The 72,089-nt window shown below is 35.7% G+C and overlaps 2 protein-coding genes across 2 annotated transcripts; one reads left to right on the forward strand and one right to left on the reverse strand.

Annotated features, from left to right (window-relative positions):
- The first annotated feature begins 32,865 nt into the window (after window positions 1-32,865).
- On the forward strand, window positions 32,866-46,302 carry LOC142643066 (mitogen-activated protein kinase kinase kinase 1-like). The gene is made up of 8 exons (XM_075817601.1): window positions 32,866-33,923; window positions 35,317-35,401; window positions 35,547-35,609; window positions 40,126-40,283; window positions 40,585-40,657; window positions 40,784-40,843; window positions 42,190-42,300; window positions 45,022-46,302. The coding sequence occupies exons 1-8, from the start codon at window positions 32,995-32,997 to the stop codon at window positions 45,226-45,228; spliced, it is 1,686 nt and encodes a 561-aa protein (XP_075673716.1). The 5' UTR covers window positions 32,866-32,994; the 3' UTR covers window positions 45,229-46,302.
- Window positions 46,303-65,888: 19,586 nt separating this feature from the next.
- LOC142643649 (NAC domain-containing protein 104-like) lies at window positions 65,889-67,234 on the reverse strand. The gene is made up of 3 exons (XM_075818348.1): window positions 66,960-67,234; window positions 66,422-66,693; window positions 65,889-66,243 (listed from the first exon to the last, which is right to left on the reverse strand). Exons 1-3 carry the CDS (start codon window positions 67,120-67,122, stop codon window positions 66,115-66,117), a joined length of 564 nt encoding a protein of 187 aa, XP_075674463.1. The 5' UTR covers window positions 67,123-67,234; the 3' UTR covers window positions 65,889-66,114.
- Window positions 67,235-72,089: the final 4,855 nt, after the last annotated feature.

Consider the following 72,089-nt stretch of genomic DNA (forward strand, 5'->3'; position numbering starts at 1 on the left):
GCGTCAAGGTGGTTGCTTCCTTGGCACCACAGCCAGATTAACATTTAGATGATGACAGATGAAACTCGAACTTGCCCCGGGGGCCTCATAAGCTTTCCATGCAAACACATCAACGTTCTTTTTCAAAAACATAACCAGTTTCTTCTTCTCTTGAGGTGGCAGCTGAACTCCCACCCGAAAGAATTTTTCAGGGTCATCACCTATAATAACCTCCTCTAACTCCTCACACGCGGATTCTTCTATCGCTACCACTCTGGGCGTGGCTAGAGACATTGATTGCTATGATCCCCTTCAATAGAGGTCGAGGACTCCGACCTAAGCTGATGCAGAATTGCAGCCGCCATACACTGTCTTGCCACAGATTGACTCCCAACCAGTTCCTCAATTTGATCTCCAGATGGAAACTACACTTTGACATGTAGAGTTAAGGAAACAGCACCTAGAGCATGAAGCCAAGGTCTTGCCACAATGGCCGTGTAGGGAGAATAGGCTCCACCACAATGAAATCCACTTCTACTACCTCTAAACATGACTACACAGGTAATCTAATTTTCCCCTTTAGTATGACAGCCTTCCCCTTAAAACTTATTAACGGTGAATCATAAGCCGTCAGATCCTCAAGCTTCAAGTTTAGCCCCTTGTATAAATCAAGGTACATAATATCTGCACCACTACCCTAATCAACCATCACCCTTTTCACGTCGTAACCCCCTATTCTCAACGTAACCACCAAAGCATCATCATGTGGTTGGATAGTCCCAATCTTGTCTTCTTCTAAAAAACCTAATGTTGGTTGGATACTCCCCCTAGCCCTCTTCGGCTTAGAACTAGAATCCTCAGCAAAGGTTCGTGCTACAGACATCACCCTAAAATGACGAGAACCAGTCCTCCCCGGAGCAGCAAAGATAACATTGATCGTACCCAAATGAGGCCTTGAAGAAGTGTTACCCTGATTTACCGAACCTGAATGATCTCCCTGCCCATTGGGCCGATACAAAAACTGCTTTAACTTTCCCTCCTTAACCAACTGCTCCAAATGATTCCACAGGGTCCTACAATCCTCTGTGGTATGACCCCTTTCCCGATGATACTGGCAATGAAGGTTCTGATTACGCCTCATGGGGTCCCTTGCCATCTTGTTGGGTCATTTGAAATATGGTTCATTCTGGATTTTCTCCAACAACTGATACACCGGTTCCTGAAATATAATATTAACCACCTGAGGAGTGGTAGGACCAAATTGCCCGGCAAAATCTCTTCAGGGCCTATTGTTGTTGTATCTGTCCGACCCGAAATCCCTCCTCTCCTGAGGGATAACCTTTGCATTTCCCTTACCTTGCTGCTGATCTTCCTCAACCCCGTTTATATTCATCAATGCGATCCATGAGTCAACGTACACTCCTTACAGGCTTTTTGGTCAATGATTTCCTTAAGTCGTGCTCGGTAGGTAGGCCAACCTTAAAAGTCCTTATTGCTACATCGTCAAAATCTCCATCGATCTCATTGAACATCTCCCAGTATTTGTCAGAGTATGTTTTCAGGGTTTCCCCTTCTCACATGGCCATGGACAATAACGAATCCAAGGGCCGAGGAACTCTACTACACATAATGAAGCGAGACACAAACGCCCAGGTGAGTTCCATGAAGGAATCAATAGAACCTGCCCTCAAGCCATTAAACCACCTCATCGCCACAAGTCTTAGGCTAGAAGGGAAGATGTTGCACATTAAAGTTTCATTCTTAGAATGTACCGCCATCCTCTGATTGAAATGACTCACATGCTCCACAGGGTCCGTTCGGCCATTATAAATGGTGAACGTTGGTTGGGTGAATCGTCGTGGGAGTTTCCCCTTTTCCACCCTACGTGTGAAGGGTGACTTGAAAATTTGGTGCAACGCCCTACTCATAGCATCATTTCCCAAGCCTCTAGAGGAAGGCTTCTTGCCCTCACGACCATGAAGGTAATCCTTCTCATAGGAAAAAGACTCACTAGGAGGAGTTCTTGACCTGGGCCTGTAACTACTACCCTAGGTATCTCAGAAGAAGGGTCAGAAAAGGAGGGAGTTTGCCTTCGCCTTTCGCAGCGCAACTTCTTCTTCAGGTTGTCAATCTCCAACTGCATGGCCTTAGCATTTTCCTTATGAGGAATTCTACTTTCACCTTGTGAATGACTCCTACTAGTGTGCGCTATGTGCACACTACATTCCCGATCTCTTTCCTGTTCAAGATGCAGGAACTGATCTTCATGCTGGGACCCCATAGAGTCTGCATGGTGTGGACTTTAGCCTACCATAATGTTAACCTTCCTAGAACACAAGATTTCCCACAGAAGGCGCTAATTGTAAGGTCACAATTTTCACCCGACCCCAAAAGTAAAAATGGAATAGGCCCAAAAAGCCTAATACAATGAAATTTGTAGAGAGTGGGCTTGAAATCTAAGTTCTGGTGATGTTGGATAACAAAAGTGATGGGCTAAATTGCAACATCATACACACGGGACTGTTTATGTAATAGAAATTATCCTCGGACACAAGCCGAGGATGATTGATATTCTCTTTCCCCCTTTCAACGATAGATTACAATTATGGATGCAAATGTGTACAGTGTTTTCTCTCTTTCCTCTCCGATCCCTGCTTTGAATGTCTTCCTTTACCATTTATATCATCCTCCTTCTTCTCTCCATCCTCCACGTATGGATCAAATTCCTAATTTAGATATTTGTCCCATCAACCTATCCCTGAAGTCTTTGGAGATAGCTGTAAGGATAAACCTTAATGCTCAGGTATCACTTCCCCATTAATGCGGCCAGAGAGTTAGCTACAGAGCATTCAATGCGGTGGTAACAGCTTTATCCCAGATATTTCGTATCCCTTTTTCTTATCTTCTACATCCACCATGCTTACCCTTATTTATAGGATTTCTCAGAATATCGCCTTTGGACGTCAGGCAACCTTTCTCTATCTCGACTTTAATTAGCCGAGGACACACTCTTCCTCGGATCATCTTCTTAGACAACCTTACTCTGACCTCGCCTCTTCATCCATCAGCAATACCCTTTGGGCTTACATTCCCACATCGTCGGACTATTTAGTGTCCTCGGATTGGGCCTTTAGCCCAACACACGTTCTTGAGCCCATTGACCCCACAATAATAAAACAATTTAAATTAAATTTATTAAAAATATTTATAAAAAAAAAAATGAGGTTACACCCAGATGTTGTCGTCGTATAAGAGAGGGAGGAAAAAAAAAGGATGAATGGAGAAGCATAGAATGGGGTAGAGATAAAAATAAATAAAAAATAGTAAAAATGGTTGAAAGGGTATTTAAGTAAAAGTAGACAACATTTGTTGTTTTGGAGGCCTCTGACGCACATCATTAGAGGTGGTGTTGCTTTTCTTGATTTCCCAATTAAAATAGGGCTATATATGCAGACTAACGGGTGCTCCCTGTTTTGTATATCTAGCTAAGTTTTTATCTGCTATTAATATATATTTTTTTCTCAGAAATTTGAAGAATTTTTAGATATGGTTGGTTTTGAAAACCTGAAAGCCAACGATACTGTTGCCATCAAATTCAAAATTTGGTCTCTTCTGCAACTTTGAACCATAACATGGCGATAAATTGTTGGCTTTCAAGTTTTCTGTTGAGGATCCTTTGCCATAATCTAAGACTTACCATATGAGCAACCTTTGACCCTCAATGATAGGAGCTTGTTTAGCTAATTATTTCCATTCATTTTGTAATCAACATTTATGTGTAATTATGCTATACAATCTGTAAATGAATATATATATATATATATATATATATATATGCACAACTCTCACCACTCAAATGTGTGGTGGTTTTTCTTAACATTCTCGTGGTATCAGAGCAGGAGATCCTGAGTTCGACCCCTGTCTTCACTCTACCTTCCATTTAAAATGTTAAATTCCCACTTGTTGGGCCCTCACTTACTAAGGAGAAGTTTAGGCCCACAAGTGAGGGGGAGTGTTAGAATTATGGTTAAGTGATTAAACTTACCATTTCCTAACAGCTTAAACTTTTGGGACAATCGGTAATTTAACATGGTATCAAATTTTTTGGAACCAAGTCTTCCCTATACAGACATGCCCCCATCCTCCCCTGCACCCCATTCCCCGCACATTACTCAATCCGAATCTAACCCATGTGTTCTTTGTACTGATCCCGTGGATGAGTCTTTGCAGGCCGGTGATTCTCTTGCAGGTCCCTCTTTGTCACACTCGGATCCTAGTCCAGCCTCTCTTGTGCCCACTGAGCTGACCCTACTGCTCCTATTGTTGCCATTCCAGTGGGTTCTCAACCTATGCTCACACGAGCCAAAGCTGGTATTTTCAAAACTCGCCATCCGGCAAATCTTGCTTCCTTGGAATCCTCTGGTCTTCTCTCTGCTCTCCTGGCTTCCACTGAGCCCAAAGGATTCAAATCTGCTGCTAAGAATCCTGCTTGGCTTGCTGCCATGGATGAAGAAATTCAAGCCTTGCAAAATAATCATACCTAGATTTTGGTTCCTCGACATGCCAACACCAACATTGTGGGTTCCAAATGGGTGTTTTGGACCAAGTATTTGCCCGATGGATCTATCGAGCATCTCAAAGCCCGCCTTGTTGCCAAAGGCTATACACAAGTACCTGGTCTTGACTATACTAACACTTTCAGCCTTGTCATCAAGGCTACCACTGTTCATGTTGTCCTTTCACTTGCTGTGACCAACCACTGGCCTCTCCGCCAACTTGATGTCAAAAATGCATTCCTCAATGGTCATCTTACTGAACAAATCTATATGGAACAACCTCCTGGGTACATTGATCCTCGCTTTCCTAATCATGTTTATCTGTTGAAGAAAGCTCTTTATGGCCTCAAACAAGCACCTCATGCCTAGTTTCAGCGATTCAGCTCTTTCCTCATTCACCTTGGTTTTTATTGCAGTCGCGCAGACACATCACTCTTTGTGTTTCACAAGCAGTCTAACATTATTTATTTGCTTCTTTATGTTGACGACATCATTATTACTGGAAACAACTCCTCTCTTCTTGACCGCTTCACTTGTAAGCTTCATTCTGAGTTTGCTACTAAGGATTTGGGTTCTCTCAGTTACTTCCTTTGGTCTTGAAGCTACACCAACTACTAATGGTCTTTTTCTCAATCAGCTGAAATATGCGCGTGACATTCTCACTCGCGCTCAGTTACTTGATAGCAAGCCTGTTCACACCCCTATGGTTGTTTCTCAGCACCTGTCCTCTGTTGGTCCTCTGTTTCCGGATCCCACTCTTTACAGATCTCTTGTAGGTGCCCTTCAGATTTGACTATCACGCGTCCCGATATTGCTCATGCTATCAAATCTGTCATTCAATTTCTACACTCTCCTACTGCAGACCACTTTCTTGCTGTAAAGCGCATTCTTCACTATGTCAAGGGTACACTGCATTTTGGCCTCACTTTTCGTTCATCCACTGCTCCTAGTACTTTAGTTGCTTACTCTGATGCCGACTGGGCAGGATGTCCAGACACTCGTCGCTCTACCTCTGGTTATTCCATTTACCTTGATGACAATTTGGTTTCCTGGAGTGCCAAGAAGCAACCTACAGTTTCTCATTCAAGCTGTAAGTCTGAGTATCGTGCCCTTGCTCTCACTACCGCCGAACTTCTTTGGCTCATGCATCTCCTTCGTGATCTCAAAGTTTCTCTTCCACCGCAGCCTCTTCTATTATGCGACAACAAAAGTGCCATTTTTTTGAGCTCCAACCCTGTTTCTCACAAGCGGGCCAAGCATGTTGAGTTAGACTACCACTTTCTTCGCGAACTTGTTGTTGTTGGAAAACTTCGCACACAGTATGTGCCCTCTCACTTACAGGTTGCCGATCTCTTCACTAAAAGTGTGCCTCGGCCTCTCTTTCAATTTTTTCGCTCCAAGCTTCACGTCTGTCCCAATCCGACGCTTAGCTTGCGGGGGGTATTGAGGATCCTTTGCCATAATCTAAGATTTGCCATAATCTAAGACTTACCATATGAGCAACCTTTGACCCTCAATTATAGGAGCTCGTTTAGCTAATTATTTCCATTCATTTTGTAATCAATATTTATGTGTAATTATGCTATACAATCTGTAAATGAATATATATATATATATATATGCACAACTCTCACCACTCAAATGTGTGGTGGTTTTTCTTAACATTCTCATTTTCATTGGCCCATTTTTTTATGGATTTGAGAAGGAAGGGGATTGGTTTTATCGTTAGTGAAGATTCTCAACTCAAGAGTGGCATGTGTCACTTACATTTGTTTGATCTACTTATGACAACAATGAAGGAATGCAAGGTATAAGGTGTGATATTGTCCATCTGAGAAGTATGGTATCAAATTTAACGTATATATGAGGGATTCAAGTTATTTTTCTCTCAAATCTTCACGACTTTTCCTTCAGACTTTTGAACTTTTGTTTTTTATCACCCCATATTTTATGGACCAGAGGAGAGAATCAAGTTCATACATGTGATTGAGACTTGTAGACGTTCACGTCGACGACTTTTCCATTCTGAATTGAACCTGAATGATGGCGACTACGGTATTAATCTGTGGTGGCTATATATTCCTCTCGAGTTTAGACATGTATTTTATCCCTTTAGATTCAGCGAAGAAGTCAATTAAGGGCATTACCAATCTGAAAACGGTCTGCCTAAATACATTCGATGTATTCATAGCCATTTCCTACTGCAACACGTATGCTCTTTTTATTTATTCCTACCTTCCTTTTTTTTTTTTTTTTCTTATTATAATTATTATGCATGCTCTCTTTTATTTGTTTTATTTTATTTTTCAAATAAAAACTCATAAGAGATAGATCATCCTACAAATATCCTGGTATTTGCTTAAAGATTGTTGATGCTTTTATAAGAGCTTTCCATGCCTAGCATAATACTGTTTTGGCCTGAAAAGCTCTTATAAAAGCATCAATAATTTTTTATCAAATACCAGACCACCTAGTATTTTTACGATGATCTACCTCCTCATGGTAGTACATCTTATTTGAAAAATCAAATAAGAACAAATAAAAGAGAGCATACGTAATAATTACAATTAAAAAAAAACAAAAAGAGTAAAAACAAATAAAAATAGTGTACCTGTTGTAATAGGAAATGGCTAGAAATACATCGAATGTATTTAGGCAGACTGTTTTCAGATTGGTAATGGCCTTGATCGACTCTAACCATGGTTCGAATGGATTTATGCCCATGTTCTAGAAGTTAGAATTCCAACTTTTTCCCTTTCTTTTGTTCTTTTTAATATTAATGATCTATTTTTAAAATTTATCTCCAGAAATAAAGTAATAATTTTAAACTTTAGTGTTTGGTTTTGATCAATTCCTTTTCTTTTTATATTGGATAGGTTGGAGAAGCTAGACTAAAGGAAGAGATTATGGAGGAACCGAGGAGATGGAGGAGAGATTCTCATGTTTACTGTTGATGTTTGTTTATGTTTATTATTATTATTTGTAATGAACGATTATGGAGATTGTTAGGGTACATTTAGTACACTGAATAGAGATTAGAACAAGAATTGTAATATTTATTACTAGTAATAAAATGTGTTGTAATGTAATAACTAAACATATTCATTAGTTTGATTGTGAGTTATAACATTAGAATGAAATTTAACATTTATTTTAGGAAATATTTTACTCATACAATTATATCTCCTTAAAAATTGTTATTTTTAAATTTAAGAGAGATATGTGTTATTTTTTATGATTTTTTTTTTTATAATTGTTAGGTGTATATAGAAAGTTTGTTTATTTGAAAATATATTAAGTTTTGAAATTATCGTATTTACTAAGGAATAGCTAATACAACCTTTTAAAGAGGAATAATTATTCTTCATTTTGAAGAATAGCTATTCATAAGGAATAACTATTCCTTGTAATAAAAACATAATTAAACTAAAGAATAACTAAATCATAGGAGTACATTACAGCGCATATTACAATCTACCAAACTTGCCCTTAAAGTTTAATTTTGCGCTTTAGAGATTCGGGGCTGTGTACCAGAGATTTATTGTTGTTTTATAAAAATACGTATGAGTGAAAAAGTGTGTAAAAATACATGTAACATTGTTTAAATACCGAAAACTGTTGTGTAAACAGCAAACCCCCTGTTTGTAAGCCTATGTCTATGTCCTGTGTCTGCATTTTTATATTTGGGTGTTGTAATATTTTCGTACAAGCTTTTGGCATTTTAACAGACCAGAATTTTTAATTTTCCTATGTTTTTTATATGTTTGTTTTTAATATGCATTTGCTAGCGGAGGGGGAAGGTAGATTTGTTCCAAACAGGGCACATGAAATGAGATATGAAAATTATTTAGATTTCACCTGGATCAGTTAATCGTGCGCCTCAAAATTTATGTGTGGCCATTAGGCTATTGGGTGGTTTGGAAGTCTAAGACCCGGTTGCCACATTTTCACTGAGCCTTCCTCTGTAGACTGTTGCTCAGCGTGATGCAAATATTATGGCCCCATCTTTTGAATTCACATCTACATTCTACAACATTGTTATAATTTGAATTCACATTTTCCTCTGTTGACTGTAGCTCAGCGGGATGCAAATATTATAGCCCATATTTTGAATTTATATCCATAACATTTTTAATAACAAAACATAAATAGTAAAATATTATTGGTTTTAATTTAAATTTACGGTTAATTTTTTTTTTCCTACTCATAATAACTAATAACAAATTACCTAATAATAAAAGAGGTAGGCTGGTGGCTGACATATAGGGGGAGTAAGTTGAAAAAGACTAAAAAGATGCAAGTAACAAAGAAATTAAGGCAAAATTGGCACTGTGGCACCTTTAGGCGAAATATATTGAAATCTACCACAGTTTCAGAAATAAGTAGCAATTTACCGCTTTTTTTATACTCAAGTTCATGGAACTTGAATTTCATCAAAAATAATTCGGCTATTTTTTTTAAAGAACTTGAGTTCATGGAACTCGAGTACTATTTAAAACTCGATTTTACCAAACTCAATTACTAAAAAAGTGGTAAATTTTTACATATTTTTGAAATAATGATATATTCATATATATATATATATATATATATATATATATATATATATATATATATATTTCATGAAAAATGGTAAAAGGCCATATTTGCCAAGAAATTAGAAAGAATATACACAGGTGAGGGGGCCAATCAATTGCCTAGGAGGGTCAACTCTTCCAAAATTGCATAGGGATCCTAAATATTACACATTAGGGGTGGCTGGCCCCCTGGCCTACTGTTTACGTGGCTCCGCCCTTGATGGTATCATAGAAACCAAGTCAGATTCAGGGTAAACAACCATATATTATGTAAATCTTTCTTACTTCCAAAACACTTTGATCAACAAGTTCAAAGAAGCCTTTTGTTACGAGGACACAGTGGCAGTTGCAAGAAAATTTTACAATGGCACAATGGGCAGAATGGGATTCAACAGTCAGTCACGGCTCTAGGTTTTTTTTTTTTTTTTTTTTTTTTTTTTTTTTTTTTTAGGATAGTCACTAAGAAATTTAAATTATACAAAATTTGATAAAGCGATAATTTAAATATTTGCTACAATTGTAGTCAAGTTACTAAGAAGAGAAAAATTGTTGTGAATTTAAAGCCAAAAAGAATATAACTGTCATCACTATCAAGAAAAACTGGCAACTGCAATATCTTTCTTGATACCATTTTTTGGGAAAAAAAAATGAAATTAGAGATTATTTTAATTAAATAGGTTGAAAGAACTACAAATTTGAATGTTTATCAATTTTTATTTTTTTGTTTTATAGTAAGTTTTTTGTTGAATAATTAAATCACTTGTTATTTGGTCTTATCTTGTTTTTATTTGGTTTATGTTTGTTGTTATTTGGGCCAATATTTATTGTTGTTATTTAAGTTTTTTTTTTAATTTAATAAAAGGGATTAAGGATTATGTTTGGGAGAAGAATTAATTTTGGAGTAATGTTACGTCCACAATATTTTTACAATAAATCTTATGCAAAAAACTGTTATTGGTGGGTAAAAAAATAATATCAATATTGAGCCCAAATTAAAATCAGTAACAGTTTACCATATTAGATTTGTTATAAAATTATTGTGAAAATGTTATGAATATAGCATTATTCTTATTTTTGTGAACCCAAATTTTTGTAGTTCTCAAGTTAGGGTGTTCAACATTTTTATTAGGATGATCACAATTTTTTTTTTTTTTTTTTTGGTAAGACACAATAGGTTAGGATAACATATAAATTTTTTTTGGCAAGTGTATATATGCCATTTTTTGCAAGTCAGGGTGGTTCTGTAGGGATGGCAATGGGGCGGGGCGGGGCGGGGCCAGAGGATGGGATCTTCGCCCCCGCCCTGTATAGATTTTTCTTGCTCCATCCCCGCCCCGTCTCGCATAACGGGGAAAATTTCTTACCCCATCCCCGCCCCTTAAGGCCCCGCGAAGCCCCGCCCTACACCGTAAAACTTTATTTCTTGTTAATTTTCCCTATAACTATTACCATTTTTTCAAATAAAATGACATGTTTCAATATTAAAAATATACTTGAAATTATAAATAAATTTATCCTATCAAATCAAACTAATTTTTAGCAAAAACTAAATAATATTATCTAAATGTTTAACAAGACAATGTCACAACAAAAATCTCATAGTATGACACGAAAATCTCATATTATGTTAATGATGAAAAGTAAGTTGAGAAAGACATATGAATCATGAATGAAAAGATAAAAAAAAGAGTTAAAATTGGTACCTTACTTCCAACTTTGCTTGAGAGAAAAGAGAGGTAGAACTACGTTAGATAGAATAAAATAAGCTGATGTTATTTTTGTTTAAATAGTAGGATTTTAGAGTATGAAAAAATTACAACTTAATCCTTATTAACGCGGGGTGGGGCGGGGTGGGTCTAAAAAGTGTAAACCCATCCCCACCCCGCCCCGTGGTGCGGGTCTAAAATCTCGCCCCATCCCCGCCCCATCACCTTTGCGGGGCGGGAAAAACCCGCACGGGGCGAAGTGGGGAGGGGCGGGTCAAGCGGGGCGGGGAAAAATTGCCATCCCTAGGTTCTATAACCACCCTGTCTTGCATGTAGAGCCGCCAATGTGAACAATGGCAACTACAGGAGGAATTGATCAAGAAGTGAAAACCCAATCGGGAGAAATACTCTAGAGCCTAACCTAGGTTATCAAATCCATTATAGAGAAAATACGATGTGAGCTAAGGGTACGTTTGGTATATTGTAATAGCTCTTGTAATGGAATAGTTATTCATATGTAATAGTAATTCGGTCATTTGGTTGCATCTTTATTACATGAATTAGTTATTACATTGAAATAACTATTTTTTAAATTAAAGAATAGTATTCCTCTTTAAAATGGATATAATAATTATTCCTTAGTGCATATAATTGTTTTTAAAATTAATATATTTTCAAAAATATAAAGTTTCCTTATACATCATCTTTTACAAGCTTTCTATATGTAACAACCAAGCTTATGGATAGTAATAGTTATTCCATTACAATGTCTTCTATTTTTAGTAATAAAAATTATTATTCCTAATGTAATCTACATTCAGTGTACCAAACGTACCCTAAGTTACAAGAATTCCAATACATGTAACTATTGATTGAGCCCACATCTTCACAATAATCAAACACCACAAATCAATTGTCCACTATAAAACCAATGTCTTGATTACTTCAAGGCCACTTGACGATTTTGATTGTCTTAATAGTTTCACAAAGCACTCCAATATAATGAGGATATGATCTTAGTGTTTGGGTGGAAATTTCCTCTCAAGAATGGTTCAATTAGATAGGGTGAAAGATTAGATGGCTCCTGGAAGGTTTTCTCCTGTAAAACATGTCATCTTTCTCTAATTAGGTTATTAGGGTTTTATTTTTGTTCTTATAGGGTGAACAAACGAAGGGATGGATGGCCAAAAAGTTCCACGAAAAAACAAATTTGGTCCTCTCACTTAAAAGTTCACTCAACTGAAAGAGAGGCAAACATAAGGCAAAATTTTCTAGTGCAACTGATTTTCAAACTTGCTGATTTCACTCAACCGAGATGAAATTGGCTCGATTAAAATTCTTTAGACTTGCATATTGAACAACTTTTATCTGACTTGATCCTTAGTTACACCAAACAAATACAAGCGACATTAAAAATGAATAGATCGAAAACTTTGTCATTACAAATGATATTTTGTCATGTAAATCAGCCAACACTAACTCAATCCCGACAGAGTAAACAATAAAACTTAAGGCAAAAGGCCTCTCCCTTAAAAAATCAACATAGATTATGTTGTCTAAAAAAAGAAAATGACATAAATTATCAAACCATAAAAGACACTCCTATCTTTTCTTCCTTGTTGGGCAGCATGAGAAAGAAATAAAAGAAAGGATGACCCGGCTACATTTTGGGAAAAGAGAAAAAAATAATGCATGGCCTTGGTGGGTCAACTTGCCTAACCCCAAAATGTAAGGACTAGTCGGTGTTTTCGCTTTTTTTTTTTTTTTTTTTAAATTCAATTTCTCAATTGAGCGACCTTTATTCAAAACTAATACTTTGTGTGTATGGGAAAATAAATTTTCTTAAAACATGCTAATTACCTCGCTAATTATGACTAATTTTTAGGGGATATGGATTAGAATTTTTGTTTTTTGAGAACAAAGTTGGGATTTTATAGTTCACTAGTGTGTAACACCGTGCATATGCAATGGTACAATTAAAAACAATTACAATTACATGGTTCAAATTATACACGATATTAGTTTACACATTTTTTAAACCATACATTTCTAAAATATGTAATGGTTTCTTATATATATATGATACAGAATTTTATCGAATTTAGACTCTTTGCTTTGGTTTTTGTACCCAATAATTCACTTGCCACAAAAAAATAATAATAATAATAATAGATGGACACATGGCATAAAAATTGAACTTTAATAGAAATTCAATTTAGAAAACAATGGATTTGGACTCTTCAATTTTTATACTCAACTAGTATGTAACCCATGCCTATGCACAAGAATGATGAATTGTAGTGGTGTTATTGATGTTAGTTTGGGTTATTAAATATATAGGACATTAGTTCGACCAAGACATTTGGAGGTACTAAAATGATTTTTCCTTGCAATTTTAATGATATTAGTTACGCTAAGTTTCTCATTACAGTGCTGTTATATATATAATTTTGAAAATTACTATTGGACACTACATATACAATATCAATTTATTATCACTGTCCGTAAAATTTTACTAAGTGTGTGTTTGGTAAAAATTAAAAAGCCAGCTTATTTTACTATTCAGCTTATTTTTGCTACTATTTATAGACCCCACTGCACTTTTTTGGTACTATTCATGGGTCTCGCTTAAAGGAATAGAGAATACAATGTTTATGTTGGGTTGAAAAACTACACACAATGAGGCATATCCTACTTTGTATTAATACTAAAAGATTATAGACAAACTTCCCTAAATTGTAGATAATATAATTACAGCAAATTACAATTATAGAGAATCAGCTAAAGTCAAGGGATGCGCTATGGAGGAGAGAATCAAGGGAATGATATTGGCTGACTTATGTTTGGCGAGTATTTGAATTTGAATTGGAGTCTTTTATGGCAATATGTTTGGACTCTTGGCTAGCAATATTTGACTTTGAATTGGACACATCAACCTTCTAATTATCACACCCCCGCAAGCTAATGGGACAAGAGTGTGCCATAAGCTTGTTTGTCAATAATTTAAAATGGGTAGAAGGAAGCCCTTTGGTGAACACGTCTGCTACTTGATCTGTAGTACAAATGTAGCTAACATCAAGCTCCTTGCGAAAAACCTTATCACGCACATAATGGTAATCTACTTCCAAATGTTTAGTGTGAGCATGAAACACCGGGTTTGAGGCTAAAGAGATGGAACTAATATTGTCACACCAAATAAGCGGTGTTGATAAAGAGACACCCAAATCTTTGAACAATGATCGAAGCCATGAAATCTCAGCTGCAGTATATGCCAATTGACGATATTATGCTTCAATGCTTGAGCAAGATACAGTACAATGTTTCTCGGCACTCCAAGATATGGAATTATATCCAAGAATACAATAGCCACCAATAGAGTGACGATCATTGGGATTTTCGGCATAATCAACATCTGAATAGGCTTCTAAACGTAGAGAACCAAGTTGATAAAAGAGACCATGAGCAGGAGTGCTCTTCAAATAATGCAATATTCTTTTGACGATAATCCAATGAGTTGTTGTAGGTTGATGCATAAATTGGCATGCTTGGTTTACTACAAAAAGAGATATCGGGATGAGTGAGTGTCAAATATTGTAGCGCCCCAACAACACTTCGATATTTAGTAGGATCGGGAAGAGGATCACCATCATAAAGACTTAATTTATGTCCAGTATGAGCAGGAGAAGAAATAGGCTTGACATCCTGAAACTTTGTGTGATGTAATAGATCCATGGTATATTTTGTTTGAGTTAGGTATAAACCACCAGAACTGTATATGGCCTCAAGACAAAGGAAAAAATGCAAAGGACCTAAATCCTTCATAGAAAACAGTTTCCCAAGGTTCTGTATAAGCTTGAACATATGAGATGAACGATTCCCTATAATCAAAATATCATCAACATAAATAAGTAGAATAATGATCAAAGCACCCTTACAAAATGTGAAGAGGGAGTAATCAGCTTTAGACTCACAAAAACTGAGCTCCTCTAAATAATCAGAAAATCTTTGAAACCATTGTCGAGGAGCTTGTTTTAAACCTTAGAGGGACTTATGAAGCTTGCAGACATGGTGTGGATAATTAGGATCAATGACCCCAAAAGGTTGACGCATATACACCTCCTCAGATAATTGGCCATGGAGAAATGCATCCTGAACATCCAATTGTCGAATAGGCCATTTTTTATGAATGGCTAAAGCAAGAACAATGCGAATAGTGGAGTGTTTCACAATTGTACTAAAAGTCTCTGTATAATCAAGCCCTTCTTGTTGATGAAAACCATTTGCTAAAAGACGAGCTTTATAGCACTCAATAGTACCATCAGATCTTTTCTTGATTTTAAACACCCACTTATTAGGAAAGATGTTCATATTTAAGCGAAGAGGGACCAATGACCAAGTGTCATTCTCCATAGCATGACGCCATTCTGCATGTTTAACTGCTTGGCTATAAAAAGTGGGTTCAATCAAATGAGAATCATATATCACATTCATTGCATATTTTGGATTGGGTTTGCAAATTCCATCTTTTCTTCTAGTGACCATGGAGTGGGAGGAATTTTTTGGGAGAGTTTGTGATGTGGGATTAGGTGACAATGAGTTGGAATGGAAGATGCAGAAGTAGGTGGTATAGTGGGGCTGGGATGAGAAGCCGTATGGGGAAGAGCCTATAGGATGGTTGCTAGAAATATGAAGAGGAGAGCTTTGTGTGAGGGAAATAGATTATGGTGGGGTAGGCATTTGAGGAGTTTGAGGTATAGTAGGGGAAGTGGGTGGAGGTCTAGAACAAGAAGGTGGTGTATGTACGTAGCTGAGGTAGTTGAATCATTTCTAGTGTAGGTACCAAAGATTCCAGGGGGCCCTTCTCTGTAGAAACAGTGTTAATAGTCTCTTGAAATGGGAATGAAGACTCATCAAAAATAACATGACGGGATAAATAGACACGACCAGTGCTTGGATCAAGACATCGATATCCTTGATGATTGAGAGAGTAACCCAAAAACACACATCGTTTAGAACGAAATTGCAGCTTATTTGTATTATAGGGTTGCAAATAAGGAAAGCATGCGCAACCAAACACTCAAAGACTATGATAAGTGGGAGATTTATGAAATAGCTTTTCATATGGACTAAGATAATTTAAGACACGAGTTGGAAGTCTATTAATCAAATACACTGCAATGTTAAATGTATCAACCCAATAGGTATTTGGCATATAAGCATGAGCAAGAAGAGTGAGATCAGTTTCTACAATATGTCGGTGTTTCCGTTTAGCCAATCCATTTTGTTCGGGGTGATTCAAACATGAGGAGCAAAAACTAATACCATGATTAGCTAAAAAATTTTGAAAGGCAAGACTAGTATATTTGCCACCTCTATCTGATTGAAAGCTTTAATTATGGATGAGAAAAGATTTTCAACATGCAACTTAAATTTGACAAAAAATATCAGACTTCATGTTTAAATTGCATAGGAAATATCCATGAATAACAAGAAAAATCATCCACAAATAACACATAATATTTGGATCCTTTCATAGAAATAGTTGGAGAAATCCAAACATCTGAATGCACCAATTCCAAAGGAAATTTGGATATTGAATCCGACAAATGAAAAGGTAGTTTAGTACTCTTGCCCAAAGGACATGAATTACAAAAATGATTTGAACTTTTACCACTCATAGGAAGACATTTATGTGAAATAAGACACAAAAGTGTGTTAGAAGCGGGATGACCCAGCCAAGAATGCCAAACTGAAGCGCCAACACGGACACCAACAAATGCAAGCGGACAACTCGACTTGGTAGAAATCTGGTTGTCAAAAAGCATGCCTCTACTCTTATGAGTTCATCTACAAAGCTGAATCTTGATTCTTCTGGGATAGAAGTGAGTCCAACTTTGTATAGGAGCATCATTAGGAGTTTACTATATCTTACGGCTAGTAGACCAGATATTGCTTTTAGCGTGGGAGTTTGTGCTCAATATTAAGCTGCTCCGAAGGAATCCCATCTGGCTGCAATGAAGCGAATCATACAATATGTCAACGGCACTCCAGATTATGGCTTGTGGTACTCAAAGGATTCTAATGCTTGCCTCGCAAGTTATTCAGATGCAAAATGGGTTGGAAGTGTAGATGACCGAAAAGTACCTCAGATGGCTGTTTCTACCTTGGAACAATCTTGTCTCTTGGATGAGCAAGAAACAAAATTCTGTGTCCCTCTCTACGGCGAAAGCAGAGTACATAACTGGAAGTCGCTGCACACAACTTCTCTGGATGAAGAAGTTACTTCATGACTACGGGATTCCTCAAGATACAATGTGTGTGTTCTGTGACAACACCAGTGCTATAAATCTCTCTAAGAATCCGATTCAGCATTCAAAGTCAAAGCACATAGAGATACGTTACCACTTCATCCAGGATTTGGTGGAAGATAAAGTTGTGTGTCTTGAATTCATACATATAGACAATCAAAAGGCGAACATCTTCACCAAACCTCTCGATGGTCCTCAGTTTGAATCACTCCGTAAGACCATCGGCGTTGATACAATTCCTTAAATCTCATGTGTGATGTGTGCTTTACCTATTTATCTTGATTTGATCACATTAGTGTAGAGCACACACTACTTTGTGTCAAAAATCCAAAAACACATAAAAAGTAGAAAATCCAAAAAGTTTGATCGGCATTATTGTGTTATGTCACATGCATGTTTTACCTTGTACCTTTGTACAAATGGCTTTGTGCATTTACGAGCGTAGCTTGTTCTTTTTGCACTCATATCATTGTGGGAAAAACCTTGACATCTATGTGATTGTTGTAAATAAATCTTCAAACTTGTCATGAATGATTAATCAATGATTTTGTTGATCTTGAGACTTGCATAGACTTATGCCTATATATCTTCCCACACTTTTTTTTGTGCTTAAAGAACTTAACTAATGTAAATCTCAAAATGAAAAGAGATAATGAGTTGCAAAAGCCGTCGCACATACTAATATTCGACTAGGAAAAAGGGAAAGTGACTTATATGAAAATGTATGATGCCCCAAAAAGCCAAAGGCCTGTTCATCAAATTGAAATATCAAAAAATTTCAAACATCGATCTCAAAAAGAGACGTAAAGATCAAAAATAATCAAATGTTATGTATTGTAAAGAAGCCAAATGAAAAGCTTCAAAGTTATGTAATCAAGTTATGTGGGAGGTCATATATGCATATTTCTATAATGGAGATTGGTCACTCTTTCTAGTGCTAATTGTGTATGTCTTGGTTGAATTGATCATTGAAGCTTCACATTAGACTAAGGACTATCTCACATTTGATATCCACACACATCACGCATGTCTATGTTCAATAAATGTCTTATTCATTTGTATGATTATCTTGATTAAATGTGTTGCACATGCTCAATCATATGTTGATCAAACACAAAAAAAATTTTGAGTGTTTTAATTGTTTTAGAAAAGTGTTATTGTTTTGAATAATTTCAAAATTTTCAAAAACTGTGCAACTTTGTTTTGGCGACTCACTTTCGCGAGTCACTCCAGTCGCGTGTCTCCAATCGTGAGCTTACTCAGAAGCTTTCACGACTCCCTAGCAAGTAAACTCTCCAGTCGCAAAAAAGACTTAGAAAATTTTCAAAATTTCTAAGTTTTTGTCATCTTCGTGACTCAGTTTGGCGACTAGTTCGCAAGTGGAAGCTCCAATCGTGAGTTTACTCAAAATGATTCGCGACTCCCTTCGCCACTCACTCGCGAGTGGACCTTCCAGTCGTGAAAAACACTTAGACAAATTTTTCAAAATTTGTCACACGGGTTTTTGGCGACTTGACTTGGCGACTTGGACGCGACTCATTCCAGTCGTGAAAAATGCGTGTTTTGCACAATAAGGGTTATTTTCAAGACAATTTTCAAAAACTTTTCATTTTTCCCTCGCATCTCGTGACTGTTGATCATCTTATCTGCCTCTCCCTCTTCCAAAACCTCCATTACACTCACAAAACCTTCATCAATCTTCAAGAAAATGTATGGGTTCCTTTTGATTTCAAAAGTATTTCATGTTTCTAACCCTAGATTTCTTGGATTTTGTGTTTGTGATATGATTTGAAAATATGATGTTTGAATATGGTTTTAATGGTGTTTTGTTGAGTTTTCCATATGGGTTTTGTTGATCATGTCCATATAAAGTCTATTCAACATGTATTTCATGTTTGGTCTTCATTGTTGTGCATTATACCATGTTTGTGTTGTGTTGTGCATTATACCATGTTTGTGTTGTGTTGTGCACATCATGTTCATGATAAAATGTCTTTTAGATGTTTTTGTGTGTTTCCTTGGATTCCATGGAATACAAGATGGGGGGATAATTATGTTTCTTTGATCTTGAAACTTCATATGATTATGTGGTTTTTCCACTTTGCCCTAGTTTACACATTTTTGCATTTGATGCACACACACACACACACACACATTTTGACATGTTTGAGTGATTATATCATGATTCTATCATGTTTTGATGAGTTATGTCTTCACATGTCATATTTTATTGCCTCTCTAAAAAAAATTTCAATTATAGTTCATTGTTCATTGTGTTGGTACTAACGTGTTACTAATCGAGTTTGTTGACATATTTTGTACTCTGTTTTGTGGTGCTTGTTGCTCTGTTTTTTTTTTTTTTTCAGATGACTCCAAAGAAGAAGACCACTGTACAACGTGCTGACAAGAGGAAGAAAATGGACAATACTCGATTCCGCTCTATCCAACACTTTGAGAGATACAATCAGTTCTTTCAGAAGGCTCCAATCATCCTAGAGCGATTTGTGGACCTTGTTGATTTGAAGGACTACTTTATTCTAGGTTGTTTTCAAGATAGAGGTTGGGAAAAGATTCTTGGTGATCTCCCCAGGGTTTGTGAACCATTGATTGGGGAATTCTATGCTAATGTTATTCTTCGATAGGATGAAATAGACTGCTGGATTAGAGGCCATGAGTTCACCATTGACGTGGAGGACATTGATGAAGTTCTTGGTTTTGAGGATCTCCAACATGATTTTACTTACTACAAGGACAGAATGCTCTCTATAGAGACAGTTCAATCCCATATTGGTGGTGTTAGAGAAGAAAGATGCCTCAACACAACTGCTTTTCCACCAGATTTGAGGTGTCTTGCATACATCATGATGTTCAATCTGTACCCAGTAAGAAAGATGGCCACCATCAACAATGCTAGAGCTATTTTTTTGATGGAGCTTCGTGAAAATACCTACATTGACTTTAGTGCTCATGCATTCTCCATCATTGCCGATTAAATAAGGACAACCTCAAAAGCAAAACTTATTCTTCCTAGTCTACTCATGCAGTTTTTTCATGTAAAAGGTGTGGAAATTCCACAAGACATCAGCCTCATGCCTACTCCTTCAGCCATTAATGCTCTAACAATTGCAAGGATCAAGGTTCATCTTCTAGGTGATGAAGAGGAGGGTGATCAAGCACAAGGAGAGCCTATGGACACTGAAACTGAAGCAGAAGGACAACCTTGAACTTCACGGAGACGTGGTAAAAGGAGCAGAGCCTCATCATCCTCAAAAGTGCCTCTAGATGCATTTCAGATCATTCTTGAGAAGATTGACAGCCTCCGAGATGTCCAAAATGAGCAATCTGACATGCTGACTACTATTCAAGACTAGATCAATTTTCTCTCCACTAAGTTTGACAGCTTCACTACACAGCCGTAGCCCTTTGGCCATTCCGATCAAAAAGGGGGAGATCTAGTGTAGGAGTAGCTCTTGAGGGGGAGCCTCACCTTGAGGGAGAGAAACTTTTATAAGTTTTTTTATTTTTATGGTTGATGTTTGGACTTAGTTTCTATTATAGTTTTCATAGCACTTACTTTAGTACCTTGGTTTGGTTTTTAAGTACTTTATGACTTCGGTACTTAGTTTTTAAAACATTTGGACATTGTATGTTATGAATGCTTGTATGTTCCAGCTATTTAATCTATGCTTTGTTTTGTACCTTTGTTTTGTAGCTTAGTACTTTTTGTTAATGTTATGCATTTTCTTTAGTACTTCACTTTTGTGCCCTTGCTGGATTTTATATCCTTGATGCAACTACCTTGTGTTTTTGTATCGGTTGAGTGTTAGACATGCAAATGATACTTTGCATTGAGCTTATTAGCTTGCATGTTCGGATGTTCATTCATTGTGTGAATGTTCATTGTGATCACTATTTATAGTGATTGTTCATGTTTGGTCAAGTCATGCTTTATTGATTTAATCTTTACTACTTGATCGTATTATACTTGCTCTATATGCATTTCAAGATTTCTACTTACAGTGATCATTTTGTGTTATTGTTTTCAGGAAAAACTTATTCGTAAGGTTCAAGAGCTTCACAGTTTCTAGAGTTAGGTGTGAGTGAGTTTTGGCACTGTTCCCAACTCACATGTTAAGTCTAGAGTCTGTTTTAGGGTTTTGTCACAGAATAGCCAAAGGGGGAGATTGTAAGGTTGAATTTATTCAATCATGTGTTGGCTTTATTTTATGCCAAATTTGCTTGTAATTTAGCAATTAGATACCTTGTATTTAGGTGGGAATTATGTAAGCGTAGTGTGTGAGAGAGTGTGAAGAAAACTCAAGATGTGTGCAATTCAAAGGAGTCTCGCGACTGGATCTCGCGACTGGCAAGTCGCCAGAATGACACACGTGTGAAGCATGTAAGGGGAGCTGAAGAATCACGACAACTAGAGCACTACAGGACAAAACTTCCAGTCTGGCCAGGCAGTTAGCTCTCGACTCAGACTCGCGACTCATTCCAGTCGCTAGGTTGAGTCGCCAGAATGCCCTGTTTGGTTGAAACTGACTTTTCGCATTCCTCATACACACCACTATAAATACCCTTATACCCATAAAATGTAGAGAGCTTCCAGAGAGAATTTTGAGAGAAAAACCCTATAGAAAAACAAGATTGACTCATCCACATTCTTCATCCTTTGATTCTCTAAATTTTTCTACTTTCACCCTCTCCATTGACATATCCTTAAAAGGTACATTTAGCCAAATCCTATCTTACCATACCCATATCAGTGAGGAGGTATTTTGGTGCTTGGGAAGCAGTTCAAAAGAGACCAATTCATTTCATTGATGCAATGGGCGATTGTGGGATCCGGTAAGCTAGAGAAGACAAGGTTCGGCGTAACCCTGTTGGAGCAAGAAGCATGGAGGGCTTAGGTGCACTGGGTAGATTAGGCTTGGAAGGTCTTCTGCTATTCATGTATCCCAACTTTAATCTCTAGTGGATTATTGACCGCTTGGAGGGTGGCGGAGAGGTTTTTCACCGAATTCTTCGGTTACCTCTTCGATAACACATCGTCTTGTTATCCTTGTGTTTGCATCTCTCTTCTCTTACCCTTTACCTTTTAATTGTTGATGTGTTTGTGATTAACTATGGTTTAGAGTGTTTTACCAATTTGGATATAGCTTATATTTCATATTCCGCACATATATTGTTTAATTATTAGCTTGTGTTGGTATTTTTGTTTTTGGGGGTCTAAACATTTATAAGCGTTTTACACATTATTTGAACTTTCACAATTCAACAGATTTTTATAATCACTCTATAACTTGGAGCAATAAAGTTCCTCATGAGTGTGCTAACTGCTAAGTTTATGTCAATTTCTATTTGCACTTTGGCTTAGATTTTTCTTTGTGGTAAACTTACAAGTTTTGTAGCTAGTCGCAAGTAACCTTTTTTTTCTTTTTTGTTGCGAATCCTAGTGACAAGAAACTTATTTTCATTTCATTTGATGTCTACTGATAATTAGTTGAATTGCTTTGGAATTGTATATAATTGCCAGGGACCAAAGAAGACACTTATAAGTCACAAATATTTATTAAGGCACACCCAATTGTACAACTAATTTCACTTTATGTTAACTTATGCGATTGTAAGTAGTGGACACTTTCTGCTCACTGCTGATTATATGAACTCACCACTTTTCGTTAATCACTCAGAAATTAACATGTCCAACTTAATTTGTTTGAACACTTACAAATACACACTCTTGGGGCGATGATCACTCAACAAGTGGGCAAGGGCTGGAGTTTAAGTCTCTAGAAAAGAGTTTCACACACATATACACTTAGGTTAGGCTAGAGTAGAATTTCTACCTTGTATAAAAAAATAAAAAATAAATAAATAAAACTTGTTTGAACACTTGGGACAATTTTCATTTTGAAAGATTATGTTGTTAAAGGATCAAAGTGCCTCTCCATCAACCAAAAAGAAAAAAAAAAAAAAAAAAGAAAGAGTTGTGCCTCTAGCTAAATCATTTTGAGCGGCTAGTCATAGAAATGTGACTATATGTCAAATGTCATTATGTCTTCCACAATATCCGTCCATGTGTCTCAATATATATTTTACAGGAATAGTTGACAACAGTCAACCCATATCTATTATACAACTTTTTGTAACACTAGATAGGGCAGCACGTGCAAGGCACGTGCTTGCGGTGAAAAAAAAGTAGTAATTAAGGTTAATTCTAGATTTTATTTGTATCACAATATAAAGATATGAATCATTTGATTTTTAAAGTATATAGAGATTTACATTAATCAAAAGAAATATTAATTTTAAGAATTTTGATAATTATGTCGTAAAAAGTTAATCTCATTCACTTAAAATTTTTGATTAACCACAAAATTAGGGTAGCTATATAACATATAAATATTTATCTAACTATAATAGTTTTTTAGTACCTACTTGCTAAAGAAAATATATCTACTCTCTAAAAATTTCTATTAATGATAACGAATATTATCATCTTCCAACAATAAACAACTGAGTTTTGTTAAGAAATTTAAAATTAAAAAATTTTTAAAAAAAAAAAAGATAACAAAAGGCATGTGTTATCGAATTTTTCATTAGATAAATTATAAGTTTTGAAAATTTAAATCTAGAAAATCAACATTCTTTAAATTACAAATTAAACACCTAATATCATCATTCTAACTTTCTAAGAATTTCTATCATTTAAAACTCAAAATACGTAAAGAAAATTTCTAGGATGTTAAAATTATGCGGGAGTAATTTAGATATTACACAATAAAATATTTTAAGAATCATAAGCTTTTGTTAAGGTTTAACTGAGAGAATAACAATATGAAATATTTTATCTTTTTCATAATATTAAGGGAAAAATTGCTTGATTTTAAAGTATAAAGAAGAATTGTAAACTACCCCAAACATAAAGGATGAAAAATGTTTTTTTTCCTAAGTTTTTGTTTTTGTTTTTTTGTGTAAAATTATGTGTTTTGACTTAAAATAGTGTGTGAAGAAAAAAATATACAAAAAGTCAACCAAAGAAAATTGTATGTAGAATAGTGAATTTTGGCTAACAAAGTTGATTAAACCAACAAAAAATTACTAAAAACACAACAGAATGACGCAACATTTTTATAATACCTTTATAATTTTGTTATATTTTATTTTAACATATAAAAAATTGACAGCTCAGCAATTTTAAAAATATTGTGATGACATCAAGATGACTTAACATTTTTCACACAAAAAAATGTTATGTCCATGATATTTTCACAACAAATCATAAGTAGTAGGTTACTAGAAGTTGTTATTGGTGGGTAAAAAAGTAGTTTCATTGGTAAGTTTAAATTAGAGCCAATAACAATTTACCATATTTGATTTGTTATGAAAGTGTTGTGAAAATTATTGTGGATATAGCACTTCTTTTGCACAATACTTTCATTTTTAGTTGTAACTAGTTCTTGTATGATATCTTATTATTTTATTTTGACCTATAATGAATTAACACCTCAACAATTGTGAAAATATTGTGCCAATTTGTGATGTTAATATTTTATTATAATGTGAAACAACATGAATTGAACAAACCAAAAATAATATAGCAAATACACTACAACTTTATGCATTCACAAAACAAAAAAAAACAAAAAAAAAGGACCAGCAAAACAATGAAAGTTGAACAAACCAAAACTACTGTAGCGAAATTACTGTAATTTTTCCTATTCACTGTTTATATATATATATATATATATATATATATATATATATATATATAAATTGTACTTACAATGTAAATTTATATTGTAGACACATAAAAATTGGCAAATGTTGTACATATTTGCAAAATTTGCACTTTTTTTTTTTTGCAAATGTATATAATTTTGCTATTTTTTATGTGTATATAATGTAATATTACATTACAAGTAGAAAGTAAACATATAAAGATCCTTTAAAAAAAAAAAGGGAAGAGGCAACTCACTAAACTAAAAATACTGTTTCATGAGCTTATTAAATGTATATAATATTTGCTACTTTTTGTGTGTATACAATGTAAGCTTACATTACAAGTACAAAATAAACATATAAAGATCCTTTAAAAAAAAAACTCAAACCAAGTTGGTGAACTTGAAGAAAAATAGGGAGGGGGGGGGAGAAGGCAAATCACTTAACTAAAAATACTGTTCATAACACTATTCATGAGCCTATTGACTCTTTTTATATATGGAAAAAATAGCACAAATTGATGACCGGGAAAAAAATGATGAATAGTACATATTAAACAAACTAAAAGTACTGTGGATTTTACACATTCACCAAACAAGTGTCACAACATTTTACAAAACATTTATTTTCAGTTGTGGTTAGTCAAAATTTCATATATTTTTTTTATTTTGACTTATAAGAAATTAACACCTCAATAATTGTGAAAATATTATGAAATTTGTTGTTTCAATATAACAATATATATACGAGTTCTTATAAATATTTAAAAGGAAAAAAAAGTACAAACGGAACACTAAAAAAAAAAAAAAACGCTATAGCTACTATAGCTACAATGCCACTTAAACAAACCAAAGAGGTACTATAGCAACTGCTCAAAACTTGAAAAAAAAAAAAAAAAAAAAAAAAAAAAAAAAAAAAACCAAATGTGTACTGTAGGGCTCATTTTATGTATATAATATTTGATACTTTTTGTGTGTATAAAATGTAAGCTTACATTACAAGTACAAAATAAACATATAAAGATCCTTTAAAAAAAAAAAAAAAACTCAAACCAAGTTGGTGAATTTGAAGGAAAAAAAAAAATAGGAAAAAAGGAAAGTCACTTAACCAAAAATATTGTTCATAATACTATTCATGAGTCTATTCGCTCTTTTATATATAGATATAGAAAAACGAGCACACATAGATGACTGGAAAAAAAATACATATTAAACAAACCAAAAGTACTGTAACTTTTACAGATTCACCTAATAAGTGTCACAATATTTTCACAAAATATTTATTTTCAGTTGTGGTTGGTCACAATTTCATATTTTATTATTTTATTTTGATTTATAAGAAATTGACATCTAAATAATTATGAAAATATTGTGAAATTTGTTGTATCAGTATAATAATGCATATAAAAAGAAAAAAAAAAGTACAAGGGTAAGACTGGAAAAAAAAACTGTAGCTACTGTTTAAAACTTGAAAAAAAAAAAAACCAAAGTGACACTGTAGAGGCATTGAGACTTTTTATATAGGTAATAGATTTCACAAAAACAGAAAGTACAAACGGATGACTAAAAAAAAAAAAAAAACCAAAGTGGCGACGTAGGGGCATTGACAATTTTTATATAGTTAATAGAAATAGATATTTAAACTCACAGCACCTAACAGAGCAGTAGCTTTAGCAAAACAAAAAAAACAACAACAACAACAACAAAACCTAAAAGGGCAGTAGCAGAGTTTTGAATTTCAAAGTGATATGAGCACAGCATAGCTGGAGGCATGAGGACATTGACGAGTCCTTGAGTTTCAAGCTGTTAATAATGGGTTTGCAATGGCATTCAAATAGTAACTCCGTGGATTTTTTTTTTTTTTTTGGGTTCTTCCCGCATAATTTGCTTTGCCTCCCGTAGCCCAACAGCATTAATCTCTACGAGATCATTACTCACAGAAGACGCATTGACTGAACAAACTGAGCAGTTATGAACTGGCCGACGTGTGTTGCTATGTATGAAAATTTTTAAGTATTTTCACAGTAAAATGATGTTTCTTTCTTGTTACATTTATTATAGACTCTACAATAAATTGAATAAATAAATTCTTAATACCTTCTCAAAAAAATAAAAAGAGAGGTGCTACGTCCACAACATTTTTACAATATTTTTACAACAAATCATAGATGGTTAGTTGTTATTAGTTCAAATTTGAATCTAACACTAAGATTACTTTTTTGCCCCAATAATAACAACCAGTAACATCCTGCCACTTAAAATTTGTTATAAAAATATTGTGGACATATCATTTCTCAAATAAAAAATAAATCCCTATTAATAAGAGAAAAAAAAAATACTATAAACAACGGCCAGCCCTGATAATAAATTGATAAACCATAAGTTTTTTTTCCTTTTTTTTTTTTGTTTTTTTGTGGACTGAATGGAATCATATCTGTCACAATTGGATTATTTGTATTGTGGGTATATTATTTGAACCTGTCTGGACTCGATTGTCTAATCTAGTCAGTCCCACTGCCATACGTTATATATTCTGTCATCCATGAATCTGCCAGGTGGCATTGCGTCAGTCTTTGCCTCTTTCCTTCTCGTCCTTTCCCCATTTTCCAACTCGAATAAATACACAGATAATTATATTGTATTATTTAGGTACAACTATGCTTGTTTCTCAACAAAAAAAAAAGAAAGTATAACTATGCTTTTGCTAACTTAACAAATGATTCTTCTAAAAAAGAAAATAAAAATTAGCCTTCAAGTTTTTTATTTAATCGATTCTATTCAATTTTATCCTTTCCTCATCACACTAATATAATTTGTTGCAACGCCCGATCAATATAATTTAAGGCCTAAAATCATAAATTTAAATGGAACATTTTATTTTTAAATATTAATTAAATACATTTTTTATCACTAACCAAATCAAAGTCAATTTGATGAATTACTATTAACTAACAAAGGTTAATTTCATATCCATAAAAAGTTAAATTTATATGGAGAATTAAATCATAGTTCAAGCATCAAATATAAAAAATATAAATGAAAATTTATTATTATTATTTTTTTAAAGATGTGTGCTTTATCTTAGATATAAGGTAATGGATGATTAAGTAAAATTATAATTTAGTTTTTATTTTATATTTTAGTGTTAAGTGATAGAAAGAGATTGTTTGGTGTGTGACAAATGTTGACAATTTACCGTGTAGGATATTGACTTACAAAAATTAAAAATCTTAACCTATTAAGGAAATTGATGATCTAGAACATTTACAACAAATCTTTTTTTTCCAAATAATTTAGAGTTTCAATTAGGTTAGGTTTCTCTTAGTATCCGTTTGGGAACAACTTATTTAGTCGAACAACTTATTCAGTAAAAAGTTAGCTGGATAGTACAGTGAAATCATGAATAGTACTAAAAAGTGCAGTGAAATCTATAAATAGTAGCAAAAATAAGTTGAAATTTTGAGCTTGTCCCAAATGCACACTTAGTCTAGTATTTTGGAGTCCTTATTAGATATGAGAAACATAAGATGCTAAAGTTACTACAAAATATTTATAAATTGATGTGGTAATAATATGTTTGTGTGTGTATTTAAAGTCAAAGCTAAGAGAAACTCTAATTAGATTTTAAATTTGAGTCAAATATTGTGCCAAGTGAATTATTTGGTGCAAAAATCAAATAGTTCAAATTCAATTAGATTTTAAATTGAATTTCAATTTGCTCAAATTTTGGCACATGTTTAATCTAATTTTTTAATTTTTGTGGCAAATGACTTTTTGGTCTTTTTAGAATAGAGGTGAGGTCTCTTTTACAAAGGAGTAGAGATTTTTTGTAGTGGGGACCTTAAGCCTAGGCATTAGGGGTTGTTTGGTAGTCGATTTCAAGTATTGTTGTTCAAAATGATGGGAAAACTGTGGTTTAAAAAGTATGGTAAAAATATATATTTAAAGTACTCATAATGTAAAAAATGTGTTTGGTACCATATTTCAAATAACATGTTTTATTATGAGATGTGTGTTTGGTACGTGTGTTTTTTGTTTTTTTAAAGCTGACAAAGTTGTACCATTTTATAAGTATTTATTTGAATACACTGAGGAAAGAGAGACCCATGTGAGGGAGAGGATACACGAAACAGAAACAGCATATGCCACCTCGTGGAAGAGAGGAATATGTGGTGTTGTCACATCCGCATGGGCCTTACCGATTTGCAATTATTTATGAACATGCCATTGGAGTACACTGTTTAAAAGCTAAAAATAACTATGAGGAGCTCTCTCAAATCGGTTTTTAAAAACCAATATTTAATCAACGTTTTTCTAACACACTTCAAAAAATCATTCTACCAAACATGTTTTTTTTTTTTTTGGAACAACAATTTTTAGTATTTATATACTGAAAGCTGTTGTTTAAACTCATCAACCAAACAGCCTTAGGTCAACCTTGATTTGTTGACATGCCAAAATGATTGCTTGTGAGTCATATTAAATAGTTCAATTAAAAAAAAAGTTAATATTACTATAAATTTTACTTCAAAAGTTGTGATAATAAATATAATTGGTATCATTTAAATAAGACAATAAATGAGTCTTCAAATTTTTATTTATTATTTTTTTAGTTATTAGTGAACATTAGTTTATAAAACTTATGCAATAAATTGGGTACCATCCTTAATATCACTTTAAAAAAAAGCCACCTGAGTACAAAAAAAAAAAAAAAAAAAAAGCCTCCTCTATAATTTATGATTCTATTTTTCTTTTGTTTCTTTTAATTTATTACTTTTTTTTTTTCTCTCACCAATGAACCTCCTCTCTTTTTCAATGTCGATAACATCTCTTCTTCTTCCTTCGCAACATTTAACTTTGAATCCTCCATTCAACCATGACATGGTGTTATCCAACCTTTGATTCAGAGAGGTTAGGGGGCTTGGCTGCAGGGACATATTTCTTGCCAGATAACTAAAAAAAATCTTCCTTTTAGGGTCGGTTTGGAATTCACTTATTTTGCTTAAATTGAAAATTTTTGCTGAAAGTACTGTAAATAAAAGTAAAAGTTAGTTGAATAATATAGTGTGACCCTAAATAGTACCAAAAAATGTAGCGGGACCTATGAATAATAGCAAAAATAAGCTGAAATTGCAAATAAGCTAAAATTTTCAGCTTGTCCCACATGCACACTTAGAGTCTGTTTGGGATCCGATTATTTTGCTGAAAGAACTGTAAATAAAGATAAAAGTTAGCTGAAATAGTACAGTGGGACCCATGAATAGTACCAAAAAGTGCAGTGGGACCTATGAATAGTAGCAAAAATAAGCTGAAATGTAACAAAAATAAGTTGAATAGTAAAATAAGTTAGAAAAATTAATCATGCCAAATAGAAACTTAGCTTAGTATTTTGAAGCTCTTATTAGGTGTCCGTTTGGATAGCTTATTTTTTGCCAACTTATTTTACTATTTAGCTTATTTTTGTTACTATTCATTGGGCTTATTGTACTTTTTAGTATTATTCATAGGCCCCACTGTACTATTTCTGCTAATTTTTATCTTTATTAACAGTCTTTTCAATAAAAAGTTTTCAGTTTCAGCAAAATAAGCGAATCCTAAACAGACCCTAGATATGATAAACATAAAATGATAAAGCTACTACAAAATATTTTATAAATTGATGTGGTAATAATATGTGTGTGTGTGTATTTAAAGTCAAAGTTAAGAGAAACTCCAATTAAATTTTAAATTGGAGTCAAATTTTGTACCAAGTGAGTAATTTGGTGCAAAAATCAAATAGTTCAAATTCAATTAGATTTTAAATTGAATTTTAATTTGTTCCAATTTTGGCACATGTTCCATCTAATTTTTTAAATTTTATAGCAAATGACTTTTTGGCCTTCTTAGATTAGAGGTGAGGCCTCTTTATGAAGGAGTAGAGAATTTTTGTAGTGAGGACCTCAAGCCTAGGCATTAGGGGCTATTTGGTAGTCGATTTTAAGTATTGTTGTTCAAAATGATATGAAAACTATGGTATTGGAAGTGTTGTAAAAATATATGTTTAAAGTACTCATAATGTAAAAAATGTGTTTGGTATCATATTTCAAACAACATGTTTTATTATGAGTTGTGTGTTTGGTATGTGTGTTTTTTATTAAAAAAAGTTGTATTATTTTATAATTTTTTATATGAATACACTGAGAAAAGAGAGACTGGTGTGGGAGAAAGGATGCGTGGGAGAGAGGGATATGTGTGTTGTCACATCCATATGGAACCTATTGATTTGCAATTATTTACGAACATCCCATTGCCCATTGGAGTAAATTGTTTAATAGTTAAAAACAACTATGAGGAGCTCTCTCAAATTGAAAAATCTGGGCCACCTGCCTGTAAGAGGCTAGTCTCATGCGCTTAGCGCATGAGATACCAGCTCCTCTCAAATTGGATTTTAAACACCAATATTTAAGTAATGTTTTTCTAACACACTTTCAAAAACCATTCTGTCAAATATGTTTTTTTTTTTTTTTGGAATAACAGTTTTCAGTGTTTGAATATTGAAAACTGTTGTTTAAACTCACCAACCAAACAGCCCATAGGTCAACCTTGATTTGTTAACATGCCAAAAGGATTGCTTGTGAGTCATATTAAATGGTTCAATTAAAAAAAATGTTAAAATTAATACAAATTTTACTTCAAAAAATGTGATAATATATATAATTTGTGCCATTTAAACAAGACAATAAATGAGTCTTCAATTTTTTTTGGTTATTGGCAAACATTAGTTTATAAAACTTATGCAATAAATTGTATACCATCCTTAATATTAGGGTTGACCACGGGTTGGTCCGAGTCGAGTTTGGACTCAACCTGGATTTCACCCGCTCAGGTTGGGTGAGAGAGGATCAGACCCTTAAGTGATCGTCAATCACCTCGGGTCGAGTCGGATCGGATTCTAAAAAACGATCGGTCAATTGAGTTGAAATTGACGAACGGCAGCGACGAGCAGAGGAAAGCAAATCTTAGCCGGATTTGAGCGGAGGAGAATGAAACGTCATCAGATTGGATTGGAGGAGAGTGAAATGTCATCGATTTGAGCTTAAACATCGTCAGATCTAAGCCAAAGTTACCAGATCTAAGCGATTTTTTTTTTTATAAATATATCGTCAGATCTGAGCCAAAATCACTAGATCTAAGTTGATTTTCACCCGCCGAACTCGGGTTTGGAGGGTTGAGACCCATCATTGATCGCTAGAGATGTTGGATTGGGCGGCGAGTGGGTCGTTCTGAGCATATGAAACTCCTTCTTGAAAATTTAAATCTCGATCCTTTTCCCTCATATCCCATAAATACTTATATTTGCGGGGGTTGAACATCCCTGCTCAATATCACTTAAAAAAACAAAAGTCACCTGAGTTCAAAAAAAGAAAAAAGAAAAAAAAAAAGCCACCTCTGGCATTTATGATTCTATTTTTCTTTTCTTTTCTTTCTTTTAATTTATTACTTTTTTTCCTCTCACCGATGAACCTCCTCTCTCTCTCTCTCTCTCTCACAATGTCGATAACATCTCTTCTTCTTTCTTCTTCGTCTTCCTTCGGAACATTTAACTCTGAATCCTCCACTCAACCATCACATAGTGTTACCCAACCTTCGATTCAGAGAGGTTAGGGGGCTTGGCTGCAGGGCCACGTGTCTCTCAGATAAGTAGTGTTTTTTTTTTCTTTTCTTGCCGGATAACTAAAAAAAATTCTTCCTTCTAGTGTGATGAAGACATTTCTTTGTACCTCTTTACGTATGTGAATGCGTGTACCAAAGTATCAATCAAGTCGTGAGTTAGTCGAAAAAGCCAAAAACAGAAAGGTTGTCAAAGAGCTGGAGAGAGAGAGAGAGCAATGATATTGACAAAGTCCTACATTTTCTATCTGAAATGATAAAGCCTAAAGGTTCAAGCATTAAAAAAAGCAGAGAAAGAGAGAGAGAGAGAGAGAGAGAGCGCTTACCACAAGTTGTATGAATTCGTCCACATAGTAGCAGAGCCTTCAGCGCTCGCAAACAAAGACCAGTCTTTGTGAAGTCACGCCGACGCTTAAAATCTCTCTCCCTCTCTCTACCTCTCCTTGGTTGTAGCAACTCGCAAGTAAGCAAACAGAGGAAAACCAATTGAAATGGACGCAAAGCAAAAGCGAAACTCGAGGCCGAAGCTCGATCGGCGGAACGCCTTAAAGAACGTCGACTACGACGCTTCATCCACCACCACCTCCTCTTCTTCTTTACGTCCTTCTTCCTCATTCGACATCGCCGCCGCCGACGACTCCGACAACGACGAGTTGTTGTCTATCGGCAGCCATCGAAGTCGGTCTCTCGACCTTCCTGCATTTCACGACCAAAAGAGCTTCCGAATCAAAGGCCTAGACGGCGAATTCGACCTCATTTGTCGCTCTTTGGGCCTTTCTGGGATTGATGACTTCTCTATCCCCACCGCCGATTGGGAAGCCCACCGCTCCAACTCCGACCTCGCCACTCGCCTCCGCAACAATCTCGTTTCTTCTACTTCTGCTCCTGCTCCTTCGCGGTTCAAACCGGCTCAACCGGTAAAGGTCGATGAAGTTAGGGTTAGGGTTGGCTCTGTCACCGCGGGACCTAGTCAAGGAATCAAAGGTGCTCGGCCGCCGGTCCTCGCTCCGCCGCCTGTGGCAGGGCGGTCGGTAGCGTATGATTACACCTCAACTTGGGAGCTTTTGAAGTCCTTTGCTCCACTTGAAGACGAAGTCGTAGCTCCTAACCCTACGCGTTTGGGAGGATACGCTGAAACGACAAGCTCTTCTTCTTCTCCTTCTTCGGCTTCTTCGAAAGAAGAGGATAAGAAGCAGAACGAAGTTCCTTTGGAATCGACATCGAATCGTAATGAGAATGAGACTGAAAATGAGACTGAGATTGAGAATGAGAATGATATCGGGATTGTTCGCTTAACGAACGTGATTCCGGTGTATAGTTTTTCGCCGAGAGGGAAATTGAGACGGAGTATTAGTTCGTGGGAAAAGGGTGAGCTTCTTGGAAGTGGCTCTTTCGGAACCGTCTACGAGGGCTTCACTGAGTAAGCCATCTTTATCACTCTCAATTTTTATATTTTGATGAAGACTTTTATTGAACGAAATGAACACTCAGAACATGAGAGTATGTATATGTGTATTTTAAACAATTTTATAACTTCAAATTTTAAGCATACTAGCAGTATCAAGTATTGTCTTGTTGATACGGAAAATACTGGAGGAGACCAAATTTGAATGCTAAAAAGTGTGGAGGCTAGGTGGGTATAATAAGGTCACTAGTATAAGATTCATCATGGTGATCACAGGGTACAGTGACATTGAACTGAGGAGAATTGGAGTTGTGATGCCTTATGTCTTTATTTGAAAGATCCTAACATGGGACCGACTTTGAATCCGCTAAGTGGAATCAAAGTAAGGAAAAGACTGAGATAATGCTATCCTATTACAGGGTTATTTATTTATTTATTATATTTTTATTTTTTACCTATCCAAAAAAAGAAAAGTAATCAGTGCTGAAGTTCTGTTGTTGTAAGATATGGGATATTAGGTGCTTCCAAGTAGCTACGTCCCATATGGTCAATCAGCTCTAGAAATAGCACCTCCTTCCCTTGTAAGAGCAAGGTGGAGGTTGATGTTGTGGGTTCGAGCACCCCATATGGTCAATGAGCTCTAGAAATGGCTCCTCCTTCCCTTATAAGAGCAAGGTGGAGGTTGAGGTTGTGGGTTTGAGCACCCACTAGGGGTGTATGTAACATACTATGTCTCTTATTATGATTAGTTACTTGAGATTATTTCGCCAACTTCCTGAAAAGAAAATTAGGACCTGCCATCTAAGAAATCTCCTTGAATAGATAGTCCAAAATTGTTGGTGCTTGCCATTTTGTCTTGTTTTTCATTGATTCTTTTGCAAATAAATTTTCTTCTCCTCTGTTTCTAATGTTATTTTTTATTAGATAAAACTTGTTACTAACAGAAAAGAATAACATCATAAATTTTTAAAAAGATGGGGTAAGGAGGGATTGAAAATAGATCCAGCTGGAGTATATCTAATCAACCATTATTCTTCATTTTTATTTTTTGGCAAAAAAAACCATTTTGGTCCTCAAGTTTTCATACCTTTCATTTTGACCCATATATTTTTAAACTTGCTGTCAGTTTGGTCCCTGCCTTCATCTCACTTACAGAACATTATTCTTAAACTAGCAGTGTAGTCCATTAGCCATGTAATGTTTTCCATAAGTGGGATGATAGCATGGTCCAAAATGATAAGAAGTTTAAAAATATAAGGACCAAAAAATGAAAGCTATGAAACCTGAGGACGAAATTGAAAATAGGGCCAGGATATCGGGACCAAAAAGGTGTTTTTGCCTTTATTTTTCCTCCTGCTCTCTCTGTTTGTCTGTCTGTCTTTAATGTCTTTATTTTTTTTTTCTGCAGGGATGGCTTCTTTTTTGCTGTTAAGGAGGTTTCGTTGCTGGATCAAGGAAGCCAGGGCAAGCAGAACATTTCCTACCTTGAGCAGGTAAAAAAGAGTCAATACTTGTATATTACTCCTCATTTTGATTTACACATCAATCAGTCAAACTCAATTCAATTCCATAATTTAATTTGCCAAAGCTATTTGGATATTGAGATCGTTTTCCTGATACCCTAATTATTTTGTGCAGGAGATTTCACTTTTAAAGCAATTTGAACATGAGAATATAGTTCAGTATCTTGGCACGGAAAAGGTATGGATCTTACTTAAGATTTGAGTTTTCTTGTTTGTTCCTAGAAAGTACAATTGTTGAATTAGAATTTTAATTGTGTAGTTATAATACACTTCTTCACTACTGCATTTCTTCTTTGCTTACCACAACAACTTCGCCAACAAAATAGGTCATCAATCACCCTCTTCGGCATCACCCATTGCACTCCAAGCATAGTAGAAATCAAAGCCCATAACCCACTAGCAACTGTGCGATGAACTAGAAAATGGTCCACTGTCTCACTATTATATCTGCATGAGCAACAACAAATTTCAAAAATGATAGCACGTTTGGTCAAATTATCCAGTGTTAGATTTTTTTCCAAAAGCTGTTGTCCCCCCCCCCCCCCCCCAAAAAAAATGCAACTCTTACAAGGAAAACTCATATCATTAGAACCTCAAAGGACTTGATAGTAGGATTTGATATCAAACTGATAATTACCTTTGGTCTCCACCTCAGATGTTGGAGTAAATAGTGTAAAAAAAAGTTGATTGATTCCAATTCCCAGTCCTTTAAATTTATGTACAACCATGATATTCCATTGTGAAGGCCCTTCTCCAATTAGTTTCACCAAAGAAGAGTAAACAGAAGCATCTCTGTCCCCTGAAGTTGAGTACAAATATAAATATAGCTCCGTCAATGCATAATTGCTACACTGAATGTCATGCCATAATTTTGCCCTTGCGCTATCCCCCTACCACATAGCTGATACGAATCTGTTCCATCCCCATCCTGCTCTTATGCTCTTCCACACACCACCGTGAATAGTTCTATCTTTGCAACACAATATATTGGTCAAAAAATTTATTTATTCCACTTCTCCCACTGGAATTATTTCACTGTTGCCCAAAATTATTTTTATGTCTTCCACTTTGCCCTGTCTAAATCCTTTGGAGTGTTTGAAAATCCTTAAGTGCTACCATTAATTAATGCAGAAAAATGTACGGTAGTAATTAAAAATTGAATCCAACCTCTTTACCTATCACCAGACCCCATTCAATTCAATAAGTTGAGGAAACACTCTTTGTTGACTTGATCACATGCCTTCTTGATACCCAATTTACTTATCAGTAGTTGGAGTCTTTGTCTGCTTTTATGGATTTAATCTATTCCACCTTTGTGAAAGGTGAGGGCCTTGATAAACTTTGTTGGAGGCTAGACAAGAGTCAGGGTTTTGGGGTGCGTGGGTACTACCTTTCCCTTTCCTTGTCTATTGGCACGTCATGTCCCTGAAAGTTGTTGTGGCGATCAAAGGTTCCTTCTAGAGTAGCTTTCTTTTCGTGGACTGTTGCCTTAGGGAAGATTTGTCCTTTGATAATTTATATATCAGAGAGGTATTATTGTTGTAGAATGGTGTTATATGTGTAAATGAAGTGGAGAGTCTGTGGATCATCTTCTTCTTCATTGTCCCATGGTCTATGAGTTATGGACAATAGTGTGGAGTTTGTTTGGTCTTCATTGGATTGCGCCACCTAGGGATCTTGATTTGTTAGCATCTTGGCTAGGTACCTTTGGTAGACGCTGAAATATATCTTTTTGGAGGGATTTGCTGCATTGCATTATGTGTTCTCTTTGGCAGGAACGGATGTGAGATGCTTTGAGGGTTGTGAATGGTCTATTCTTGAGATTAAATCTCTCTTTTCCCATACCTTGCTGCATTGGAGTGTTGCTTTTAATCTTCTTCTCTGTTCTAATTTTCTAGATATACTTAACATTGTTTTTTGAAATGTCGTTTGCACTGCTCCCCAAGTACACCCTTGGTGTCCACAGGTGCTTCCTTTTTTGATCAATAAAAGTTTTGTTACTTATCAAAAAAAAAAAAAATCCAATTTACAAATCACACCTTGCTGTCAGCTTTGAGCCTTTATATCAAAGAACTCATTGGCAACTAGTACTAAATCCAAGATTCCTCTCTTGGACTGACTACATCCCAACAAAGCTACTAATTCCCCCATGTTAGGCACATCCCCAACTGGTACCAACTCTGACATACTCAAATTAATCTTCAACATAGACATTGCTTCAAAATAAGATAGGATATGACTCAATTTGACTATCTAGCTAGGAACAACATCACAAAACATTAAAGTGTCGTCTGCAAAAAGCAAATGAGACACCATCAGAGGAGTGTTAGCCGTGGTGCTAATGTAAGAGCTAGACATTTGCCTAGCAAGGGTAACCCCATCGAACAGACGACTTAATGCCTCCATAATAATAGAAAAAGCAATGGGGAAAGAGGGTCTCTTTGGCGCAGCCCCCTAGAATTCCCAAAGCAATCTCTAGGGCTACCATTGATCAAGATGGAAAACCTCACCATGGATGTACAGAACATAATCCACTTTATCTGTTTCTCTGAAAACCCACAATGCTACTGCATATATATAAGGAAATCCCAACAAACATGATCAAAAGCTTTAGTACTAGTTGCCAATGAAAGGTGAGAACTTGATATCCTTTGTTGGAAGCCAGTCAAGAGCCAGGGTTTTGAAGTGCATGGGTACTACCTTTCCCTTTCCTCAACTATCAACATGTCTTTTCCTTGGAAGTTGGTGTGGCGATTGAAGGCCCCTCCCAGATAGCTTTCTTCTCATGGACTGCTGCCTTAGGGAAGATTTTGTCCTCTGATTATTTACAGAAAAGAAGAATTATCGTTGTAGATTGGGGAGTCAGTGGACCATCTCCTTCTTCACTGTCCCATAGTCTATGAGCTATAAACAAAGGTGTGGAGTTTGTTTGGTCTTTGTTGGGTTATGCCATAAAGGGTTCTTGATCTGCTTGTAGCATGGTAAGGTACCTTTGGCAAACTCCGTAATATAGCTTTTTAGAGGGCGGTGCCACATTGCATATTGTGGTGTCTTTGGAGGGAACGGAATGCAAGGTGTTTTGAAGGATGTGAACTGTCTATGCCTGAGATCAAATCTCTCTTTTTTCATACTTTGTTGGTTTGGAGTGTAGCTTTTAAATCTAACATACTAGATATGCGTGAGCACTGTTATTCGAAAGATTGATTATACTGCTTCCTGAGTACACCATTAGTGTTCATAGGTGTTTCCTTTTTTCTCAATAAAATTCTGTTACTTATCAAAAAAAAAAATCCAAGATCTCTCTCTCTCACCAATAAAGGCATTTTGAGATTCAGATATTATATTATCCAAATACCATTCTTGACCTGTTGGCAAAGCCTTTAAATGCTTTTTACCAAGTTTAGTGGTGTGGACTCAAGATATAGCCATATTGGCCTCTAATTATACATAATTATGGGCAGAGAAGCAAAAAAGTAGATGGCCCAAATTGTGGCCTTATTGATGGAGCTTGCTAATAATTGGGTTTAAATTCCTACCAAGCCCATTCATTTAATAAATAGGTTATTAGGGTTTCTTTATGCATTTTGTTATTCTCTATTTAAGCACAATTTTCAATTTTGTAAGACAGCTTGGAGATTGAGAATAGAGTTTTTCTTTAGTTTTATTATTGGTGCTAACTCCAAGCAACCCTAGGTGTTGACTCCTATGTTTTATCCCTTCTTTTCCCTATAGTTTAATTTTCCGTTCATATTGTTTGGTTGTCCTGCGTCACTAAGAGGCTGAAAGTCTTAACACTTTTATCATTATCATTCTTAGGGATTAATGCAATAAAGGATGTGTTAGGATACCATTAAAACCTGCGACTATCTTGAAACCCCTCGAAGAAAGCGTTGGTGTCACCCTCTACGACCCTCCAGCAATGTTGAAAGAAAGCCATTTTGAGGCCATTTGGACAAGTGATTTATCTTCCTCCTCCTCCTTTAGAGCCCCTAACACTTCCTCTCAAAATCCCTCTTAAGATTGCCCTTTATCCGTTTCCTTAAGAGGGGCAATTGCAGGCAATTGCATCTCTTCCACATTAGGTCTCCACTTTCGATTCTTTATATAGGGTTTAGTAGAACCTTACAATTTGGTCTCTAATCTTTGCTTCTTCATTATAAACCTCCTGTCACAAAACTGTTAATTATTCTATATAATTATTTTGCCTATGTGAATTCACTAGGCAATGAAAAATTTATTATTACTAATTTTGGACTACAAGTTCAAGTGAGGGGATTTTTGGGACTTCTTCTTCTTTGTTTTGATTTGTTTTTCATTTTTGGTTTTTTCTATTAAATATTTCGATATATAAGATTTGGCTCATATTGTCTGCGTTATTCAGGTTTCTTCTATGGGGTTTTGGGGCTGCATTTTTTCCTCGATTTATTACTATTCATGTTGAATAAAAGCAAATCACCACTTTTCATTGACCGTTTACACAACTCTATCTTGTTATTGCTTTATTGATCAATGGTCATTATTAAAATTCCTTTAGATAATGAGTAAATGTACTGATAAAAAAAAGAGAGTAAATATATTTTATATGGGTTGCCTTTGTTTCTTTACTTCTTTCGTTCCTTGCTGTAATACAAATAGAAAATTTTATTCAAGTGTATTAAGCTTTTAATTTCTTGCTTATAAAATGATAATTCCAGGATGAAAGTAAGATTTATATCTTCCTTGAGCTCGTAACAAAAGGGTCACTTGCCAGTCTTTATCAAAAGTATTGCTTGAGGGATTCTCAAGTCTCTGCTTACACAAGACAAATTTTGAATGGATTGAAGTATCTTCATGATAAGAAAGTGATCCACAGGTGATACAAAAGATCTTACTACTTAATTTATGTACAAGTATATATGTGTATATGTATACATACGTACATTACACAAATGCTCCTCTTTGTCCAGCATTGCCTTTTATAGAGATTTCGAGTTTTTGGAAAAAGTAACCATATTGTCATCATTAATGTTGATGTTTGAATTAGAACATGGAAGGATCACATGAAAACTTGTTTTCCTCAGTTTGAATAGTACATGGATTGCTTAGCAAAAAAAGAATTGTAGATGGATTTGCTTTGTGCTAAAACTTGTCTTTTTTCTATTCCAATTTTCAAGGGACATCAAATGTTCTAATATATTGGTGGATGCAAATGGATCTGTAAAACTTGCAGATTTTGGGTTAGCAAAGGTAGCTCTGTTCAGCGGAATTACTTCTTTGTCTTCCTCTCTCTCTCTCTCTCTCTCTCTCTCATTTCATAGAACTACTAATTCTAAAACGCTTAATGCAATGCTATGGTTGTTTCTTTTTTCTCAGGTAACCAAATTGAATGATATTAAGTCTTGCAAAGGGACTCCATTCTGGATGGCACCTGAGGTTTGCCTCCTTTCTATTGAAATCTAAATTTCTATTATGCATATTTATGCAATAGTGGCCTTCTTATCTGTAAACCAAAGTGCTCATGTGAGGATGACTCACTCAATACCTGTTGTGTTGATCCAGTTTGATCAATGTTAATAGATTTAAGGATTTTTTTGGGAAGTGATTAAGCTGTTTATTTACATAAATCTGAGCATGAAATATTAAAAAGACCTTAAATACTAGAATTTATTAAATTTTTATTTAGAATGCTTGCAATAGTCTTTTAAAGGCACTAGAGTTGCTTCAAAGAGGACTTTAAATGGAATTCAACTAATTGGGCTTCGCAATTGGGTAATTCATTTCTTGGGTGGGATAGATAAGTTAAAACCATTATTACTGTTAGGATAAAGTACACTTTTGGTCCTCCCAACTTTCATTAATGTTTGTATTTCATTGTTGTCTTTCCAATTGCAAGAATGTTTCCTTAGACCATCCTTTTAGGTCAGCACCATGTGGGGGTGATTGTGTCATGCTCATTAGCTTAAAATCAAGTGGATTTGTATGGAGGGACAACACTGAAAGTTTGAGGGCAACATTGTTGCAATCAGAATGACAAGGACAAAATAGAAACATGAATAAAAGTTTGATGATCAAATGTGTATTTCATTGTTGAATTTGTTTTGAATTGATGATTGGAGGTTGGTACACACTTGACTGTGTCAGGTTCTAGCATTTTGCTGCTGATGCCATCAATGTTTTCATGCTTCCATTGCAGTACTTTCACATTTATGCTTGTTTGAAATGAACACACAGTATGCTTGTTTGTATTTTTACTATCATATAAACTGTTCATTTGAGATGGTGTGGACTGTTCTAACGCAGTGACTTATTAGCATACATCAAATACCCAAATTAATTTTAACTAACAATTTGTTTTTTCCCATCAATTATGCCTTCTTTATCCATCTCTCAAGTTTGGTCTTTTCTCCTTACTCAATTGAGTTGGTGTCAGTGTCATACAACTCAGTCACTTGGCATACATCAAATACTGAAGTTCTTTTTAACTTCTTATTTGGTTTTTATTATTTCTTTATCCATCTCTCAAGTTTGGTCTCTCTTTCTTACCCATCTAGCCATGCAGATAGCCTTTTTTAATTTTTATTTATTTATTTGCAAGTGTCTCCCACTTCTAGTAACTCTCTCTCATCTAGCCATGTGGAGTGCTATCGTATCTATATCTGTTAATGAGTCCTAAATCTTTATGTAGGTAGGTTACAATTATATGCTTTGGCCTAGCATGCTCCAAGCACTCTTGTTTATATTTGATTGTCTGCATTAACTAATTAGCCTTGCAATTGTAGGTTGTTAATATAAAGAACCGTTTCTACGGGCTTGCAGCTGATATATGGAGCCTTGGATGTACTGTGCTGGAGATGTTAACGGGTCAACATCCATACTCTCACTTGGAAGGCGTATGTATAACCTTTTACGCATGTTGAACACTATTTTATTCTTTCCATGTTTTCCTTGTTTCGTATGCTCATAAATTAGGCCTCTCTTTCGTCGACTTCCTTATCTATCTATTTACAGAATCCAGTAAGTGGTCAAATTGAGTCCTGCTAACCTTGACCAATAGTAGTCAAGTAAAAATCTCATCAAGAACCTCCTGTTTACCAAGAAGTTCAAATGAAAAAATTATGCACTTGTTTTTCTTTTTCTTTCATTAAAAAAAAAAGTAGAGAAAACAACAGGACCGTCGAGATCTTAATCCTATTTATCATCTGGTAATCATTGATGCATGGGCTTAAGCAAAAAACTTATTTGCATGGATTATTATCCAAAAGCAGCATGTTGCATAGAACATTGTTCCAAACCTATTGATTTTGTGATAAAGTGGCACTTATTTGTGTGGCATTGTTATTTCATGCAATATTACTGAAACATCAATTCAAAATTTGGTAGTGGAAGAAGAATACTGTGCCATACACCTTTTCCCATTGATTAATGAAGTTAACATTTTAGTGAAAATTCTAGACATGCTTTGGGATTGCATGTGACTTTAAGGCTATGCTTATTTTGGTGTAATATAATTTTTGGAAAATGTTTTCTGTGTTTTCCAACATTTGGTGTGACCGAAAATTGCTAGTAAATGGAAAATGTGTTCATAGTTGATGGAAAATTTATCCAAAATGACAAGTGTAAACTATTTTCTAGGCTTGCCTGTGCCCACTTTACCATTGCACCACAACCACGGCCACGACCACCTTTGACGTAGGATGGATTGGGGAATCTATTTACATGTGCTTGTGGTAGGCTCAGAGTTAGGAGAATTTATGGATTTAGAGTTGAGGGTTCAAGAATGACTAGGTAAGGAAGGAAAAAGATTTATATATCAAAAAGGGAAAGGAAAATATTTGATGTAGTGTTGTAAAAGAGGAGAAGAAACTAAGATAAAATCCAGTTCCAAGTGGTAGCATGAACATCGTGTGTGATCAGAAATTTAAACCGTGTGAACAGTGATGTGAATAGTAAGATCTGAAAGAGAAGAGAAAGGGAGAAAGAACACATTAAGACCAACATACCTCAGTACTTAGAACACTCAAATTTTTTATTCATCAACTCCAATTCTTTGAGCACATGAGCACAAATTTATAAGGATTCTTCCTTGTACTAGTACCATTTGGAATCCTGATTTGACTAGTAAACTAAAAACTAACAAGGAATAAAGAATTAGACTCGGAATGAAATGAATCTATGATATCAATTAGACTCAAAAGGAAATAAATCTATAATACTTTTCCTAGATAATTCTATAATTAAACTCAATTACCAAACTATCCTCAACTTATAGGAATTGCGGAAATTTTGGTTTGCCCTGATTACAAAACTAATCATAACTTGGAAAATAAAACCCAAATTAAAATCTATTTTAACCCCAAAATACTTATAACTAGACCTATAAAACCATACAACTTTTACTTCAATTTGAATTTACATTTCGACCCAATAAAATGAATTTTGAATGTACAAAATTTCCAAAGTAATAATAGATCAATCTCTCATGGTAACATCACCACCTTCCCCCCTGGCTCACTGTCATTCCCTCCACTTTGTGTTGCCATCAGCACCTTCCCACTCCTCCTTGACCAACCCCCCCCCCAAAAAAAAAACTACAACACTACCTCTGGCACCACCATGTTCCTCTCATTCATAACCTCCACTTATGAGACAGGCTCATGAGATACCTTCTCTCATCCAAACTCCACCACAGCTACTACTGTCCATTGACTTTTTGTGGGTTTTAATTTGGTTTAAGTAATTTTCCCTAAAATTCTTTTCTACTGAAAGAATTATGGTCAATAAATATTTTATGTCGAAACAAAATGGAGCCTAAGTACTATAGTTATCACGTATGGTGATAGTCCTATGCCAAAATGCAACATCTTGTTTAGATCCTTAATCTTCTTATAGTGAGCAATAGAATACCTAGCATTAGAGGCTTCCGATTTTATTAGCATTTGAGGTTGTGCACCAATTTTTAGACTGGAATAGTTCCCATGACAAAGAAACTTATAAATGTATAGGTAATTGAAAAAGGGGGATTTTTTTTTTTTAATGGATTTGCAAAAAAAAGCAAGGGCTCTCTCTAGGAATCATAAAAATACTCCCTCACAATAGAATTGTTCATTTGTGTTTTGGTTGAAGGAATGAAAGAGTGGAAGGATAGAAAATGAATATATCATTTTCTTTGTTTGGTAGAGGTAAAAGAGAAGGATAGAAATGATATTTTGGTGTGAATTAATATTTTACCCTATTATATGAGAAGCTAGTTTTTAAAATTATTTTAATGGTAATGAGGGCGATTTTGACATTTTGCCTTCCTCAAGTTTTGTCTCCCTTTTGGAGAAAAAAGATTTGTGGGCCCAGAGAGAAAAACTCCCCCAAATCTAATTTTTCTTCGGCCCTCTTTCTTCCTTACCAGACAGAAGAAAATGGTAATCTCTCCTCTTTTTCTTCTCCAATTTTCCACTTGTTAAGACACCCCCAAACAGAGTGTTAATTCCATTTGTAGTCCCTAAAATCCTGTTTGAATTTAAATTTCTGTTAATTTTACTAAAAACAACTGCATATTTCAATTGTTTCTAAAAATGGATCTTGAAAGTGTTGGTAATAAAATTTTTGTTACATGACAGATGCAAGCATTGTTTATGATTGGCAAGGGTAAACCTCCTCTAGTTCCTGATTCCTTGTCAAGAGATGCCCGAGATTTCATCCTCAAATGCCTACAAGTTAACCCAAATGATCGTCCTACAGCAACTCAGCTATTGGATCATCCATTTGTGACTAGACCTCAAAATTCCTTTGGAACTGCTTCTCCTCGCTACAGCATACAGTTATAAAAGCTTATGAACAATCTTTGATGTTTGTATGTATGTTTTGGTAAGCAAGAACCACTGATCCCGCCACTCACTGCAGTTCTTATTTACGTAGAAATACATGTCACATGGATTTTGTGATTATGGAAATTTCAGAAAAAAGTTGTTGAAGATGATTGTAGAATATTCACTGAGGCTTGGTGCTACACTCTTTAGCTTCTTATATCACCAATTACTCAAGCTAAAGGGATTGGTTTTTAAGGTGCAGCAAATTGTGACCTGAAGTGTATTTTCATCTAGAACAAGGTAGTTTACCAACTCACCTCATTTGCAGTGTTGTGAAAGATTGGAAGAGCTACCTGATGCTGCCACGTGGCTGAGTGTTATTGGTGAACCTGGAACTGGAGACACTCAGATCAGGGAGGAGATTAACCCTTTTAATATTGATTTTGGACTTAGAATTCCTGTGAATTGCTTTATCTGCATCCACCAGCATGAACATTTCATAACCAGTTTATTCATGAACCGGTTGGTTCTCATGCTACTGCCAGTAATTTGCTTTTCAAGAAAGCTTCGATAATGACGTGATTATTCAGTTGGCTTATGGTCTTCGGTAGGATCATTCTCTGGAGTTTTGTCCTAGTTTTGCACCAAACTAAATGTGGCAAGGCAAGTTGATAGTAGCATACTAATTACTGAATATTTGTGAGGCACATAGCTGCTGGTTCTATTCATGCCAGGCATGTGGTTGTTACTGTATTTGCCTCTGGACAAAATCTTCATATCTAGGAGCAACTTGGTGGACATCCATTTAGTCAGGTATTTGATAATTTGGAGTGTTTGATTGTTTGGTTAGTAATATGCTAGCATCATACAATCACCAATGTATCTAAAATATTATCATGTTTTTTGTATGTTACTTTTTTACCTTTTGTTTATTTTATTTAGTGTTTTTTTTTAGGTTTGTTTGTGAAACACTGAGGGGATTAGGGGATTTTGTCTGTATGATTAATTGTAAATTTAGTCTGATGTATGTAATTGTTAGGAAGAGAGAATTGTTGCCCAATTTAATGTATATATTCTGGATTTTTGTTGTGCGTTTGTGGCAAGTTATGGGCTATGGCCCACGGCTAAGTTATACAAATATACATCAAGTAAAAACTCTTGCTCTTCAGAATATTGAGCTAGCCAACAAATTGGTTTTTGATTTTTAGGAGTCTTGAGTGTACAAGACTAAAATTCCAGCGTGAGATTTGCTACACTTACCTAACCATATAATTGTTATGATAGATGATTTGCAGGAGGAGGAATTATTTATCAATTGGCATTGATTTTACAAATTATTGATGCTGTTTCTAACCGTTGCAATAAATATTAGGGAAAGCATTAAAGTATTGTTGCTATTTCACTTGTGTCTGTGTATAAACTCGAATATATTTGTTCAGCATGTGAACACATTCTTAGTCTTGTTAGATGGGCAATACAAACTGTAAAAGCAGCATGTCAAAGCTGCCCATTATACTGTTGTAGCAAAAGTAGTGAATCCTGAAGGTAAAATTATATTGTTGTAGCAAAAGTAATGATTAATAAACAGGATTTTTCATATTATTATTATTTAATTTGTTCTGCTTACAACAAGTTATGTTACAGTGAGTTAAAACTTACATCAGGATAACTTTTACTTCCATATTTCTTATTAAATAAGTGCTGGTTTCAATCTCCAAATAACGTTTAATTGATGTTACAACTTTATTGGAAAGCAGTTTTATCCTTGTAGAAAAAATCTCAAATGATCTCATAGGTTTTACGAACAATTTACAATCATCCCAAAGGTAGGAAGTGTAGCTTACAAATCAAAATGCATCAATAGTGGTCCTTGTGAATTTGCTTAAGAAGAAGAAGATTGGGTTTGGACACCTAACAAAATGCGCCGTAGTGTTCCATGTTTCTCTGCTTAAGAAGTGTTACTTGTTTCTTTGCTTAAGAAGATTTAGTCTAATTGGAGTTTCCAAAATCAGTGTCTACGGTTATAAGCTTTTTATTGAAACAGTTGGAGGTCTGGAATACATAACCTAGTTCCAAAAGTTGAGGCCAATTGTGGATCTTTAACAAACTAATCAGGCTCCATTAACCTGTCTTTTTTGTACTACTACCGATTTCAATTGAAGTCTTCTACCCTTTTTTCCCTTTCAACTTGAATCAATTCACTCTTCCTCTATTGGTGCATTACGCCGCTCTTTTTTGCACATGATTAATAAATCATCTCAATCAACTCTCCATATTTTCATCAATGAAGATTGCTCCTATGTTTAAGTGACCTTCTTGTGTTCCACTTATCCGTGTCTTCAAAATGACATGCTACTCTACTAGCTCACAAGTCTAATAGCTTAGAGCATCCACAATGGTTTATGACATTCTATCCTTTTTTTTTTTTGATGCAAGAACTGTGAATTTGTATTCAAACAACCGAAATTGAAGTACAACGGAGAAAGAGCTAACACAAAAACTACCCCTTACAATCATCCCGAACTAACCCCAGCAAAGCAGAAGGAAAAGCATTCATCCACAACTGGGATTCTTTCCTCACCCTAGCAAGCTGAGCAAGCTTATGGGCGGCTCTGTTGTACTCCCTTTTCACGTGCTTGATCTTCCAACTTGTGAATGAACTCAGCAAATTAATAATTCCTTGGTACAGATGCCCAAGGTTACCATCCACTAACCTCTCATTAATCTCATTGACAGTTGTTACAGCATCAGATTCAATGATTATTTGGGTTAGCTTCATGTCACGAGCAAGTAAAATTCCATTCTCTACAGCCAGCGCTTCCACCTCTTCAACGGATAATTGACCTTGAAAATATTTACAACAAGCTGCCATAACTGCCCCTTCAGAATCTCTAATAATAGCCACCACACTAGAGTTTCTTCCATCCATAGAAGTAGCTCCATCTACATTAGTTTTACAAACTCCAACAGGCGGAGGGATCCAGTTGTTATTTCCTTTAGCTTGATTATTGTTCAGGGCCACCTTTGCACCCCAAAACTCTTGAATGAACCTGTTAGCAAATTTCCAAATATGATTCGGCAGCTTGCATGTAGCTTCAAAAACAATTGAATTCCTATTATACCATATTGACCAGGCTACTCCAAAGAAGACTTCAAGGTCTCGGGCTGCTCCAATATCAAGGATTCGCAACGCAACATCAGCTATGTCATATAACCTTTACCCTATCTGAACCACCTGAACATCCCAATTATCCCACACTCTCCTTGCAACTTCACATCTTATAATGGAATGAAAAGCCGTTTCCACCTCCCTTCCACAACAAGGACAAATATCATCCTCACCAATACCTCTTCTCCTCAGATTTACCATTGTTGGAAGAGCCTCAATGCATGCTCTCCAAGCAAAGATTTTAATCTTTGAAGGAATATTCAAATGCCAAACTCTCTTCCATAAACGCCCTCTAGGATCTCCACAAGAGCTTTCCCCTTCCTCGGATGAATCTACTATATCAAGGGCTACATAATAAGCACTTTTAACGGAAAACACACCTTTGTTGTTAGCAGCCTAAATAATTTTGTCCTCAGGAAGATTATAACTTATTGGCATGTTGAGGATCGTTCTTGCTTCAAACGGGAAAAAAATTGAATTAACGAGATCAGCCTTCCACCTTCTAGTATCGAAATCAATTAAAGCCGATACCATTGGAAAATCATCAAAGTCACGGGGTGGGGAGACCACCTTGTATGTTGTGGGGGTAGGCAGCCACTTGTCTTTCCAAATATGAATCAGTCTTCCATTACCAACTCTCCATCGATAACCCCTTTTTACAACTTCAAGCCCTTGCATACTGCTTCTCCAAACATAGGAAGGCCTAGACCCCAAAACAGCATTAAGAACATCACCATGGGGATAGTATTTAGCCCTATATACTCGAGCTACTAACGAGTTTGGGTTCATGAGAAGCCTCCACCCTTGCTTCGCTAACATGGCAAGATTAAAAGCTTGAAGGTTTCTAAAACCCATCCCACCTCTAAGCTTTGATTTGCACAAGCGCTTCCAACTCACCCATGCCAATTTAGACTCTTGACCATGCTGCCCCCACCAAAACCTTCTCATCATGCCCTCTATATTATCACACAACCCATTTGGTAATAGAAAACAACTCATAGCATACGTCGGAACAGCTTGGGCCACCGCCTTTATGAGAATCTCCTTACTACCACCAATAGAGAGACCCTTTTCTTTCCACCCCGCAAGCTTCCTTTCTACCCTTTCTTTAATCTCTGCAAAACTTCAATCTTTGATTTGCCAATAATAGATGGAAGGCCAAGATACTTACCATGCCTAGAGTCCTGCATAGGCCCCAAAATCTCCAAGACCTCCTTTTTCTTTTCTTCCCTCGTATTTGCGCTAAAGAAAACTGATGACTTGTCTGCATTGATTTTCTAACCAGAGGCAGCTTCATATCTCTGGAGAATTTCAATTAATTTTTCACATTCCTGGCCACTAGCTTTACAAAATAGCAGACTATCGTTCATAAAAAAAGAGATGAGAGATCTTAGGACATCCTCTGCAGATAGATAAGCCACTCAACATCTGATTTTCTACTACCTTACTTATAAGAGAAGAAAATCCATCTGCACAAAGCAAAAATAAGTAAGATGATAGGGGATCTCCTTGACGAAGACCCCCTGAAGGTATAATATTACCATACGCTACACCATTAATAAGTACAGAGTAGGAGACAGAAGCAATGCACTGCATAGTCAACACAGATCCAGTTTTCATGAAAGCCTAACTTTTTCATAATCTGTTCGATGAATCCCCATTCTACTCTATTATAAGCCTTACTCATGTCTAGTTTAATTGTCATATAGCTCTCCTTACCATCTCTCTTATGGTCCAAAAAATGCATGAGTTCAAAGGCTATAAGAACATTATCAGTTATAAGTCTCTCGGATAGAAATATACTTTGATTTTCAGAAATGATATGAGGGAGGACAGATTTAAGGCGATTAGCTAAGACTTTAGAAATGAGTTTATAAATTACATTACTTAGACTAATCGATCTAAAATCTGTTATTTTAGTTGGATTGCGAATTTTTGGGATAAGAGTAATAAAAATTTTATTTATGTCAGCCATAGAAATATCAGAATTTAAAACATTTAGAACCATGCTAACCACATCATTACCCACAATATCCCAATAATTCTGATAAAAGATAGTAGACATACCATCTGGGCTTGGAGCCTTGGACGGATGCATCTGCTTAAGGGCAGCTTCGATTTCATCTCTTGTAAACTGTCGAATCAAGCTTTGGTTCATATCATCTGAAACCTTGGCATCAATAGCATCAACTACCTCCAAGATCTTATCAGGATTGGAAGTCGCATAAAGCTTCTCAAAATATGACACTGTCACTTTAGCCACTTCTAATGGAGATTCCTTCCATATCCCCCTTTCATCCATTATTCTGGAGAAGAAATTTTTCTTTTTCCTCCTAGAAGCTTTTATATGAAAATATTTTGTATTGCGATCCCCCAGCCCCATCCACTGAATCTTAGACCTTTGCTGCCACATAAGCTCCTCACAATCCAACAAATCATTAATTTCCTTCTTGAGTTTATTAATTTCACGCCCGTTACTTCCGTCACGATCCCTCAACACTAGCTCATTTAGGACATTTCTTTTACTTTGAATCTGCCTTGGAACATTACCAAACACTGCCCTGTTCCACTTGGATAACTCATCAGCACACTGCTTAAGACCTTCAACCATGCCTTTCGGACTATAAAGATTTACTCCCTCATTCCAAACAGCCTTGATAACATCTCTGCAGTCATTTCGTCTTGTCCACATAGCCTTAAACTGGAACCTTTTTTTGTAGATCTTTGCGGAATATTGGCATCAGTGATCAAGAGTGCACAATGGTCACTAGCAGATTCTACAAGGTGATGAAACTTCATATCCCTATAATGGTCAATCCAATCCTGTGTAACCAAAGCACGATCTAATCGAAGATATATCCTCTGCCTTCCTTCTTGCATATTGCACCAAGTGAACTCTGGGCCACAAAATCCAATGTCCTTAAATCCACAATAATTTATTGCTTCCCTAAAATCTCCCATCTACTTTTGGGACCATCGAGCTCCCCCCATTTTCTCTGACATCGAAACTATTTCATTAAAATCCCCGAAGCATAGCCAGGGGAGCTGAAACTTCCTGCTAAGACTTTTTAATAACTCCCATGATTCCTTCCTTCTATGTGACTCAGGATTTCCATAAAATCCAGTAATCTGCCATTTAAACCCCGAAGCTTTAGAAATAATGGCATCAATGTGTCTTTTCGAGTAGCTTTGAACATCAACCTTAATCTCCTTCTTCCACAACAATGCTAAGCCCCCACTTCTCCCGTAACTTGGAATAATTAAACCATTCACAAAGCCAATATTCATCTTTTTCGTCTCCATACCTTTCTTTTTCAACTTTGTTTCTGATAGAAAAACAAAGTCGGGATCCCACTGTTGCACAAGCCTGCGCAACGCTCGAACTGACCGAGGGTTCCCAAGCCCTCGGTAGTTCCATCCTAATATCCTCATTTTTCTCAGCAGTGCTGCTTTGCAGTCACCGCCGTTTCATCAAGTGAAAAAGAGCAACCATTATAATTATCTTTCCCACATACCTTCTTCTGCATTTTGCCTTCATCTTTTATCAAGTCGTCCATGCATCCACGTCTTTTATTTCCAACCCCTGGGCCTTCACACGCCATGTCTTTATCTTGGGCCTTACCTTTGTCTCTTGCCAATTTTTTCCACCTTCCAATACATGATACTTATTTTTCAGCCCCTGCGTTTAGGCCCATTTCGTCCACTTGACTCTTCGTATCAGCGGCCATATTAACCTTAGTAGATGAGCTAACATTTGCCATTCTACTTCTCAGCCCGGACCTTACATCTTCACCGACTGTATAATCGGCATTTCTACCATCGAATGCCCTTCCTTTCTCACTTCCGCTTCTAACCGCACTTCCAGCTCTAAGCCATTCTCCATACTGTCTTTCATTCAAGCTCTCTAACTGACTCATAGGGCAGTGTTTATCATCATGTCCAAGAATACCACATATATAACAAAAGGTAGGTAGTCGTTCATACCTGAAATTGAGCCAACATTTTCCTCCGTTTGCATTTGCAATATTCCCTCCTCTGCGAAGGGGCTTATCTATCGGAATTTCTATTCGAATTCTCATGAACTTAGCTTGCTCCGCTTGCATCGATCTCTTATCCACTTCAAGAACTCGGCCAAGTCTACTTCCTATATCCTTCCCAACCTCCTCTGACATATATTCAAATGGTAAGCCCCAAACTTGAACCCAAAAAGGAGCATGGGTAAAGGAAATATTAGAGGCTATTAACCCCTTCCTCCATCTACATAAAAGAAGCAAGTTATTCTCAAAGTTCCATGGACAGAAATCGGTCCTCGGTTCGATCTTATCACCAAGCAGGTGGAAACCTTAAACTATAATTTTCTAAGGACAGAAACCTGTCCTCGGTTTGATCTTATCATCGAGCAGGTGGAAACCTTAAACTATAATTTTCTAAGGACAGAAACCTGTCCTCGGTTTGATCTTATCATCGAGCATGTGGAAATCTTAAACTATAATTTTCTAATGATAGAAACCTGTCCTCGGTTCGATCTTATCATCGAGCAGGTGGAAACCCTAAGCCAGAATATCCTTAGGGCAAGAGACTATCCCTATTGCGATCTTTATTATCGACCATATGGGAGTTATGAACAAAACGAGGCAAGCCCCGATACGGGTTCCCAGCCACCATGAGTGAGAAAGTGAGGTATGATGAGCAAATTAAGTGCAAACCCAGTATCTATTAAACAAGCACAGATGTATTTAAAAGTAGGGGGAAGGGGAAAGGATCAAAACACAAAAGCTTCTGTCTCAACAAGATTAATTAAAGCCATTCAAAAATCAAAGAAATTGTTTTATCGCTACAGCCCGACGATCTAGGATTACCAAACATAAAAACAAAAAAAAAAGAAAAAAAAAAAAGAAAAGAAAAGAGGGAAACTGAAACTAAGTCTTCACACAGCAGGGTCAGAAGGTAGTGTCTGAGAAGCAAGTTGCCCGGGTATATCCTTGGTTGACTGGGTTGTGAAGGAGCGGTCTAATTTTGAACATCTTCAGCTCAGGTACGAATATTGCTCATAACCTCCAGATCAACTATCTCTACGTGTGCATCAATCGCCTGTACCTAATCCCTCATGCTTGGAGTATCTTCCTCATCCGTGGTGTCAGCTCGACTCTGAACGGGGGGAGGAGGGGCCGGATAGGGAATCTGCTCGGGATTCCACAGTGGAAAGTCCTCGATCACTTGCATTGCTTGAAGGACGACCAACCACCCCTCCCCGAACCCATGATTCCTGGCTTGGTGAATAATAGGCTCCACGACATTCTCCGCCTTTGAGAAACCTGCGTGTACCATTTATCATCGCAAGCCTCGAGAGCATCTTTCAAGCCAGCAACCTGGTCGGCTTGGGCCAAATTTAAGTTATTTGCTGTGGCCAACTTCAGCTCGATCTCGCCCAATTTCGTTGCCATATCAGTTAGTTTGTTTTTTGCCGTTAATCGAGCTCTCTTAGCGTCTATTGCCTTTCTTTCAGAAGCATTAACAGCTTCCTCCTTCTCTTTGGCCGTGGTCTCGGCAGTGGCCTTCAATTCCTTCGCCCGAACAATAACCTCGGTCGCCTCCTTCAGCCTCCCGTCAATAACGCTGGTCAGCTGCGTGGCCTGAGAATGTAACGATAATAGAATGATAAAACTGGAAAGGTACCTACGTGTTGCAACACATTAAAAAGAGGAAATAGGAAATTACCACGATGGTGTGCCACTGCAGCCGTCTAGCAAGCAACTTGTCGTCACCATCCGAGAAAAAGTGAGCATCCTCAGGAAGTAGGAGGCCTTGAGCCAGACTCTAAGCAACCCACCCTTCTTCGCCCTGCGCCCACAACCGAACGGTGGCGATCGCCGGGAGAGGTTTGTCGCCCAATCTAAAGATGGGTTGCCAACCAACCTCGGCCTGGGAAGAAGATGCCACCTTTGTCCCGACCTGGGCCCCTGGTTGAATAGTGCCCGTTGTCTCCTAGGTCTTGGGACCAAATTTTACGCGAGGCGGGGTCTTCGGTGGAGCGTCACCCAGGACGGGAGTGGTTTTCTCGGTAGCTCGCTTCCTCTTTTTGCTTTCACCAGTGGGAAGAGCCTGCTCCTTTCCTTGAAGGGATTGAGGTTGAGCCAAGGGGCTGGTCCCGGGTAAAAACAGAGCAAAGGTCATCGTTCTCTTATTCACCATTTTCTCTACTGGGCCAAATTTGGTGCACAAAATCCTGATCCACTCAGCTGCTTCTCCTTCGGCTACTTGGACTTGGGCTTCGTTCCCATCAACGGGAACGTGTCCTTGCTTTCTGAGAGCTCGGGAAACTCATTCGACTGACTCGTCCCGGATCGGGGCAAGGTCTTCAGTAGTTATGTAGCGGGGACCGAGGTTTCAGCCTTCGTCGGTAGTCAGAAAGGGGGGGAGGAAGTTGGCGTGCCAGATGTCGATATAAGACAACAGTGGGCTGTCTACTAAAAGGGCTTGGCTAAAGGACTGCCAAGTTTTGTACACGGGGGTGCAGCTGAGTATGAGGTGCGATGCCCAGAGCTGCCCATCGGAGTGGACGAATATCTCGGACCTAAGCACGAAATTTAGGTCTCTTACATTCACCACTTTGAGATCCTGGGTAAATACTTTACCGTCTGCAACAAAAAAAATATAGCGGGTCAGTATCCAGATAAAAAAAAAAAAAACAACACAGAGAGAAGGGAAAAACGAATTAGTGATCAGAACGAACCAACTTCGCGCCGCGAGAGGGGGTAAGGGATGTCACCAATAAACCAGTTGCCTCACACCCGGACAAACTCTCCGGCGGAATTCCTGTCAGAATCAGGCAGGCATGAAATTAGCCGTACCCGCGTATCTCTGACCTTTAAATAATAATTGGTCTCCTTATTCCTACATAGATTGTACACGTAATTTATATCATGATGGCTCAATCTCAAACCGTATATTTGATTCAATCTACTGACGCAACTAACTACTTGGTAAAAATTGGGAGGGAGTTGGTTCGGACACAAGCCATAAAACCTAAGGGTATCGAGTAAGAAAGCATCCACAGGGAACCTAACCCCACCCTCTAAGATTGACATTAAAGGGAAAAAAGCGGTGTTAGAACCCCTATAGAGAGCAAATTCGCTCTCATGACAATACGCCACATTCACATCCTCAAGGATGTTGAACGTTTGCCTAAAGGTGGCTAAGGAAGCCTCAGTATTGAGAAGGTGAGTATAACCCATCCAAGACTCCTAGATTGAAGAAAGAAACTAAAGTAAAAGAGAGAGGTGGAATTCTTACTTTGGGCTCTAAGAGAGAGGGGTATTTTGGGTAGAAGGATTAACACGCAGATGAATGCTCTGCAGAGAGGAAACTCAGAGAATAGAGATCGTAAGAGTGAAAGAAGGATTCCGAGTGACTTATTTATAGGAACTAAAAGGAGAGAGATAAATGCTGCTTAATAAATGAAGAGCGGGAAATCCTGTGGATCCCCATGTCAACTGCCACACGCATGTCACCTTGGTTCACGAACCGTCAGGCAATGATGACAGCTGAGCCAACGGTCACATACCACACGCCTTTTCAGGAACACTTTAATGAATCTCCTGAGCCACCCTACGCTTGTCCGTTCAGTGTCTCGGATAGCACTTGACTTTCGTCCTTGACTCGCGCCCGACAGCAGGGCACGAATCAAGAGGGGGCTATTGTACGGTACGTTATTCCTTTGTAAGCCCAATACACACGAAACCCATCATAATAGTGCCACGTGTACAAGGCCCAAAACTCGTTAGGCCTTGAGTCCTAAAGTATCATGTGCGAACACATACTCTATAGAGTCCACGAACATGGTCCGGGTGGTCCTCGGCACCCAATTCAAATCCGGAAAACGCTATGATGCTAGTTATGATATAAACCGCGAAGATAAGATCCCGCTTGTTCGGGGAATGCAATTTCCCAAGGAGATGAGTCCCCGTAAGCTCAGTGAAGCCTAGGGAGTATCGCTGCCAGGTAGTCCATCCAGCGCTGGAACCAGTTCCAATGCCACTCTCACCACCTCCCACTCCCAACTAAACACCCACTTAAGGGTAATAACATTGGACCTCTCCTCCCACTCACCATGAAAACAATCATAACCCTTCCACTAACCTTAGGCTATAAATAGGAGACGGGAATTTGAGAATGGGGTTGGCAATTAGAGAGAAAAATACTGAGGAAAGAGGGTGATCACTCTAGAGAAAATAGGGGAAATAATTCTAAGAACATAGGGAACAAGGGTATTTGGAGGTTGCCAAACATAGGATCACCCGCTATAGGAAATTCAAAAACTCACAAAATAAATAAATTGTAATCCCAAATAGATTTTAAGCCCAATAACCACATTTTGGGCACCCACACATTTCTAGTTGTAATTTCTGTTGTATTAGTAGAATTTGCAATGCTGCACTTTTGCAAGCTGGTTGTTAGACTTAGGAATTCCTTCTCTTGCAATAAGCTGGCTGTTACCTCTCAATCTCTCATGCTTGTAGGGCTATTGTTTTGTTGCTGGTCTTTTATTGGTTTAAAGAAATGAATTTATGTAGTTTATAAAGAAAAAGAAAAAGAAAAGACAAGTCTAATATATTCCCATTCTGTCAAGAGCATTACATTGAGGCCACTGATCCTCACCATTCTTACTCCATGAAACGACCAATTGGTTATAATGGTTGAGGGCAACTTCAAGTGTGAAATTGGAGCCTTCATAAATGTCCTTATTTCTAAATATCCAATTAACCATATCATGTGACGTAAGAGGATTGCGTTTCAGGATCCAAAAAAAACCAATTCTTAATCAAGTCCTTGACAGATCGAGCGTGCAATAAATTTGTTCTTAAAGCTTAGCTTGAACCAAACCAAACCACTGTTGAAAGAGGACATGTCAAGCATAGGTGATGCAATGTTTCTTCCTTTTTCTTTGTTGAATAAATGTTTCTTACTCGTCTAGGCATAAGATACATCTAGCATCATTATGTATGTTTAGCTTGGTTAACTTAGTTTTCACAGGCAGATCATCCTTTAAGGTTTTTCATAACAAGATAATCATCTTCATTCAAACTTTAATTTTCACAGTTGCATCCAACATCAATTATTCAAATTATAAGAATCACTTAGAATAGGATCAGGATCTTAACTATGAAATAGCATCCAAAATGCTTTTTTCACATTATACTCCCGTGTCTTGGAGGAAGGCCAAACTAATTTAACTGAGCTCTAAAGAAAGAGATGGGTAAAGACAAAATTTCATTGGCATCTCTAGGATTGTAAAGTTTCCTATCAAAGTCATATTCCACCCACATTGTAACTATTTCCCATCAGTTAAGTCACTTAGAACACATGCAAAATCATGAATCTAACTCCTTATATTCTCAATGGGCTGAAACCAACAGGGATGGTCTATAGGAATTGAGTTACCACTTCCCAAACACCACTAGCCTGGATAGGAACAGATTTCCTTCCTGCCTTAGTACTCTTCCAAACCTAGAAAGCATTACTCCTCACTGGAGCCAATTGGGGTGACACATTTCTAAGATATTTTGTCTTAGAGCTTCAAATCCCCATGTTTCTTTGGACTACATAGGTTGTCCCAACTAGTCAAATGGAGTTTCTTAAGATTGACATCCTAATCCCATCAGAACCTATATACCAATTTTGTTACAAATGTTCTTTGGAATAACGAAATAGGATAGGGGACATATATAGCTAGCCTATACAACTGATTTAATCAGTGTAAATCTACCCCCTGGGTTAATGGTTTTGCTTTCCATCCTAGTAACCTTCTTCTTTTTTCCTTACTCAAGTAGAGACTCTAGAGAAAAGATTTGATTTCTTTCCCATCAAATCCATCCCCGACCCAAGATAAGTTTCAGGGTTTTCTACTAGTTTAACTCCTAGCATACCGAAAAGCATACCTCTCAGCTTTGGAGATGCATTAGGACTACAGAGAGCTCAAACTTATCTACATTGATAAATTGCCAGAAAGTGAACAAATACCAATCCAAATTCTCTTTTAACTACTAGAATACTTGAGGTGTTGTATGAGAAAATAATAATTTGTCATCTACAAACTTGAGATGACTAAGAGATAGCCAAACAGGGTACCCTGTGCAAATTTTATTCTCTTAATCAGTTCTTGAGACCCCGCTTTGAGAAGAGTAGTAGAATGCACATTAGCTTTAACAGGAGCCCAGCTTGTAAGTACATTGGGTGAAACAGCTCTGATGCATTGGGAGATCAAATGAATCCAGTGTGGACTAAACCTATTTTAGTTAGTACAACAATAATAAAATTCCAGCAAAGCCTATCATAGACCTGCTCATGTTCAATTTCCTTGATAAAAGAAAAAAACCTCACTACCATATAGCACTTTGAAGTGATGTGATTATCAACTTGAGACAAGGCTTAAGTTGGGTCACCAGGACTTTTGTAGCAACTTAATAGGTTACATAACAAAGAATAATGGGGGTCTAAACCCCAAATGAGAAAATATAGGATCACAATCTTTTTTTTACCACAAAAATTTGCTATAATTGTAATGTGGCAGAATGTGAGTAGTTGAAAAAAAATAGTGGGTTCGTGTAAAAATGATAGAAAATTGCTCACAGTTTGTCACGTCAAAATTGTGGCAAAAAAAGTTGGTCTTAGATCCACTCAAAATTAGTAGGCTGCTCAAGGTGCTTTTTAATTATAAAGTTAATGAAAGTAGAGTTGAGTTCATTCAATCACTACAAAAGATTGGGGCTATCCCAGCATTTTTAAACCACCAGGATAGCCCCAAAATGCGTCGGTATAGGCCAAAAATACCTATTCCGACACTTTTTTTTCCTAGCGCTTTCCATCGCTGCACAATGAGTGTGGCAATAGGTTCTTCTAACTTACGCCGGTGCTTTTTCAAAGTGAAAACCGCCGGTATAGGTATATCTATAACAGTGGTTTTAAAACTGCCCCTATAGGGTATTTATAGAAATAGAAAAACAACCTATACCAGCAGTTTTAAATCGTTGTAATAGGTATTGCCTATGCTTGCTTTTCAAAAGCGTTGGTATAGTTCATTTAAGGATATATAAATAAGCCCCATACCAGCGCTTTTAAAATGCCGCATTAGGCCCTGCCTATACCAGTGGTTTTAGAAACACCACTACAAGTTATTTATGGAAATAGAATTACATCCTATTATAGCGCTTAAAGTGCTGTAATAGATCCTACCTATACCAGCGGTTTCAAAACCGCTAGTACAGGGTGATCAATGAAATTATTAAAATACCCTATTCCAGCGGTTAAAAAGTGCTAGTATAGGTTAAAAAACGCTGGTGTAGGACGAATTTTTTGAGGTGAATGGAAAATCAATGCGAGAATTTGAAGTGTAGCATTGATTAAGAATTTTCCCATGATGCTTTAGAACTACATATAATATAACACTGGAAAGCCATTTGGACCTTTAAAAGGTTGTCTTTTGAAAGAGGGCATGGTGCACTTCTTCTGCTGTGAACTCAGCATTTAAGATGTTTTGCTTGTTGATGTCAAGTAAGTGCATATTGATTGCTTGAAGTTGACTCAAGATCTCATTAACAAAAAAAGGTATTTGGTACTCCATAGATTCCACTGAAGTGATTCACTTTCACTTGTTCAATCTTGTCCCCAGTCACTCCAAAGCATTGCCCATATGCCAGCTTGAGTCCTAATATTTTGTTATTTGGGTAAATAATCTTAGCAAAAAAAAAAAAAAAGTTATTTGGGTAAGTACTAGTACAAACTGGTTGTTGCACACAACCATACACACATTTCTTGCACTGAAATCATGATAGTTGTATACTACAACTGGTGTGAAATAAACATTGTCCATGTTATTTACTCTTCTTTTCTTCACCAGCATATGGAAGTACTTGTTTTATAGGGTTTTAACTTAAATTAGCACAATCCTATTTACCATGCAAATAGCACAATTCAAATCACTAACTCTCTGTTTGTCATCTACATTAAGGCTACATGGTTCTTTTAATTCGGCCTAGGGCCATGCATGCCAACTCTTCTAAATTGTGACTTGAAGTCACAATTTACAAGGAAATTGGGACTTTGTGTATACTATATGTAAACTAAAGCATGTAATAGATAGCAATCTTAATAAAATGACAAACCATGATGAAAAATTACTTATTATTTCATTTCAACTCCATTTTTTTCGCCAATCTAAAATGGTTGTTATTTTTTTCTTGGTCAATAAATGATCAATATATCAAATCGTAGCAGATCAATATGTTTGATAAGGAGAAAAAAGGGTTATCAAAAAAAAGAAAAAGATAAGGAGAAAAAAGAAATGAAGTTGAGTTCATTAATGGCTAGTCTTGAATGGTTGCCTAGATAGTCTATTACCAAGAGGTGATAATAATTCAAAGAAAGAAAGAATTAAAGCCTACTCGTGTAGGCATTTTAACGCATGTGGAAGCTTGCATCATATGTGACTCATTGCTTCCCTAAGCAGAAACCCATTTAGAAAAGATAAAAAAGAAAAAGAAAAAGAAGAAATGGTTCCTTAGTTCTGTGACACAAGACAAGTACCAAATACCCATCCAAAGTAGAAAAAGCTAAAAAGGCAAAGTAGGAATAAAAATTATAATGCTCATCATCAGTATTGGAGAGCTGCAGCAGCAACAGCAGCAAGCTTACATTACACTTACAGTGCTCACTGGGCTCCACAGCAACCCTTCCTCTCACCTCTATCCTTCCCTCTTAATAATCCCTGCACGTGAAAAACCTCAACAATGGAAAAAAGTGGGAAGAGAAAATTACTACTCAATTTTCTATGGAATAGAGGTCAACATTCTGACACATGATATCATTTTCCACACCTTTTGTGATCAACATTAATTAGAGTTTAGTAGTTATTTTAAGAAACTTTTACAAGGAAAGAAGGAAGTAATTAATTATTTTGACGATTTTTTATATTTTTTTATAAAAATGATGTCAAAATTTTTCTAAAATAGTTTATTAACAATTGCGATAAATTTTTACCAACCGATTTTTCTAGAGTCCAAGAGTTATCAAACTCTATTATAGAAAATAATGGACAGAGTTTGGTACAGGGATTTGAGACTTACAGTTGCCGTGTTAGCTCAATCACCACCAAATTACAGTGTGCGATAGATAGTAATGGATGCATGGTCATTAGCTCATATGCCCCACAACTTTTATTTTTTATATTGGCCGTATGCATGGTCACTCTCGCTACTTAGGAATTGGTTGAGACGTTTCATTGAACTTACATTACATTGCACCAAATAAGCGAATAATATATGTAATTTTTTATCGGTTATTATTTCCTAAGAGGACAGATCAAGTGGGATGGCTTGCCTACCTTACTACTTTGTAACTTAACATCTGAACAGAGATAATAGATTCGGGGATGAATGTTAGAATACTAGTCTTTGTAATTCTAATTTCATTTAGATAGTAACTAGAAAAATAAAACCATGCAATTTTTTTTTTCACAAAAAAGAAAAAGAAATAGAAACCATGCAATTTCAATTTTCTTTAGATTGTACTCTTAAGACCAAAGTTTTTTTTAACATTTTTCTTGAAATTGATGTACTATTTTATGGTTATATTAAATTTCAAGATAATATTTAGTTTTTCTGGTTTTAAATTAAATTGAGTGGTGACTTAATACAATTCCTTTAATATAGGAGAAAAAAACTCATTATCAAGGGATACTAACTTAGTTTTTACCACCAAAAACTCAAAAAAATATGGGGTCCACCGAAACTCAACTTATTTGAACTGATTTTTGAGTTGAGTTTCCATAACTCAAAACTTAAAAATTTGAGTTTGAGTCATGGAAACTCAAAACACAATTTGGATGTTTTTGAATTTTCAATAGCCCCACCACTTTATGCAAAAATTTAAGTATAAAGAAGAGATTTATTAAGATATCAAATCAAACAAGTTATTTTCAGAGTGCGTAAAAAAATAGAATTAGAAAAATGAGTTATGAAAATTGTATTTGAGTTATGAGATTTGAGTCGTGAGTGATGCCCAATCCAAATAGGCAGTAAATATTTTGATCCCCACTAGTGGTGGTTCTCACATCACCTGACGACAGTAAGAGAATTACAACAAAGACAATAATGGTGACGAACATTGGACAATGAACAGGATAAGATGTGTGTGCTTAATTTGGAGAAAAAAAGAAAAGAAAATATGTAATATTAGTGTTGGTGAGGTCAGAAGAGATGATGTAATGGCACGTGGGACGGGTGTAAAAATGGGTGTGAGATGTGTTGTAGTTGTATACTTATTGATTGGAGAAAGACACATTTAGGCATGTCTAGGGTTTTGTCAGGACACTTTTAATGACATGGTATAAATCATGTAGTTAGGCCTAGGAATGGTTGAAATTCCATGATTTTTGATTCATGAAACCTTTGATCTAATTGTGTAAACCCTATAGCATGGCTAACAATGGTGGTTAGAATTTAGAAAATAGTGGTGAAGATTACTTGGCTACAAAGATGTGGCTCTAATATCTTGTTAGAATATAAAAAGGATAGAGAAACTATATTTATATTCTTGAGGTTTGGTCTAATGCCAATCAAGTTCAAGACATTTTAAAATTGACTAATTTGAGCCAAGTTGATTTTAGGGATCAAATTGACTAATTTTGAAATGTCTAGAACTTGATTGACATTTGCCCAAATATCAGGAATATTAATTATATTTTGCCCAATGTAAAAATATTAAGAAGAAAGAACAAACAATGAAATAAAGAAATAACTCAACGAATTGATGTGATTTGACTTTAGTAGTCTACTAGTCGCAGATTCACATGATGCGTGGAAAAATGTTATATAATTATTGATGATGCAAGGAAAATTAGTAGGCTAGATGCTTCGGATTTCAAAGGGCTTGTTCGGAAGGCCTGAAAAGAAGAACACATGAACCAAGGTGACCGGGATGGACCGGCTAAGAACCTTCTGATGCCAAAGTTAGTTTCTCTCACAAGTTATAGAGTTCCAACTTTTCAAGAATTGTAAAAACGTACCTTCACTTGAGGTGAATGAGTGTTTATATAGTGTGGTCTTGGAGCAGTTTACTTGTCTCATAACTTCCCCTACAAATGAGGAGGTCAGAGGGTTCAAAGTTAACTTCAACAACCGCTATAGGAGTTAGAATATTTCATCTTTTTCTATAACTGTTGTAGGAAATTAATTTATGTCCTGAAATAATGACATGTGGTTCAATTTACTGCCTCATGTGGATAAACCTCCACGGAACTTTCCAAGTGCTGGGGGTCGTTCAGGCACTTGATTCATGGACGACCCTTATGCCTCTAGATGACCGTCCTACAAAGGACGTTTATTTTTAGTTATTTGACCTGGACGACTCTCTTGGACGAGTTTGGAGTTCGTTCAATTCTCAACTCACCATCAATTATAATAGAGTATAATATAAATTTCTAGCCTAAATCATTAAATATTGCATGTGTTATTTTAAAAATGTATTTTGCATTGGGGTAATTACATTCCCCTCCCTTGAGGTTTGGGGGAATGACATTCCACCCCAATCATGAAGGGAAAAAACACTCTCCTCCCTTGAGATTTGAAAAAATTAACAATCACCCCCTTCTATTTATTTTAGTAACGAAATATTTAAAATTTTAATAAAAATTTCTTTACAAATGTTTAACCACGGTTAGTAAAAATCCAACTGATGAATTTAGAATAAAAATTTATCAAGCATCAAAAGGCTTGCAACAACAAATATCTCCATAAGCACCAAAACACTTGCAACAACAAATATCTCCATAACTTGTAAAAAAGAAAAGAAAAAAGAAGCAAAGGTCATACTTAATATTTTAAAATACACTTTAATTAAAAATTTAAAACAATGGATTTTAATTCTTAAAATTTTTGGAATCATTCCCTTAAGCAAAGAGCAAGTTAGTACACAATATTTTTAATATTAATTTAATAAAATTTGGTCAAACGGATGTCAAAGGAGGAAAGTGTTTTTTCCCTTCAAATTTGGGATGAAGTGTCATCTTCCCAAATCTCAAGGGGGAGAACATATATTCAAGCAAAGACAATGTCTTGAGGTACTAATAGGATTCATGACACCAAGTGGGTAGAGATTGTCTATGGTCTCATCATTTATAGATTGTGCAAGCGCTTCTATAGTGATGACAACGTTTTGTTGAGAACCCCACGACAAATATCCATGGTTTAAAACCTGATAATTTCGTGGGGGCTTCTTTATGGGAATGATTGGATTCTCCATTGGCATAGGTCAGTCTAGTAGGCTCTTTATCTATGAAGGAAGTGAAAATTGCAGATATATATATAGGAAAAATGATCAATGGGTGTTTTATTTTCAATAGGCAACAATTAAATGTTTTGAAAAACCTCTTAATCAAGAATAGGAAGAATCACCAGTAATCAAGAAACAAATTTGAAAGATTTGCTAAATTTGTTTTAATGGAAAGGTAAAACTAAGGAAACGTTTTGGTGGAGTAAATGAGAAACATTAATTGAGAGAGAAAAGAAATAATTGAAAAATTCAAGCAAATGGAAAGTTTAAAAAAAAAAATTGAAATGGGAAGTTTTTTTTTGTTGTTGATACAAGATAGAATTCTACTCGAGTATAATCTAAGTGTATATGTGTGTGAAGTTCCCTTCTGGAGACTTAATCCCCGGCCCTTGCCCCCCACACCCTATAAACACTTATACTTATGGAGTGACCATTACACCAAGGGTGTGCAGTACTGGTAAAAATGTTAATTACAAAAAGAAGGGAATGAGATAAAAAAAAAAAAAAAGGAAAAAAAGAAAAGAAAAGAAAAGTGTGGACTATGATATAGCTTAACTAGAGTGTAGCAACAATAAGTACTACGCTTCAGTTTTTATATATAAAAAAAATATATATATAACTTAAAAGCATTATGGTATATTACAAATTACAATACCGTGGTGGTAGATAGTATTATACAAAATCATGATTCCAGGAACTTATAGTCTTCATATAGTATTCTAACAAAGAGTAATGAGTTGGCTCGCACTCTCTTAAAAGTTATTATGACTTTTGAGTGAAATTTGTAATATACTTTTGTATTAGAACCTATTTTATTTTTCCTAGTATGTGTTTGTTTCTTTAAAAAAAAAAAAAAAAAAAACAATGAGTAATGGGTTGAACTTCAAATTTAAATTTAGTTAATTAATTTTGTAATAATATTTGAAGGCAATCTTCAGTGAGATCAATTATTTTGGTTTTTCACAATAAAAAATTGAGTTAAGTAGTTTAGTTAAGCTTGAGTCAATAATAATCGTTTTAAGTCGGAAGTTATTTGAATAATCCTTTATCAAACCAATTACTAGAAAAAGAAAGGCGTAGGATTGGAATTTAATCCATTGTATATATTATTGCGAGATTTGTAGATTGAAGGTTATATATATATATATATATATATATATATATCTTGTAGTCAAACAAAAGAAGACTAAAATACAGTGGTAATGGCTGTGATTCATCAGAACATAATGCCACCTTTTGTTTTTGGTCTTTTTGAGTGACATGTGGACATAGTACCACTAGAAGTGATAGTGGTAATTAATTTCTACACCATCTTACAGGTTAGCAATAATGGAGTTCTATATATATATATATATTTGGATTGGACAAAGATTTGTAATGGATCACTTGGATCACAATTTGATTGGATCTTAAATTGGCAGACTAATCTCATCAAGATCATCCAATGATAAGAAAACTTCGTCCAAGCATGACAGCTCTGTCCCGTCATCATCTTCATCTCGCTCGTACACTCGGCATATTACCCATGTACTATAATCCTGCAAAAGTTAAGAAAATAATAGAATTAGTATTTGTTTTTCATAATTCGAGCGAGGTAGATTTGAATTTCGAAAGTTTTCGTTAGAAACGAAGTGTATAAGTGTCAGTTGAGCTATATGTAGTTGGCAGAATTAGCATTACTGTACTTCCATTAAGGAAAAAAAAATGCTACTTAACTATTTTTGGATTGCCTCTTCTCTTGGATGATCGACTAGTAGAACCAGCTGAATCGGAGAGACGATATTCTTGCATTATCCAACTGGTTTTGATGCCAGAGGGTGCTTCACCGGTGTAAAACACCAAAATTTTCTTCATTCCAACACACTTGCTAGAGCTATTCATTACAGGTTCCTCATTGCCCATTGCCTTCCAATAACCATTACATGTAACTCTATTTTGTGTCCTCCGGCTATAGAAGTACCACTTGTTTCCCTCAGCCAAAGCCTTTCCTACAAACTCCAAAAATTTATGGACATATTAAACATAAGCGCAAAACTTAGTACACTCACAAACAATATTGTTTTTTTTTACCAAGTATAGTATCTCATGATTGAATTTAATTGGAAAATCTAAATCACATACTTGAAAAATTATACTCAACATTGGTACTAACCAATATGTTTCTGTATAAGTGATTACATGCAAGAACCGAGAGAGAGAAAGAATAGTAGTAGAATATGAAGAGAATATATATACAGCTTATAAAATATAGTACCATCAAGGTCCCATGGATCATATGGATAAAGATCGAGATCGGGAATGACGTCGGGGTGGCATGGTAAGAGACTGGCCTTACGATGAAGGAAATGAACTACAAGCTCTTCATCTGTGGGGCAAAATCTGAAACCTGGGGGTAGGTTAACATTGTTATCTCCCATTATCTATAACAAGTAGTAGAAGAAGAAGAAAAAAGAGGTTGTACTTGTAAATTGTACTAATAAGGATAGAATGGAGTAGTGGTGGTGGTGGTGGTGTTAAGTTTGGATTTGGCTTTTGATGATACTTATAGCACTTTATATAGCATGAGAGAGAGAGAGAGAGAGAGAGAGAGAGATATGACGTGAGATAGAAGTTGGGTGTGATCAGAAATGACAAATGGGTTGATGAGCTCAATTTTCATGAATTGCGTGCAAGGCGGCGGAGTAACGGAATAACGGAACGTGTTAAAATACTTTACAAGCAACGGGATTCGTTGGGATAAGAGGGAGCTAAGCTAAAGCTAATTATAGAGTTTTTTTTTAATTTATTTATATAAATTTGATTTATATAATATATTATTAGATAATTATGTGGATCATCATCACACTTCATGCTTATATCATCGAAAGTACTCCTGTCATCCACGTGGCACACATGAATTTATGGGTTTGGTCGTGGACCATTTATATTGTACTCCATGGCCCCCACCTCTTGGAGTGTGCCTACATGCCAATAATGCTTTTAATTATTATTATTTTTTTTTAAATACCTTGGACCTTTTCTACTCTCTTTTTTTCCCTTTTATATTCATCTTTCCTGAAGTTGTAATCAATGTTGAGAATGACCTCTATCTAGTAAAAAAATAAAATAAAAAAGAGAGTAAGACATTTTAGATCCAAACAAACATCCCACATAAAAACAGCAATCATGTAATCAACCATTTCTTAGCATTGAAAGTTCAACTGATTTGCCTGCTCACTACACTACAGTGGACCTAAAAAAATAGGCCCCCATTTTTTAAATAATTAAATCAATTATTAGATCTTAGGCTACTTTGCTTAGAACTTTTCTAAGCTCATTTTATTGTTGTTCTAGCTATATTGGTATTATATTCTTCTTTCTTTTTGCTTGGTTTCATACATACATGTTTATATACGTATCTCTCTCCTAACATATAATATATGAGAAACACTAATTTCCATAATAACATAATAATGAGTTGAGAAACAAAGAGATACTTTGCTTTCTCTATATATCTTCATATGCTTCTCCATTGTCTCTCTGTTCCTTTCTCATGCCACACCAGCTGCTGTGCTGACTCCATCGCACTATGAGATATATCATCACAAGACGTTGCAGCTGCCATTAATTGTGTTCCTTAGATGCTTAGAAAGATATTATATACATTGTATCTCTTGGATGATTATGAAGCCACCAAAATTTTATGTTTCCTTTTTATTATTATTATCATTATTACAGCAACCGTTACCTATAATCTTCAAATGAAACTATCTCTCGGGGCCTATTAATGTTCTCTATATATAGTAAAAAGGACCTGTGCGGTTAAGTGATCAAGTGCATACAATCTGTGTAGTAGATTTGAACGACGTTCAAAGTTCAAAGCTCCAGTTCATTGAATAAAATCTAAACACGAGATGTCAAGAGTCAGAGCCTTGTAACTCGACTAATATTTTTAGTGTTTTCAATAAAGAGATTTAAGGTTTAAACCTACTCACTGCAACTACTAATATATGATAATAAAAAAGTTACATGAATCACTAGACAGGACATAGACGAACAAGTGCAGATTGAGCTGGTAAGGATTTTACCTTGTTAAATTAAAAAAAAAAAAAAAATGGAACAAAACTTGAATACACAAAAAGGTTCAGACAGGCCTTTCAAAGCATACTTGATCGGGCCGACATCGATCATCCTGACAACTCAGAAGAAGGCCCTTTTAAGTTTGAATAAAATTTAGGTAAAGTATAGTAGCCTTATTTGGTTCTACAATTAAATCAAATACATAATTCAATCAAATAAATAGTTAAATTAATTAAAGGAAGCAAAAACAATGTTATTTCTTTTAAGGAGAATTAAAAATTCAGTACAAATACATATTTGAACTTAATTAAGAAACTTATATATATTATATCTAAGAAATTGTACTAACTTTTACTCTTTAAGTTACAACTGTAAGTGCACAATTGCACCTGGACCCAAGAACAGTTATGGGCTCAGGCCCAATGAGCCTTATACAATATGAATTTGTAGAGTGTGGGCTTGGAACCCAGGTTAGAAGTGTGTGGGGATTAAATGACAAACTAAAGATTGCAAATATTTGGAAACAACAAGGTATATTGTAGATAGGCCTCCTCGGATGTAAGCCGAGAGCTGTTCTTATATTATCTCTTTCTCTTAGCCTTTTTTCTTTTTAGGTTACAAAAAGTCCGTCCTTTTTCCTGTCTTAGATTGCTCTTTAAATACTACTCTTTTGAATGCTTTGTACACGTGTTGCCTCACCTCCCCCTTAGTCTAGATATTTCTTTTCTCAGTGCCTTTGAATAGTAACCAGAAGTTTCTCTTCCACTGTTCAGGTGTCACTTCCCCATAAATGCGGCCAGGGTGGTAGGTGCAGGGTCTTTAATGTGGAGGCAACAGCCTTTATCTTTGACATTTCTTCAACACCGGTGCTTCTGGGGCGTTCTAGGGCTCACCCCTCTTAACCATTGGCTTTAACTGTGTCATCCCCTAATCTTTACTATGAAATCCCGAGTTCTTCAGTGTTCATCCGAGGGTAAGGTCACCCTCGGCTGGGTCCTCGGATCCTCGGCGCATGGGCTGACCCATAGTATTAACAACTTCTAAACCCAGGGTCAGGTCGGCCCTCCTTAACACGGCCCAAAAGGCCCATGTTCCCATCAGGATCTTTTTACCCCCCCACAACAACTATGTATGTAGGGATCTTATCTTATCTTTTTTTTTAAGAGAACTATCCACAAATGGTTACAACTCTTATTTCTTTTAAAAAATATGACTATATTTTAAAAATTTAACTGTTGAACTGCTTGTTCTTTATATCTTATCACTGTAACATGCATGTTAAATTTCGTGCCCACTTGATTTTATTTACTATCTGATTTATAAACTTATTTTGTATGCATAATTTTAGAATATAATATAGTAACTTGAGATTTAAATATTTAATTGATGGTATAAATTTTGATTTTTGATCCTTTGAAAATTTTGTACGCATAAAAGATATAAGAAAAAAAAAAATGTAATTCAATGGTGTATTTTTTTCATCTAGTTGTAGTCATTGGCTAAAAACTAGTCTGCATTAAAACCACATCTTAAATTTTAATTGCCTCCACATATTGTCATTATTAGTACTAGAAAAGAGTTATGTTGTCAATATTTTTGTAAGAAATCATAGGTAATTAGTTGTTATTAATTCATATTTGAACTTACTGCTGAGATTATTAGTTTTCCTAAAAATAACAAGTAATAACCTACCACTTAGGATTTATTGTAAAAATATATGGACAACTGGACAGAGTATTTCTCTCTCTCTCTCTCTCTATATATATATATATATATATATATATATATATATATATTGCAAATTTATTAGTACAATATTCATTTGCTATTTGCTACTTAAGTAATTCTACGTTCTTTGAATGTTGTACTTTCCTTTTCATTTTTCTTTTATACTTTAATTTCCCGGGGGAGGAGTGGGGGTTTGGTAGTATATTTTGTGTTAGACAGCTAGATTTGAATCACCATGTGAGATTTTTATTTTTATTTTTTATGATAACGATGATTTGGATTTTTCTGAACTTCTGATGATAATGATTTTACTATTAGAACAAATCAACCATAACCAGCGGCGGAAGTAGTTAAAATGTCATTTATTGCTGTCGGAATAAGGACAAATCCAACAACTCCTATAAGCATAGGAATTAAAACTCCAACAAAAATTAACCTGTTTTGTCCGCATTCAAAAATAAATAAATATCGCTGTATGCTGTTAGCGTGATGATTACTCTACAAATATAAGGGTATTTTTTATAATAGTTTTTGTTTCTTTCAAAATTTTTTTTTTAAAAAGACTACTGTTAAAACATAATAATAGTAATAATAATAAGATCAGACTAGAGTATGCCGTAGCAAGGAAATTAAAAAGAAAAAGAAAAAGAAAAAGAAAAGAGAGAAAAAGATAAAGTGCATTGTGTGTGTGTGAGAGCAAATAATGATATCTTTTCCAGTGAGACCCGTAGCAAGGAAATAAAAGAGAAAAAGATAAAGTGCATATAGTGTGTGTGAGAACAAATAATTATATCTTTACCAGTGAGAAAAATTTAAGAAAAGTAAACTGGGAATTTTATTTAGGGAAATGTTTTGGGTACTGCAACTACAAAGAGTTGTTGTATCTGTGAAGATCATTTTAATTCTTAAAGAGAAGATATAATTGTATTTGGCGTGAATCTTAAATTGGGTATAAACTTACAAAAATATTATAATTGATTTATAATAGTGGATTTATTGGGATTTTGTTTCGTGCATTTCCCCTTTTAAGGAGAAAGTGTTTTTCATGTAAATCTTTATCTTCTTGTGTATCAGTGTGATATATTGGTTTTGTAATTTTAGTGATAATATTTTTAGGAGATTAGCTAATTTTCTTAATTCAAATAAAGCTAAATTTTGGCCGAGCAATTGGTACTAGAGCTTGGTTGATTTAGTGGGTATTTATTTTTTTGCATGGTTAACAACTTGGCTGATACGTGGTTAACAACTTAGGGCCATTCTCCTCCTCCTTAGTGACAATAATGTATTTTTGAGCCCCCTCTTGTTATACATTATTGCATATCCATCAGAAGTGGAATTTCATTTAGACAGCCATCGATTCTACTTCATCCAAACTCTTATTGCACCAAACGGTAATCGGCAAGTAGAATCCTCTGAATAAGAAGACGTGGTGACTTTTCCAAGACACGTTTCACAAATTAGTTACCATAATTATAAATACTCTGTTTGTAGTGGGAAGAATTGTATAATTCAATTTCAAAACTAGATTCTGTCCGAAAATACATCTACAACATCGTTAATAATTTTTTAAGCTATTAACCGAAACAAATACGTGATT

The sequence above is a fragment of the Castanea sativa genome, chromosome 7 (genome assembly GCF_040712315.1).
Source record: "Castanea sativa cultivar Marrone di Chiusa Pesio chromosome 7, ASM4071231v1".
NCBI classification, from domain to species: domain Eukaryota; kingdom Viridiplantae; phylum Streptophyta; class Magnoliopsida; order Fagales; family Fagaceae; genus Castanea; species Castanea sativa.

Excerpts from the sequence above, each read along its gene's own strand:
- LOC142643066 (XM_075817601.1), top strand. The coding sequence starts at position 32,995 with ATGGACGCAAAGCAAAAGCGAAACTCGAGGCCGAAGCTCGATCGGCGG. Across the intron at positions 35,610-40,125 it reads AGTATCTTGGCACGGAAAAG|GATGAAAGTAAGATTTATAT; the intron begins GTATGGATCTTA and ends TGATAATTCCAG. Across the intron at positions 40,844-42,189 it reads CATTCTGGATGGCACCTGAG|GTTGTTAATATAAAGAACCG; the intron begins GTTTGCCTCCTT and ends TTGCAATTGTAG.
- LOC142643649 (XM_075818348.1), bottom strand. The coding sequence starts at position 67,122 with ATGGGAGATAACAATGTTAACCTACCCCCAGGTTTCAGATTTTGCCCC. Across the intron at positions 66,694-66,959 it reads TGATCCATGGGACCTTGATG|GAAAGGCTTTGGCTGAGGGA; the intron begins GTACTATATTTT and ends TGGAGTTTGTAG. Across the intron at positions 66,244-66,421 it reads GAAGAGGCAATCCAAAAATA|GATTATAGTACATGGGTAAT; the intron begins GTTAAGTAGCAT and ends TAACTTTTGCAG.